We start from the raw sequence: 71,211 nt of genomic DNA, 5'->3' as shown, positions 1-71,211 counted from the left end.
CCCAATTCCCCCATGCACTCAGCTGCCCAGTCAGGTCTCGGAAATTTGAGCCTGTGCTCAGGATGGCACAGTTCTGAAAGGATTGAGAAGAGAACGGGTTCGAGTTATCGAGGGGACGGAGGGGTTGGACCACGAGGAGCGATTGTGTAAATGGGGCATGTGCTGATTGGAAACGAGAAGGTGGAGAGGTGAGATGGTTGCAGTTTTTAAAGTGGCTGGTTAATAACAGAAAGTGTTGATTCGTTCAAATTTATTCAGAAAATAACATTTTGGCATCCAGTATATGAGTAATTTGAGACAGCGACATGTGGTGAGTGTAACAGCACCTTCGGAAGGACATATTGGCCTTGGAGGGAGTGCAGCGTAGGTTTACTAGAATGATACCCGGACTTCAAGGGTTAAGTTACGAGGAGAGATTACACAAATTGGGGTTGTATTCTCTAGAGTTTCGAAGGTTAAGGAGTGATCTGATCGAAGTTTGTAAGATATTAAGGGGAACAGATCGGGTGGATAGAGAGAAACTATTTCCACTGGTTGGGGATTCTAGGAGTAGGGGGCACAGTCTAAAAATTAGACCTTTCAGGAGTGAGATTAGAAAACATTTCTGCACACAAAGGGTGGTAGAAGTTTGGAACTCTCTTCCGCAAATGGCAACTGATACTAGCTCAATTGCTAAATTTAAATCTGAGATGGATAGCTTTTTGGCAACCAAAGGTATTAAGGGATATGGGCCAAAGGCAGGTAAATGGAGTTAGATCACAGATCAGCCATGATCTTATCAAATGGCGGAGCAGGCACGAGGGGCTGAATGGCCTACTCCTGTTCCTATGTTCCTATAACAGGCTCGGGAGGAACAGGTGACTTTGGACCTATGGTTCCCAAAGCTCTCCCCCACTCGGGTTTCCTCGCCTCATGTCTGGGACTTTTGTAGATTAATTGACAGAGGTTGGTTGCTATAATTAGTCAACAACTCAGTTATTTTTCGCATTGTGCGACTGCCAGGATGGTAGACGGTGAATTCGATGGATTTATCTCGTCTCGCGGTTCCAGTGTTGCATGGGTTTGGACAGCAGTGTTTATTTAAATAGAATGAGCTGTCGGTCACAGGGTTTAGTGAGGTCGTTCCACTTAGAGAATCACATGTAAACAATAACACGCCGCCATCAAACATGAATAAATGTTTCACATAACTAGCCCACCCTCTCCTCCCCGTGCTGTTGCTCACGTCAAGTCGCACGATGCCGTTTCAAATGACTGGGGTGTTCTGCCATCCAATGCACAATGTATTATTCCACTGCTAAGGCACAGCCGTGCCGAGAGTGTCCTGTCCCTTTAAGGGCCTAAAGTCTCATTCCTCCAGGTAATCGCAGTCTGAGGTTAACCAGCGTTTAGTCGCTGTTTGCAGACGGGGCAGTGCTCGTGTAATGAATATCTGTTTTATGACCACCCCATCAGTGCCTTCCAACCCCCTGATCCCAAGACTGCCACCGATGTTCCCAGATCCCGGGATCTCCCCTCCCCCTGTGATCCAGCATTCCAGGATCTCTCTCTCCTGCATTCCCAGTTCTATAGACCCCCTTCAAAGTGCTGTTCAGCCCCCATGATCCAATCTCCATAATACATGACCCCAGACCCCTTCCCAGTGTTCTCAGACCCAGGCCTGCCCCCGCCCCCCCAAGGCCGATAAGTCAGTGTCCCTGGTAATTCTAGTCAGCAGGGCACCCCCCTGTTCTTAACTAATCTCCAGGAATATTATATTATATTATTTGGAGAGACTGGAGAAGCTGGGATTGTTCTCCTTAGAACAGAGAAGGTTAAGAGGAGATTTGATGGAGGGCTGTGGGGGAAGAGCAGGGAAATGGGACTAATTGGATAGTTCTTTCAAAGAGCTGGCACAGGCACGATGGGCCGAATGGCCTCCTGCCCTGCAACTATTCTATGAAACTTCTGAGGTACGGATACAAGATAAATAATCCGTAGATAGAAAGGTTTGATAGGTAGATTTAAAAGGTCCCCTGCCTCATGTCCCTCCTGCCCTGACACTGCCTTCGCTTGTGTTCCACAGATGTTTGGTTGAATAAAGTGCCCGAGGTGGAGTCTTACCGTGAACTGGTCCCGCGAGACCTGACCCTTCTGGAAGTTTCTCATGAACTCGGAGTTCTCGGCCAGTTCGTGCGAGTCCTTTGTGGCCAACTTCAGAGCTTCTGATAGGTCAGCAGGCATGCTGGGACAAACAGAGGTCAAAGGGCAGGGTTAGCCAAGGGGGCGCAATGGGAAAAGTAGGGTGTAATTAGTTGGCGTGGAGCGCACATAGACAGCCCGCTCCAGCCGACCCCCACTGGGGTACAGCACCACAGCCCCCACCCCCGCTGAGATCTCACCCACGTGGCCATTATTTACTTGCCAACCTGGACACTGACATTCAGCAGGATATTAAACTGTGGGGTCCAATCATACCCTCACCCCCACGTCTTCACACAGCAACGGGTAGCGATCAAGAGAGGGAACACTGGCCGATTTTCGCCTACTTAACTCAGGATTGGTGAGGCCAATTGACCCCTGACCCTGAAATACTCATGAGAAGGCGTCAGCCATGGCTTAGTGGGTAGCACTCTCATCTTTAGGTCAGAAGGTCTTGAGGGACTTGACCCCGGAATCCAGGTTGACGCTCCCAGTGCGGTACTTTTGGAGGCGCCGTCTTTCGGATGAGACGTTAAACCGCGGCCCCGTCTGCCCCCTCAGGTGGACCTCAAAGATCCCACAACACTAGTTGAAGAAGAGCAGGGGAGTTCTCCCCTGGGGCCAATATTTATCCCTCAATCAACATCATTAAAACAAATTATCTGGTCATTTATCTCATTGCTGTTTGTGGGATCTTGCTGTGCACAAATTGCCGCATTTCCCGCATTACAACAGTGACTACACTTCAAAAGTACTTCAGTGGCACTTTGGGATATCCTGAGGTTGAGAAAGGCGCTATACAAATGCAAGTCTGTCTTGACTTTGACTGGTTTGTCAGTTATGAAGCATTTCCCACCATGCATGTGTTGCCATCTCACCATAGACTATGTCCTGCTCTTTATTTTAGCAACGCTATTCTGATAAATCCTGCTTCCAAACTTCCGGTCCTGTTCTTCCTAAGTTCCCAATCCCTCGCCCTGGGCACTCTTCCTCCTCTCTACGTTATCACTCTGTTGAAAGGAAGATTCTCCAGCTCTGATTCACCTTTTCCAGGAGACTGTTGAACTCATTCTCTCCCTCAGTCTTCACTCTACAAATGACAGGCTTTTAAAACCCAAGGTGTAGTCGCTTTTTAACAATGAAGCTTGACATCGCCAGGTCTAACTCCGCGTTCAGAGACCGGTCTAACTCCTGGCTCAGAGACTGGTCTAACTCCTGGCTCAGTGACTGGTCTAACTCCTGGTTCAGGGACTGGTCTAACTCCTGGCTCAGTGACTGGTCTAACTCCTGGTTCAGGGACTGGTCTAACTCCTGGCTCAGTGACTGGTCTAACTCCTGGTCTAGAGACTGGTCTAACTCCTGGTTCAGAGACTGGTCTAACTCCGCGTTCAGAGACCGGTCTAACTCCTGGCTCAGAGACTGGTCTAACTCCTGGCTCAGTGACTGGTCTAACTCCTGGTTCAGGGACTGGTCTAACTCCTGGCTCAGTGACTGGTCTAACTCCTGGTTCAGGGACTGGTCTAACTCCTGGCTCAGTGACTGGTCTAACTCCTGGTCTAGAGACTGGTCTAACTCCTGGTTCAGAGACTGGTCTAATTCCTGATTCAGTGACTGGTCTAACTCCTGGTTCAGGGACTGGTCTAACTCCTGGTTCAGAGTCTGGTCTAACTCCTGGTTCAGGGACTGGTCTAACTCCTGGTTCAGAGTCTGGTCTAACTCCTGGTTCAGTGACTGGTCTAACTCCTGGTTCAGAGATTGGTCTAACTCCTGATTCAGTGACTGGTCTAACTCCTGGTTCAGTGACTGGTCTAACTCCTGGTTCAGAGATTGGTCTAACTCCTGATTCAGTGACTGGTCTAATTCCTGGTTCAGTGACTGGTCTAACTCCTGGTTCAGAGATTGGTCTAACTCCTGATTCAGTGACTGGTCTAACTCCTGGTTCAGTGACTGGTCTAACTCCTGGTTCAGAGATTGGTCTAATTCCTGATTCAGTGACTGGTCTAACTCCTGGTCTAGAGACTGGTCTAACTCCTGGTTCAGAGTCTGGTCTAACTCCTGGTCTAGAGTCTGGTCTAACTCCTGGTCTAGAGACTGGTCTAACTCCTGGTCTAGAGACTGGTCTAACTCCTGGTCTAGAGACTGGTCTAACTCCTGGTCTAGAGACTGGTCTAACTCCTGGTTCAGAGACTGGTCTAACTCCTGGTTCAGAGACTGGTCTAACTCCACGGTCATCGACTGGTCCATCTCCTGTCTCCTTACCTGTTGGAGTCTACGTGACTGCCTGTTTCTGTTCTGGATTCCATGCTGTTTTCTGTTTTCTCTCTCCCGATTCTCGTGCCGAGAGCAGTGTTTCTGTCCTCGCCCCGTTTCCTGGCTGCTCCCTCAATCCTCTGATGGAAGTGAAGAACTGCGGACCCTTTTATCTCCTGTTCCTAGCACAGTCACGTGGCGGTGCAGCTCAGCTCTGAGTGGTTGCCCTCTCGCTGGAGCAAATCTGTCCCTCCCACCCCTTGTAAATCTCTCACATGATATCTCGGGCAACAAAGGGCCGGCCCTGCACAGGATACTGACTTCATTTCCTCAGGGGCTGAAAGCTGTTCTCCAGCTCAATCAAAAGAGGGCCCGAGTCCTCCTCAGTGGTATCTTGTTCTGTGAGCCCACCAGCCGGTTGTGTAATTGGACTGAACGTCACTGCTTTCTGCACCAACCCTGTTTGAGTTTTAACCCCTTGGCCGCTGGTTCCAGAGCTTTACACCAGAGTGCAGGAGCAACCTCTTGACTCAGTTATCTGGAATTCATTTCCACATAAAGAAAGAGCTTGCATTTATATAGCGCCTTTCAGGACCTCAGGACGTCCCAAAGCGCTTTACAGCCAATGAAGTGTAGTCACTGTTCTAATGTAGGAAACGAGGCAGCCAATTTGCGCACAGCAAGATTCCGCAAACAGTAACGTGACAATGACCAGATAATCTGTTTTAGTGATAAATATTGGCCAGGACACTGGGGAGAACTCCCCTGCTCTTCTTCAAATAGTGGCCGTGGGCTCTTTTACATCCACCTGAGAGGGCCAGACGGGGCCTCATTTAATGTCTGGCACCTCCGACAGTGCAGCACTCAGCGCTAACACTGGGAATCTCAGTCCTTGGATTATGGGCTCAAAGTCTCTCGAGTGAGACTTGACCCCATGACCTTCTGACCCAGAGTGCTGCTCACTGAGCCATGGCTAAGACTATAATTCTGTCAACATTCAAGATTAAATTGGATAGGTGGATGAAGGCAAAAAGGGTTGACGGGGAATGGGGAGAGGGGGTAAATCTGATTTGGGCCACTTGCTCTTGTGGAGGGTAAACAGCGACACGGACTCAGTCCGTGTTGGAACTTCGATATACCTTGGCGAAGGTTCACACACCAGGTTTTATTTATTTCCTTGCCAATTCCCCCCCTCACCTGAAGCTACCGATTTGTACAGAGGCAGAGTTCCACGGGCACTGGGACCTCGGGGTAAATTCACCCAACTAGGTCGGAGATATGGGGCTACGTGACCCTGTCTCCGACCCCCAGTGCCTTTGACTTGGGGTTAAGGATAAGTGAATTTAGATACCTTTATACAAGCACATAGTCCAGGCTGAGACTCTGGGGGTCCAGGTCAGGGCCCAGAGATTCCTGTTGGAAAGTGCATGAGAGGTGGGGCTGGTGGTGGAGAGGGAGAGGAAGGGGGAGGGGGAGAAGGAGGGGGAGAGTGGGGAGAGGGAGGGCGAGGGGGAGGGCGAGGGAGAGAGTGGGGAGAGGGAGGGCGAGGTGGAGAGTGGGGAGAGGGAGGGGAGGGGAAAGGGGAGGAGGAGGGGACGGAGAGGGGGAGTTGGGAGGGGAGGGGGCGAGGAAGGGAGGCGGGGGAGGGAGGGAGAGGAAGGGGAGAGGGAGGGTGAGAGGTAAGGGGGTGGGGAGGAAGGGGGAGGGGAGAGGGAGGGGGAGGGGGATGGGGGGGGGGAGGGAGGGGAGGGTTGCCATGCCAACTGCTGGGGCTCATACAAGGATGGTCACATGGGCAAGGGGCCTGTGTAGGGGGGGCAATGTCTGAACCCCAGTAAGAACAGACACCTTCAGGAGAGGTGGAGGGGTAACAAAAGATAGGGGGGGGGTATTTCTGGGTCAGTGCAGCTCCCGTCAAACGGTGGTCCGGAAAGTTCTAGCGAGTCCGAAGGGCCCAACTCGTGGTCATGGTTTCACTCACAGAAAATAAACAGTAAACGGAACCTCTGTGAACAGTGCTGACTCAGAGCAGAAGGAGCACTTCCCCATCGCCTCCCCTCCCCTCCCACCCCTCCCCCTCACTGTCCCTCGCTGCCCCCCTCACATTCTCCCCTCACTGCCCCTCACTACCACCTCGCTGCCCTGCCTCACTGTCCCCCCTTCACTGCTCCTCACTTCCACCCCTCTCTCCCCCCTCATTGCCCCCTCAATGCCCCTCACTCCCCCCCCTCACTCCCCCCCCCCCCCACCCTTGGATGGGATACCGGAGGGTGGCGGGTGGCGGTATTTTATCCGCTGGCGTTGTCGAGGTTCACAGCTTCGCGCGCGATTTCCTGACATGCGCCCTGATGGCGGAGGCCCTGCTCCAAGAGTTAGCGGGAAGCCTGCGCCCCCATATCCCAGGGAACCCCGGCACCTCCAGGAGTGGGAAACATTGGCAGAAGGTACAAAGCAAGAAAACCAGCTCGACACCTTCCGTCTCCAGCCCAATCGTTCATTCCTACCCTTCCCTCGAAGGCCGTCGTCCAGGGTTACCATCTGTTCAGTTCCTTGCTGGCCTTCTGTTACCTACTGACCCAACCTTCAGTAAAGCCCATTGTACAAGTCTTTGAGGCCCAGAGTGATTGGCAGTTCCTTCAGTGAGCCTCACTGTGCGATGTTCCTGTGCTTCAAAGGACACAGTGGGTTGGCATCACTGAACTTTCACCTCTCGGGCCTAGGTTTGATCCAGCCCACATTGATGGGACCAGGAATTCCCTCCCCCTTTCCCTTGCCCTCGCCCCCCCCCCTCCCATCCCCCTCCACTCCCTCCCCCCCCCGCCCGTGTCCTACTGTTGACTGTAACTAGGTTTGAGGCCGTCAAGGGAGGGGAGAAGATCTCCTGCAAACATTTAAATGTGCCCTTTTTCTGTGCCAAGGTAGCAACTGGAAACCAAGATGGCGGGCGGGCGCTGCTCATCGGCGGGGTGTTCCTGTGGGGCGAGATTGTTTTCACACCGCCAGGGAGTTTAATATAGGAACAGGAGGAGGCCATTCAGCCCCTCGAGCCTGCCCCGCCATTCAATTAGATCAAGGCTGATCTGTACCTCAACCCCATTTACCCGCCTTTGCTCCATATCCCTCGATACCCAACAAAAATCTATCGATCTCAGTCTTGAAAGCTCCAATTGACCCCCAGCTTTTTGAGGGGGAGAGTTCCAGATTTCCACTCCCCTTTGTGTGAAGAAGTGCTTCCTGAAATCACCCCTGAACGGCCTAGCTCTAATTTTAAGATTATTCCCCCTTGTTTGGACTCTCCCACCAGAGGAAATAGTTTCTCTCTATCTACCCTATCAATTCCTTTAATAGAAACATAGAAAATAGGAGCTGGAGTAGGCCATTCGGCCCTTCGAGTCTGCTCCGCCATTCAATACGATCATGGCTAATCCTCTATCTCAAGACCATATTCCCGCTCTCTCCCCATACCCCTTGATGCTTTTTGTGTCTAGAATCTATCTAGCTCCTTCTTAAATATTCAGTGATTTGGCCTCCACAGCCTTCTGTGGTAGAGAATTCCACAGGTTCACCACCCTCTGAGTGAAGAAATTTCTCCTCATCTCAGTCCTAAATGTCCTACCCCGTATCCTGAGACTGTGACCCCTCGTTCTGGACCCTCCAGCCAGGGGAAACATCCTCCCTGCATCCAGTCTGTCTAGCCCAATCATCTTAAACACCTCAATTAGATCACCCCTTAGTCTTCAAAATCAAGGGGATACAAGCGTAGTCTGTGCAACCTGGCCTCATAATTTAAACCTTTTAGCCCCATATTATTCTGGTGAATTTGTGCTGCACCCCCTCCAAGGCCAATATATCCTTCCTGAGGTGCGGTGCCCAGACCTGAATGCAGTAGTCTACATTGAGGCTGACCACAGAAGCATTTAAAAGGCCAATGCAGCTGTGGAGAGCCCAGATCAGCAATGTCAGGCCATCGAGCCCAGGTCACCAGGCCCGTATCAGCCCCCGGGGCAGGTGTTGCAGGTAACGTTACATTCGCCAGCGATTCCTTGTCTGGGCTCCTGCCAGGCCAGCGAGGAGCTGAGGGGACCCTCCCCTCTCCCAACCATCCAGAACCCAGGGGAGATCTGCAAGACAACAACAGCAACTTGCATTTATATAGCGCCTTTGATGTTGAAAAACGTCCCAAGGCCCTTCACAGGAGCGATTATCAAACAAAATTTGACACCGAGCCACATAAGGAGATATTAGGAAAGGTGACCAAAAGCTTGGTCAAAGAGGTTTAAAGGAGGAGAGAGCAGTAGAGAGGTTTAGGGAGGGAATTCCAGAGTTTAGGGCCTAGGCAGCTGAAGGCACGGCCGCCAATGGTGGAGCGATTAAAATGGAGGATGCGCAAGAGGCCGGAGTTGGAGGAGCAGAGAGACCTCGGAGGGTTGTAGGGCCGGGGGAGGTTACATCGCGCGCTCTGCAAAATCAAAGACGGCCATTAAACAAGAACAGAAAAACGCTCGAAATGTACGGGGGTCGAAAGGTTATTGTCGGACGTTAGCAAAAGGAGAAGTGATGCAGGGATTGGTCAAAGAGTGAGACGCTCCACCAACAACAACCGAAACAAACAGGTTCGAGAAGTGAGCACAGGAAGCACGAGAAAATATCGACAGGCTCACGGGAGAGACCCTTAGAGCAGCATCCGGGGATCGCCCAGAGGCCTCTCACAGCCGGTTTGGAAGAGTGGCCTCTGGTGTTATGTGGGGAAATGATGTATCATCTCAGGTGTTGGGTGGGTTTGGTGTTAGCTGTGGCTCAGAGTAGCAGCACTCCCACCTCTGAGTCTCAAGCTTCTTGGATTCAAATCCCCACTCCAGATACTAGGCTGACACAGTACTGAGGGAGCACTGCACTATTGGAGGGGCAGGAGTGAGGGAGTGAGAGGGCAGACCAAGTGGAATTCTGGTGGGGGAGGGGAGACAAGGCGAGTGGGAGTTGTCCCTCGCTGCTAACTCGTCTATAACCCTCTCTCGGGCGCTGATCCAAATTAAGATTATTTTATCACAGAGAAGCATTGGAATTGTGAAACATTTTATTGCTTTTGGAACTAGGAGTTGTAAACTCAATATTGTGACATAATGTGGAGAGACTGGGATTGTTCTCCTTAGAGCAGAGAAGGTTAAGGGGAGATTTAATAGAGGTGTTCAAAATCATGAAGGGTTTTGATAGAGTAAATAAGGAGAAACTGTTTCCAGTGGCAGGAGGGTCGGTAACCAGAGGACACAGATTTACGATAATTGTTCGGTTAGGGTATCAGGGTAGGTCAATGGGGTCGAGGTACCGATCAGCCATGATCTAATTGAATGGCGGAGCAGGCTAGAGGGGCTGAATGGCCTCCTCCTGTTCCTATGTTCCTAATTGGCAAAAGATCAAGAGTATCCCAATTGTCAAAGGATTCATTACCTGCCTATGGGCATGTGTTTAAGCTCAATCTTCGGTTCATAGGAAGTGTACGGTTGCCTATGGAAACAGGGCACAAGTAGACAGAGCCCAAATTGTAACCGTCCTTTCTTTCCAAGTGAGCATCAATTGCCCCTGAGTCAGAAGGTCGTGGGTTCGAAACCTGCTCCAGGGACCTGAGCACCAAATCTGGGCTGACACCCTAGTGCAGTACTGAGGGACTGCTGCACTGTCGGAGGGTCAGTACTGAGGGACTGCTGCACTGTCGGAGGGTCAGTACTGAGGGACTGCTGCACTGTCGGAGGGTCAGTACTGAGGGACTGCTGCACTGTCGGAGGGTCAGTACTGAGGGACTGCTGCACTGTCGGAGGGTCAGTACTGAGGGACTGCTGCACTGTCGGAGGGTCAGTACTGAGGCGGACAGGAAATATTAACTGGTCTCGGCCTTCATCACTGTTCGGACCAATTGCCTGATCTTCAGAAGGATCCAGACGAATGACCTAATGGGGAAAAATCCTGGGCCTAATTGTGAAGAGAGCTGCAAAGAATGAATGGTTGGTACCACACCACGGAGAACATCCAACAGGCATGTTGGGAAAAACTACAAGAAGATGTCCAACCTCACCTAATCAGGGCACATCTACACCACGAGGAGACCCTTTGAGGAGTGCAAGCTGTAGGAAGGGTTTCATCTGTCCCTTGGCCCTGGTGAAACATCAGAGGGTCCACATGGGGGAGACATTTTCCTGACGCTTCATCTGAGATCAGTGGACACATTCAGCCTGAAGGTACATCGGCTGTTCTACACGGGGAGGCTGCATGATCTCCAGTGTGCTCAAACACAAGAGGAGTCTTCCCAGTTTAGGGAAAGTGTGAGGATATTCGAACTATTTGGCGTCACGTTGCCATAGTGATCTGGTAGACTGAAGGAAGGAATGAAGAACTTTCATTTATATTCCACCTTTCAGGACCTCAGGATGTCCCAGAGTTCTTTACAACCAATTAAGGACTTTTTGAAGTGCAGTCACTGTTGGAATGTAGGAAACGCAGCAGCCAATTTCCACACAGCAAGATCCCACAAACAGCAATGAAATAAATGACCAGATAATCTGTTTTTTTAGTGCTGTTAGTCAAGGGATTGGCCCAGACATCGGGGAGAACTCCCCTGCCCTTCCTCAAAATAGTGAGAGGGCAGACCAAGTGGAATTCTGGTGGGGGAGGGAAGACAAGGCGGGTGGGAGTTGTCCCTCGCTGCTAACTCGTCTATAACCCTCTCTCGGGCGCTGATCCAAATTAAGATTATTTTATCACAGAGAAGCATTGGAATTGTGAAACATTTTATTGCTTTTGGAACTAGGAGTTGTAAACTCAATATTGTGACATAATGTGGAGAGACTGGGATTGTTCTCCTTAGAGCAGAGAAGGTTAAGGGGAGATTTAATAGAGGTGTTCAAAATCATGAGGAGTTTTGATAGAGTAAATAAGGAGAAACTGTTTCCAGTGGCAGGAGGGTCGGTAACCAGAGGACACAGATTTACGATAATTGTTCGGTTAGGGTATCAGGGTAGGTCAATGGGGTCGAGGTACCGATCAGCCATGATCTAATTGAATGGCGGAACAGACTAGAGGGGCTGAATGGCCTCCTCCTGTTCCTATGTTCCTAATTGGCAACAGATCAAGAGTATCCCAATTGTCGAAGGATTCATTACCTGCCTATGGGCATGTGTTTAAGCTCAATCTTCAGTTCATAGGAAGTGTACGGTTGCCTATGGAAACAGGGCACAAGTAGACAGAGCCCAAATTGTAACCGTCCTTTCTTTCCAAGTGAGCATCAATTGCCCCTGAGTCAGAAAGTCGTGGGTTCGAAACCTGCTCCAGGGACTTGAGCACCAAATCTGGGCTGACACCCTAGTGCAGTACTGAGGGAGTGCTGCACTGTCGGAGGAGCAGTACTGAGGGAGTGCTGCACTGTCGGAGGAGCAGTACCGAGGGAGTGCTGCACTGTCGGAGGGTCAGTACTGAGGGAGTGCTGCACTGTCGGAGGAGCAGTACCGAGGGAGTGCTGCACTGTCGGAGGGTCAGTACCGAGGGAGTGCTGCACTGTCGGAGGGGCAGTACTGAGGGAGTGCTGCACTGTCGGAGGGGCAGTACTGAGGGAGTGCTACACTGTCGGAGGTGCTGTCTCTCGGGTGAGACGTTAAACTGAGGCCCAGTCTGCCCTCTCAGGTGCACAGAAACTACAAGAGTATGTCCAACCTCACCTTACCAGGGCACATCTACATGTTCCTAATTAGCAAAAGAACTAGGGAGATGAGGAGAATTTTTTTTAGGCAGCGATCTGGAATGCTCTGCCTGAAAGGGCGGTGGAAGCTGATTCAGTAATAACTCCACTGGTATCTTTCACACGGAAACACTTTTCTGAATGAACCTTGTTACAAAAGTGACGGTTGCCTATGGAAACTGGGCACAAGTGGACTGAGCCCATGTGGTAACCGTCCTTTCTTTCCAAGTGAGCTTCGAAATAGCACCGTGGGGTCTTTTAGGCCCACCTGAGAGGGCAGACCAAGTGGAATTCTGGTGGGGGAGGGGAAACGAGGCGGGTGGGAGTTGTCCCTCGCTGCTAACTCGTCTATAACCCTCTCTCGGGCACTGATCCAAGTTAAGATTATTTTATCACAGAGAAGCATTGGAATTATGAAACATTTTATAGCTTTTCGAACTAGGAGTTGTAAACTCAATATTGTGACATAATGTGGAGAGACTGGGATTGTTCTCCTTAGAGCAGAGAAGGTTAAGGAGGGATTTAATAGAGGTGTTCAAAATCATGAGGAGTTTTGATAGAGTAAATAAGGAGAAACTGTTTCCAGTGGCAGGAGGGTCGGTAACCAGAGGACACAGATTTACGATAGTTGTTCGGTTAGGGTATCAGGGTAGGTCAATGGGGTCGAGGTGCCGATCAGCCATGATCTAATTGAATGGCGGAGCAGGCTCGAGGGGCTGAATGGCCTCCTCCTGTTCCTATGTTCCTAATTGGCAAAAGAACCAAAGGGGAGATGAGGAGAAATGTTTTTCCGCGGCGAGTGGTTAAGACCTGGAATGCTCTGCCTGACAGGGCGGTGGAAGCAGATTCCATAATAATCCTATGGGAATCGTTCACACGTAAACACTTTTCTGAATGACCCACGTTACAAAAGTGACTGCACGTGAACGGCTTCAACGAGAAGCTCTATTGTTTTGGAACAGACGCTGAAAGGTTCAGTGAAGTTCTGTCATGTATTTAATCTGCTGATTTGTTATTGATTCTGTCCAATCTTCTTCATTAATAGGAATTAGTTTTTGGCCATTTGACCTATCAACATATTATTTTCCACCAGTTTCGAGGAGATCAAGAGTATCCCAATTGTCGAAGGATTCATTACCTGCCAATGGGCATGTGTTTAAGCTCAATCTTTGGTTCAAAGGAAGTGTACGGTTGCCTATGGAAACAGGGCACAAGTAGACAGAGCCCAAATTGTTAACCGTCCTTTCTTTCCAAGTGAGCATCAATTGCCCCTGAGTCAGAAGGTCGTGGGTTCGAAACCTGCTCCAGGGACTTCAGCACCAAATCTGGGCTGACACGCTAGTGCAGTACTGAGGGAGTGCTGCACTGTCGGAGGGACAGTACTGAGGGAGTGCTGCACTGTCGGAGGGGCAGTACTGAGGGAGTGCTGCACTGACGGAGGGACAGTACTGAGGGAGTGCTGCACTGTCGGAGGGACAGTACTGAGGGAGTGCTGCACTGTCGGAGGGGCAGTACCGAGGGAGTGCTGCACTGTCGGAGGGACAGTACTGAGGGAGTGCTGCACTGTCGGAGGGGCAGTACCGAGGGAGTGCTGCACTGTCGGAGGGGCAGTACTGAGGGAGTGCCGTCTTTCCAATGAGACAATAAACCGAGGCCCCGTCTGCCCTCTCAGGTGGACACTAAAGATCCCATGGCACTATTTTGAGGAAGAGCAGGGGTGTCCTCCCCGGTGTCCTGGCCAATATTTATCCCTCAACCAATATCACTAAAAAACAGATGATCAGGTCATTATCTCATTGCTGTTTGTGGGACCTTGCTGTGCGCAAATTGTCTGCCCCATTTCAATACTTCATTGGCTGTAAAACGCTTCGGGACGTCCTGAGGAGGTGAAAGGTGCTATATAAATGCAAATCTTTCTTTTTTATTATTTAAAGACCTCGATTAATTCTGCACCTATGGAGTTTTGGGCCACTGTCTCCGACATCCTCACAACCTCTCGATGGATTTGCTTCTAATTTTAAGATTTTGTCCTCTTGTTTGGGTTCCTTATCCACACTGTCAATTCCCTTCATTAATGTAAAACCACAACCAGATGACCCCCCTCATCCCCCCTCTACTCCACGTTTATCAGCCCCTTCACCCCAAGTATCATCCTACTGAGCCCTCACTGGAATTTACCCAAGGCCGGGAATCCTTCCTAAGATGAGCTCACCCAAAACTCTGCCGCCCGTAACCTAACTCACACCAAGTCCCGTTCACCCATCACCCCTGTGCTCGCTGACCTACATTGGCTCCCGGTCCTGTAACGCCTCGATTTTAAAATTCTCATCCTTGTTTTCAAATCCCTCCATGGCCTCGCCGCTTGGATCCACCATTTCATCCACATCCATCCCATGTGGCCATCACATTTTGAGTGAGAGGGAGAGACAGGGGTGCATTTATGTAGCACCTTTCACGACCTCAGGACGTCCCAAAGCGCTTTACAGAAAATGAAGTACTTTTTGAAGTGTAGTCATTGTTGTAACGTAGGAAATACGGCAGCCAATTTGCGCACAGCAAGATCCCACAACAGTAATGTGATATTGACCAGATAATCTGTTCTTAGTGATGTTGGTTAAGGGATAAATATTGTCCAGGACACCGAGGAGAACTCCCCTGCTCTTCTTTGAAAGACGGCACCTCTGACAGTGCAGCACTCCCTCAGTACTGCACTGAAGCATCAGCCTAGGTTTTGTGCTCAAGTCTCTGGATTGGGGTTTGAACCCATGACCTTCTAACTCAGAGGCGAGAGAGCTACCCCCTGAGCCACAGTGAAGAAAAGCTTCCTGAAACTCGTCCTAAATTTGCCTTTTACTAGTTTGAAACTTTGTCCCCTTGTTCGACTCCTTAATTTAAAACCATTCCAGATTTCAATACCATTTCCTGTCTCAATCCACTTCCATAGGGTCACCTCTCAGACGCCGCCTTTCAAGGCTGAAAAGCCCAAACTCCTCCCGACTTTCCTGCTAACTCTGACTGTGACCCTTGACATTGGGGATCGGCCTCCAGGTTCGTCTCAGCGCTCGGATGTCTCCTACTGTCTCGGTGACCAGGTATGTACATGGTGCTCACGGTGTGAGCTGACCAGACAGATTGATCATCACTTTATCAGAGTAGAGTTGCCAACTCCGGCCAGTAACTGCGGCTCGAGTATCGATAGTTTGTGTGTGTCAATGTGAGTGTGTGTGGGTGTGTGCCCGTGTGTGTATGTATGTGTTTGTATGTTTGTGTGCCTGTGTGCATGTACATGTGTGAACCAAAACTACGGAATCATTTAACAGACAACTGAATGTTGCAATGAGAGAGAGGGGGTAATTATGGTCACTACATAGAATGTATAGCACAGAAACAGGCCACTCGGCCCAACTGGTCTATGCCGGTCTTTATGCTCCACTCGAGCCTCCTCCCTCCCCACTTCATCTAACCCTATCAGCATATCCTTCTATTCCTTTCTCCCCCATGTGTTTATCGAGCTTTCCCTTAAATGCATCTACATTATTCGCCTCAACTACCCCTTGTGGGAGCGAGTTCCACATTCTCACCACTCTCTGGATAAAGAAGTTTCTCCTGAATTCCCTATTGGATTTATTAGTGACTATCTTATATTTATGGCCCCCTAGTTCTGGTCTCCCCAAGTGGAAACATCTTCTCTCCATCTACCCTATCAAACCCTTTCATAATCTTAAAGACCTCTATCAGGTCACACCTCTTTTCTAGAGAAAAGAGCCCCAGCCTGTTCGATCTTTCCTGATAGGTATAACCTCTCAGTTCTGGTATCATCCTTGTAAATCTTTCTTGCACCTTCTCCAGTGCCTCTATATCCTTTTTATAATATGGAGACCAGAGCTGTTCACAGTACTGCAAGTGTGGTCTAACTGAGGTTCTATATAAGTTTAACATAACTTCTCTGCTTTTCAATTCTGTCCTTCTAGAAATGAACCCCAGTGTTTGGTTTGCCTTTTTCATAGAATCATAGAATCATAGAAAGGTTACAGCATGGAAGGAGGCCATTCGGCCCATCGAGTCCGCGCCTGCTCTATGCACGAGCAATCCAGCTAGTCCCACTCCCCTGCCCTTTCCCTGTATCCCTGCAAATTTTTTCGTCTCAAGTACTTATTCAGTTCCCTTTTGAAGGCCATGATTGAATCTGCCTCCACCACCCCCTCGGGCAGTGCATTCCAGATCCTAACCACTCGCTGTGTAAAAAAGTTTTTCCTCATGTCACCTTTGGTTCTTTTGCCAATCACCTTAAATCTATGCCGTTTGGTTCTTGACCCTTCCGCCAATGGGAACAGTTTCTCTCTATCTACTCTGTCTGGACCCTTCATGATTTTGAATACCTCTATCAAATCTCCTCGCAACCGTCTCTGTTACAAGGAGAACAACCCATTCTCCAGTCTATCCCTGTAATTTAAGTCCCTCATCCCTGGAATCATTCTAGTAAATCTCCTCTGCACCCTCGCTAAGGCCTTTCCGAAAGTGCGGTGCCCAGAACTGGACACAACACTCCAGTTGTGGCCGAACCAGTGTTTTATAAAAGGTTCACCATGACTTCCTTGCTTATGGCCTTAGTAACCTGCGTCATTACTTTTAATGATTTGTGTATCTGTACCCCCAGATCCCTCTGCTCCGATACCCCATTTAGACTCTTATTATCCAAACATTATGAGGCCTCCTTAATCTTTCTATCAAAATGTACCACCTCAAACTTGAAATATTGAAATTCATTTGCCAATTACACGGCCGCTCTGCAAATTTAATAATGTCCTCCTGTATTTTGTCGCAGTCCTCCTCACTATCCTCATCCTGGATGGATGAACTCTGGTGGTCTCTTGAACTGATCTGACTGTCACACAACAATCTCTTTCAGGTTAACGTGGCACCAGCAAGAAAAGGTAAAGATTTTTGCATGCTGCATAGGGCCAGGGAGCACCGGAACCACAGTATACACAGTCTGGGCAAAGGGCAGGCTTGATCTATTGATTGATTAATGGTGTTTGAGTGTGTGTATGTGTGCAGTGTGACACGTCAACCAGCCTGAGATCAACAAGACAAATCTCACTGGGCGTGAGGCCAAGAACGATTGCATCAACTGCGACAACAGAAATCTCCACCTTTGAGTCAAGAGGACCTGCTCCCCATTCACTCCCTTCACCACCGGCGCACTGTGGCTGCAGTGTGTACCACCCACAGGATGCACTGCAGCAACTCGCCAAGGCTTCTTCGACAGCACCTCCCAAACCCGCGACCTCTACCACCAAGAAGGACAAGAGCAGCAGGCACATGGGAACAACACCACCTGCATGTTCCCCTTCAAGTCACACACCATCCCGACTTGGAAATACATCACCGTTCCTTCATCGTCGCTGGGTCAAAATCCTGGAACTCCCTTCCTAACAGCACTGTGGGAGAACCGTCACCACACGGACTGCAGCGGTTCAAGAAGGCGGCTCACCACCACCTTCTCAAGGGCAATTAGGGATGGGGAATAAATGCCGGCCTCGCCAGCGACGCCCACATCCCATGAACGAATTTAAAAAAAATAATGTCTGGTAGACACTGTTCGTTGAAAGTGCTCTCTATTAATTGAAGACCCTATCTCTGTAACCTCCTCCAGCCCTACAACCCTCTGAGATCTCTGCGCTCCTCCAATTCTGGCCTCTCGCACATCCCCGATTTTCATCGCTCCACCATTAGCGGCCGTGCCTTCAGCTGCCTAGGCCCCAAGCTCTGGAATTCCCTCCCTAAACCTCTCCGCCTCGCTACCCCTCTCTCCTCCTTTAAGATGCACCTCTTTGACCAAGCTTTTGGTCACCTGTCCTAAAATCTCCTTATGTGGCTCGGTGTCAAAGTTTGTTTGATAATCGCTCCTGCGATGCTTGGGACATTTTACTACATTAAAGGCGCTATATGAATGCAGGTTGTTGTTGTTGTAGTGAAGTGGTGACAGTGTTCGAGAGAGTTCGTGCTGTAACACGGTCCAAGAGGAACATTTGTCCAAATTGGCCATCAGCCAACAACAACTTGTGCTCAGAGCAGCCGGTTAATCAGAGTTGAAATCTAACAGTGACTCAGTGCGAATCCAAAGTCAAGGGTTAGTCAGCGGTTTCCTGTTGATCATGACTCGGTAAAGTTTGCTCAGCCACCATTGACTCAGCAAAGAGTTAGAATGTGGTGATGTTCAACAAACAGTGAATCAGCAAAAAAAGCCAAGCTCTGTCTGCTGAACAAAGGACTTTACTCAGTGAGAGTAAACACTGCACACTGTGTGTGTGTGTGTGTCTGTGGGTGTGTGTCTGTGGGTGTGCTTCTATGTGTGTGTGTGTATGTGTGTGCGTGTGTGGGTGTGTGTGTGTGTCTGTGTGCATGTGTGTGTGCGTGTGCATGTATGAGTGTGTGTGTGTGTCTGTGGGTGTGCTTCTATGTGTGTGTGTATGTGTGTGCGTGTGTGGGTGTGTGTGTGTCTGTGTGCATGTGTGTGTGCGTGTGCATGTATGAGTGTGTGTGTGTGTGTCTGTGGGTGTGGGTGTGTGTGTGTGTGTGTCTGTGTCTGTGGGTGTGTGGCTGTGTGTGAGTGGGTCAGTGTGTATCTGTGTGTGTGTCTGTGAGTGTGACTGTGAGTGTATGTCTGTGTATGAGTATGTGTGTGTGTCTGTGTGTGAGTGTGTTTGTGTGTGAGTGTGTGTGAGTGTGTTTCTGTGAGTGTGTGTCTACGTGTGCCTGTGAGTGTGTGTCCATGAGTGTGCGTCTGTGTGTGAGTGTGTGTGTGTCTGTGAGTGTGTGTGTGTGTGTGTCTGTGAGTGTGTGTGTGTCTAGGGGATGTGTTAGGGTTGGCCAGCATGGGAATGCAGGAACCCTGTGTCTGGGAACACTGGGGAATGGATTCCCGGGGCCTGGGGAGCAGCAGGGAGAGAGGTCCCAGGTCCAAGGGCATTGGGAAAGGGAGCTTGGGGTTTGGAAGCATTATGGAGGGGCGACAGGGTCTGGAGATGGACGGGTCTGAACTGGGCTCTGGTTCCTGGGTCTGATAGTGTGGGTGGAGGAGGGAGCCCATGCACAGGGTGTGATCCTGGAATTTGGTAGGAGTTGATAATAGTTTAAACCTCCATCCTCTCCATTACATCGCCCGCCTCTGCCCATCTATACCTAGAAAAACATAGAATTACAGTGCAGAAACAGGCCATTCAGCCCATCTAGTCTGTGTTAGTGTTCACCCTCCACACGAGCAGATAGTTCTATTCACAATTACCCTCCCTATTCCCATATCTTTCCAACTCCTTTTCCTTCATCCTTTCGGAAGTAGTTTTGACTTTGGGCGATATCAGAGCAGTTTTACATCTCTCCCCATTTTCATTCCCATTGAAATCGGCGGAGGAAATAAAACAGATCCGCCTATCGTCCGTTTTACACGATCACCCAAAGTCAAAATCACCCCCATCCAATCTAATCTTCAATATTGACATCGTTTCTGCCTCAACCACTAACCATGGAAGTGAATTCCACAGCCTCCCCGCTCTCTGGGTGAAGATATTTCTCCTGCCCTCTGTTCTAAATCTCTTCCATTTAGTCTTGTATCTGCGGCCCTTCACTCTAGACCCTCAACTACTGGAAACAGGCTGCTTCTATCTCCCCCGTCCCATCAATTTAAACACTTCAATATATCGTCCGTGTTGTTCAAACGGGGAATGAAACAATTTTTCAAGCCTTTCTTTGTACCCTTTCCTCACCCCAAGCAGCATTCTGGTGGATCTGTATTACCTTCTTCAAAGCATCAATTTCCTTCCTATAACATGGAGCCCAAAACTGCACACAGTCCTCGAACTGGGCGACATGGACATGTTGGGCCGAAGGGCCTGTTTCCATGTTGTAACTTCTATGATTCTATAATACTGCACACAGTCCTCGAACTGAGCTCTTATTAAGGTTTTGTAGAGACTCGTTGGCTTTTATATTCAATACATCTTGAAATAAAATCTACTGCTGAAACCCTCATCCATGCCTTTACTACCTCCAGACTCGCCTGTTCCAATGCTCTCCCCCACCCTCCATAAACTTCAACTCATTTAAATCTCTGCTGCCCGTCCTGATCAAGTCCCGTTCACCCCTCACCCCTGTGCTCGTTGACCTACATTGGCTCCCAGTCCCCCAATCCCTCCAATTTATAATTCTCATCCTCGTGTTCAAATCCCTCCCTGGCCTCGCCCCTCCCCATCTCTGTAACCTCCTCCAGCCCCACAACCCTCCCCGAGAACTATCTGTTCCTCTGAATCTGGTCTCATGCTCTCCCCATCCCCACCCCCACTCCTTTTGCCCCATCACTGGCGGCCGTGCCTGCAGCCAACCAGGCCCCACCCTCTGGAATTCCCTCCCTAAACCCCTCCGTCTCTCCAACACCCTCTCCTCCTTTAACGCTCTCCTCAAACCCACCTCTCTTAATAGCTCCTTCTTTGGCTCAGTGTCCACTTTGTCGGATTACTCCTCTGAGAAGCACCATGGGATGTTTTTCTACATTAAACGCGCTCTATAAATCCAAGTGTGCTCCATATGACTTGAAGCCTTGATTTCTGAGTTGATGCCATCAGTATAAGAGCAACAGTCCCCATGTGCAGGCCCATTTCTTGGCAGGATGTGTGTCCCACAGTGTCAGCTTGTGACTCAGTGGGGAGCACTCTCACCTTGTGAGTCAGACTTGAGCCCATAATCTAGGCCGACACTCCTAATGCAGTACTGAGGGAGAGCTGCACTGTTGGAGGTGCCGTCTTTTGGATGAGATGTTCAACCGAGGCCCCGTCTGCCCTCTCAGGTAAGAGATCCCATGGCAATATTTGAAGAAAAGCATGAGATGAGGAGGCATTTCTTCGCTCAGAGGGTCGTGAATATTTGGAATTCTCTACCCCAGAGGTCTGTGGATGCTCAGTCGTTGAGTATATTCAAGGCTGAGATCGATAGATTTTTGGACTCTAGGGGAAATCAAGGGATATGGGGATCAGGCCGGAAAGTGGAGTTGAGATTGAAGATCAGTCATGATCTGATTGAATGGTGGAGCAGGCTCGAGGGGCCTTATGGCCTACTCCTGCTCCTATTTCTTATAATCTTATGTTCTCCTCGGTGTCCTGGCCAATATTAATCCCTCAACCAATATCATTAAAACACATTATCTGGTCATTATCACATTGCTGTTTGTGGGATCTTGCTGTGCGCAAATTGGCTGTTGCATTTGCTACATTACAACAGTGAGTACACTTCAAAAGTACTCGAAGGATATTTTATTTCTCCTTTCTCTTTTAATTTCCCATTACCTTGCAACTGTAGGACCCAAACAATATAGGGTTAACGTCTCTGGGAATAGTTTACGAAAAGTTCCTGGTAATCTAAATATTTACTGACTCCAAAAGGACACAGATAAGCACAGCTTAATTAGATCAGATAGCGAGTCCACTTTGGGCCCTGGGTGCTTTTCCAGTGTAACTATTGGACAGGGAGGCTGGAGGGGGGGGCAGATCTCAGTATAACCAGGCAATAATGGGAAACAATCAGGCAGGTTCCCAGTGACTCCTGCTGGACATTGGCTGAGATCAGCATTAGACTCAGTTATGATGCCCCCATAGTCGAATAGACTGCCCCCAGTGACCAACCAGTCTCAGGTGAGTGGGGTAGCTGAGAGCTCTGTGGAACTGTGGCCCAGCCTGAGCCAGCACCTTCAGGAGAGCAGGGGAGCGAACTGCAGGGAAACAAGGGGGATAAAAGCTGCAGTAGATCTAGGTGCCTCCTTCAGTCATCAGGGTAACACTGGCACAAAGTGTGATTGACAGGTGTGGGCAGTGATTGACAGGCTGTAGGGCAGTGATTGACAGGCTGTGGAGGCAGTGATTGACAGGCTGTGGGGGCTGTGATTGACAGGCTGTAGGGCAGTGATTGACAGGCTGTGGAGGCAGTGATTGACGGGCTGTGGAGGCAGTGATTGACAGGCTGTGGGGCAGTGATTGACGGGCAGTGGGGCTGTGATTGACAGGCTGTGAGGGCAGTGATTGACAGGCTGTAGGGCAGTGATTGACAGGCTGTGAGGGCAGTGATTGACAGGCTGTGGAGGCAGTGATTGACAGGCTGTGGGGGCAGTGAATGACAGGCTGTGAGGGCAGTGATTGACAGGCTGTGGAGGCAGTGATTGACAGGCTGTGGGGGCTGTGATTGACAGGCTGTAGGGCAGTGATTGACAGGCAGTGGGGCTGTGATTGACAGGCTGTAGGGCAGTGATTGACAGGCTGTAGGGCAGTGATTGACAGGCTGTAGGGCAGTGATTGACAGGCTGTAGGGCAGTGATTGACAGGCTGTGGGGGCAGTGATTGACAGGCTGTAGGGCAGTGATTGACAGGCTGTGGAGGCAGTGATTGACAGGCTGTAGGGCAGTGATTGACAGGCTGTAGGGCAGTGATTGACAGGCTGTAGGGCAGTGATTGACAGGCTGTGGAGGCAGTGATTGACAGGCTGTGGGGCAGTGATTGACAGGCTGTGGGGGCTGTGATTGACAGGCAGTGGGGGCAGTGATTGACAGGCTGTAGGGCAGTGATTGACAGGCTGTAGGGCAGTGATTGACAGGCTGTAGGGCAGTGATTGACAGGCTGTAGGGCAGTGATTGACAGGCTGTAGGGCAGTGATTGACAGGCTGTGGGGGCAGTGATTGACAGGCAGTGGGGGCAGTGATTGACAGGCTGTAGGGCAGTGATTGACAGGCTGTAGGGCAGTGATTGACAGGCTGTAGGGCAGTGATTGACAGGCTGTAGGGCAGTGATTGACAGGCTGTAGGGCAGTGATTGACAGGCTGTGGGGGCAGTGATTGACAGGCTGTAGGGCAGTGATTGACAGGCTGTGGGGGCTGTGATTGACAGGCTGTGGGGGCAGTGATTGACAGGCTGTGGGGGCTGTGATTGACAGGCAGTGGGGGCAGTGATTGACAGGCTGTGGGGGCAGTGATTGACAGGCTGTGGGGGCAGTGATTGACAGGCTGTGGGGGCTGTGATTGACAGACAGTGGGGGCCAGTGATTGACAGGCAGTGGGGGCAGTGATTGACAGGCTGTGGAGGCAGTGATTGACAGGCTGTGGGGGCTGTGATTGACAGGCAGTGGGGGCAGTGATTGACAGGCTGTGGGGCAGTGATTGACAGGCTGTGGAGGCAGTGATTGACAGGCTGTGGGGGCTGTGATTGACAGGCAGTGGGGGCAGTGATTGACAGGCTGTGGGGCAGTGATTGACAGGCTGTGGGGGCTGTGATTGACAGACAGTGGGGGCCAGTGATTGACGGGCAGTGGGGGCAGTGATTGACAGACAGTGGGGGCAGTGATTGACAGACAGTGGGGGCTGTGATTGACAGGCTGTGGAGGCAGTGATTGACAGGCTGTGGGGGCTGTGATTGACAGGCTGTGGGGGCAGTGATTGACAGGCTGTGGGGGCAGTGATTGACAGGCTGTGAGGGCAGTGATTGACAGGCTGTGGGGGCAGTGATTGACAGGCTGTGGGGGCAGTGATTGACAGGCTGTGAGGGCAGTGATTGACAGGCTGTAGGGCAGTGATTGACAGGCTGTGGGGGCTGTGATTGACAGGCTGTGAGGGCAGTGATTGACAGGCTGTGGGGGCAGTGATTGACAGGCTGTGGGGGCAGTGATTGACAGGCTGTGGGGCAGTGATTGACAGGCTGTGAGGGCAGTGATTGACAGGCTGTAGGGCAGTGATTGACAGGCTGTGGGGGCAGTGATTGACAGGCTGTGAGGGCAGTGATTGACAGGCTGTGGGGGCAGTGATTGACAGGCTGTGGGGGCAGTGATTGACAGGCTGTGGGGCAGTGATTGACAGGCTGTGGGGGCAGTGATTGACAGGCTGTGGGGCAGTGATTGACAGGCAGTGGGGGCAGTGATTGACAGGCTGTGGGGGCTGTGATTGACAGACAGTGGGGGCCAGTGATTGACAGGCTGTGGGGCAGTGATTGACAGGCTGTGGGGCAGTGATTGACAGGCTGTGGGGGCTGTGATTGACAGACAGTGGGGGCCAGTGATTGACAGGCTGTGGGGGCTGTGATTGACAGACAGTGGGGGCCAGTGATTGACAGGCTGTGGGGCAGTGATTGACAGGCTGTGGGGGCTGTGATTGACAGACAGTGGGGGCTGTGATTGACAGGCTGTGGGGCAGTGATTGACAGGCTGTGGGGGCTGTGATTGACAGGCTGTGGGGGCAGTGATTGACAGGCTGTTGTTTTGTTCTTTAGAGAAACATTCAGAATAGTTTCAGCGAATCTGTGCTCTGCTGCCAAGTATTTTATACATTCGATAAGCACGCTACGTGCAATTATATACGATAAATATGATAAATATGATGTATATGATACATGCTAGGCGTATTATATACATGATACATATGTTACGTATGATGTATACAATACATACGCTATATATGATACACACGATACATATATGCTATACATGCAACACACAAAATGTACGATATATATATATATGATACACACATATAGTGTGTATCATATGTGTGACACATATGGTGTGCATGGTATATAAGATACATATACTATATGTGACACATGTGATACGTGTGTTATATATGCTGCATATGGTATGTATAATATACATGATACATACTATATTTATGACACACTATATACGATACATACAATATATATGACACTACATATGATACATACAGTATATATGATACAAAAGATATGTACGATATACATGTTATATATGATATACATGCCATATATGATAAATATGATACATGCAATATATGTGATACATGTGATATATACAATATATGCTACACATGATATATGTGATATATGCAATACATACAATATGATACACACATAATACAGGATACACGCGGTATATATGATACATATGATATATACAATATCACCCGTTTGCGTCCCAGCCCATGACGAATTCCACCCGCATCATTTGCCTGATGTGCTGCGTGTGAGACCTCTCTGTCTCGGTGGATGGCTTGACGTGTCTTAGTTATCATTTGAAAAAACATTGGGGCTGAGTGTAAAACGTGCTGCCTATTCGCTATCGCTCGCCTCCCGCCTTCGACAAAGACCAGTTTCACCCTTATTGCGTTTAAACTTGCTTCTAATTTAACTTTACTGAAGAAACTTGAGTTGTGTTTATAGAATGAGGCGTTCAGTCAAGACTGTAACTTCTCCATCAGTGGAAACGCTCCAGAGATACTGTTTATCGGACGGGTAAAGCGTTTACTGTTCACGGTTCACCCCGGGGCTAATCCGCCCAGAAATTTACATTTGCCCGACTTTCATTGACTCCAATGAAAAGTAAAATCGGGCGGGGTTTAAAACCTGCGGCCAACCCGATCCCCATCAGTCGCCCACCGAGCAGAATGCTCTGCCTGACAGGGCGATGGGAGCAGATTCAATCGTAACTTTCGAAAGGGGAATTGAATAAATACTTGAAAAGGAAAAAATTGCAGGGCTATGGGGAAGGAGCAGGGGAGTGGGGCTAATCGGTAACTCTTTCAAAGAGCCGGCACTGGTACGATGGGCCGAATGGCCAGCTTAGGTGTTAGCCCTGGCTCAGCGGGCAGCACGCTCACCTCTGAGTCAGAGGTTGTGGTTTCAAATCCCACTCCAGAGACTTGAGCCCATAATCCAGGCTGACAGCCGAGGGAGTGCTGCACTGTCTGAGGTGCCGTCTTTCGGATGTTATTGGCAGTTCCTCTCTTCCGTTTTTTTTTTTGCCGAGTCAAGCTTTAGAGAACTTCCAGTTCATTCTGCCTGGTGCTGCCTGTCCTTTTTTGTGCTGACTGGGCCTCGGGAGGGCCCTGTCTCTCCCTGTACACGTGACCGCAGCTGGTTCAGGGGTTGCTGAGTCATAGTGATCTGCACGGAGAGGCCGGGAAACGCTGAGTAATGTTTCAGCTCTGCAGCTGTCCTGTCCTCCTCCCCTCCCCCCCCCACTCCTCCCACTTCCCCAAATCAGTGCAGGAACTACAGCATGTGACATGCTGCCTGGAGCAGGGCCCAGTCTGCTCTCATCACGAGTACAATCAGCAGGAGTGCTGCCCTATGGCTGCTGTGTACAAAGTACTCACACAGAGAGGAGCCTGTCTCACTGTTCACCAGAGCAGTTCCAATGATTTTCTTTGCCTTTGTTTCCCCCCACACACAAGCTCCACATGTTCTGGGCACTTCAATGTGGTCATTTTTCATTTTAATAATTCGACGCATTTCGGCAGGTTTACGTGAGTCTGGAATCAATCTCACTACAACCAGCTTTCTGGGGCTTTGTGTACTTTCTAGGTTTACATCGAATGGGGCTGTTTAATTTACTGAAATGCTTCGAACTCCATGGGACTGGACACCGGGGGGGACTTATAACAGGCGGCAGATGCGATACTGCCCGTTTTGCATCCCCGACCGTGTCGCATTTAAACCCCTAAAGCTAATTTCAGATACACATCTGTCCGCTTTCAGAAGTCATTAAAGAAAGAAAGTCATGCATTTATATAGCGCCTTTCACGACCTCTCGAAGCGCTTTAGAGCCAATTAAGTACTTTAAAAAAAAACGTGTAGTCACTGTTGTAATGTAGGAAACGCAGCAGCCAATTTGCGCACAGCAAGATCCCACAAACGGCAATGTGATAATGACCAGATAATCTGTTTTAGCGATGTTGGTTGAGGGATAAATATTGGGCCAGGACAGCGGGGTGAACTCCCCTTCTCGTCTTTGAAACTGTGACATGTCTCACCCGAAAGTTGGCACCTCCGACAGTGCAGCGCTCCCTCAGTACTGCACTGGGAGTGTCGGCCTGGATTTTGTGCTAACGGAATGAATGTGGTCACCGGAACATGAATCCCAGAAGGAAATACCGCAGAGGGGTCAGTCAGGGGCACTGCGATTGGCCCCAGCTCCTTGGGTTAGGGAGGGGGAAATTGAAATCCAGTGACCCCATCCCCCGCTGGCAGAGCACGTGACGAGGACTCGAGATGAGGACAGGATCAAGCTCAGCTCTGATGCCTCCCATGCCAGAATAACCCACCAAGCCTCACTGTCAAGGTTCACACGTGAATAATGGGCATTGCTTTCCGAGGCCCCGTCTGCCTTTTTAGGTAAAAGATCTCCCTGGCCAACACCTAAAACAGATTATCTGGTCACTTTCTCGTTGTGAGACCTTGCTGTGCGCAAATTGGTTTCCATATTTCCTGCATTACAACAGTTCAGAAGTACTTCATTGGCTGTGAAGCACTTTGTGATGCCCTCAGATTGTGAGAGGCGCTATATAAATGCAAGTTCCATCTATCTCTCCATCTACGTGAGGTAGCAGATGATGACCAGTACCCATTGGTGCAATAAACCCAACAGTCAAGAGGGCTGTGAGTGAGAGAAGAATTGAAAAGAGGCCCATTTAATACAGGTGCTCAGCCTACCAAGGCTCTCAATCACGTAACGGCGAGGACCCCTCGTTAACATAAAATTGTAATTATAATGAACTGAGCACAATGTCTGTTCTCAGGGCCCAAGTGCTCAAAGTGATTAAGGGTCAGAATTTTAGTAACCACATGTGGTTGTGTTAAACAGTCTAGTACTCCTGCTAACCTAGACTACGTACACCAGAGACTCTATGTTCAAATCCCACTGTGGTACTTTGAGAATTTAAATTTAGTTTTTAAAAAGCTGGTTTCAGTAAAAGTGACCATGAAACTGTCAGATTGTCGTAAAAACCCAACTGGTTCACTAATGTCCTTTAGGGACGTGAACCTGCCGTCCTTACCCAGTCTGGGCCTATATGTGACTCCAGTCCTACAATGGACTTAACTGCCCCCTGAAGCCACCTTGCAAGCCACTTAATTGCAGCGATTAAAGAAGAAGGCCCACCGCCACCTTCTCAGGGCAGCTTGGGGATGGGCAATAAATGCCGGCCTTGCCAGCGACGCCCACATCCCTAGAATGAATATTTCAAAAGTCCACCCAAGAGCCAGAGCTGAGAATATTAAAAACAGTCCTGCACCGCAGCAGCTGGTGGGCAGAGTATGGGCATGTAGTAGGCCTCAGGCTAATGCCCCTTATATCATGAGGACCTGGTACCTAATGTGCATGGATGTTCTGGGAACCTGCCATGGCGTTATGTGTTGTTTCCAGTTGCCTCCACTTATGTTGGGACTAACAAATCTCAGAGTGTCCAATGAGTGAAGGGACTGCTGCCTGTAGACGCTGTTGGTGAGTCCACCTCAGGGGAAGCCCACCTTGGCACTTCTTGGACAGGTTCATCCATCAACCAACATCACTAAAATAGATAATCTACTCATTATCTCATTGGCGCCTATGGGACCGTGTTAATTATATCCATGTGATTTATCAACTAATGTTCATTGTATTCAGATGGTGCGTATCAATTGGGAACTCTCTTGTACCTATTTATTAGAGAGCTGATCTAGGGTGTGAAGTGGGTGTAATGTGGAGCTCTGTGAATAAAGGCTTGGAAGCAACTGAAGACCAGGCCCCAGTAGTCTATCCTTCACCAGACTATCTATTTATAACAGCCTAGCTGGGCGCAAATTGGCTGCCGTGTTTCCTTAAATGACTACAGTCGCTCAAAACCACACTTCAAAAAGTGCTTCATTGGCCGTAAAGCACTTTGGGACACGAAAGGCGCTATATAAATGCACGTTCTTTATTGCGATCTCCATTCAATTTGGAATCTCCAGTGCTGGCTGATGTCTATTATCATATCATTCATTCATTGAGGTCAATATGACTGGTTAAGACTCGATCCTGGTTTGGTTCTCGCCCGAGGGGCTGATACACTCGAATAGAGAAGGAAACACAGGTCACGACACTTGATTACCTCCAATATGGTCAGATTGCAGAGGTTGAAACTGATCATATGCCGTGGGTTGCTATTTTTAGGAGGCTATTCTGATGTGGTGGGTGTGTTAGTGTAGGGATTCTGGCCCTGAACTAATAACCCAGAGGTGGCGAGTTCAACTCCCACCAGTGTTAAATGGAATACAATAACCTCACACCAGGAACAATAACCACAAAACATGCCAGAATGTCATAAACAACCCGACTGATTCACTAATGCCCTTCAGGGCAGGGAACCTGTCACCCCAACCTGGTCTGGGCCTACGCAGGGCTCCAGCTCATACAATATTGTTGGCTCAATGTCTTCTGAAATGGGACACTCAACTTGTACAGTTAAGCAATGAATGCAGCCTTACCAACATCGCCCACTGATTCCTTGTGGTGAGTTCCTAGTAAACCAGGTTGTGGTGACAGCTTCCCTTCCCTGGAGGACATTAGGGAACCAGTTGGGTTTTAATCACAACCCGCTAGTTTCTGGTGCCCTCAAATCACCCGATTTATTGAATTCAACCTGCCACTTTGGGATTTGAACTTATGACCTCTGGTTGGCTGTCCAGTTGGCATGAAGGCAAAGCAGGAGAAACAACATTTTCCACAGCCATTAGAGAAAGGAAGACAATAATGTTTGATTTGATCTGAAAGGGCGTGTTGGTTTTGACCAGATACAAAATCAAAAGGTTTGAAGACAAGAACGGTTCGTTCTTAAAGGGATAAATATTGGCCAGAGGATCTTTCACATCCACCCGAGAGGACATACTTGGTTTAATATCTCACTCCAGGAGATAACACCTCCAACAGTACAGCTCTCCATTGAAGTATCAACCTTCTAGATATCAGAGGCAAGAGCACTCTGTACCACAGCTGACATTGCAGGGAAGGGAGCTGAAGCAGGCCTGGGCTATATGCTTGGGTCGGAGTGATCCTGGAATGGCACGGACTCGCTGTGCTAACTATTTGCCCGTTTCTGTGCCTAAATACACTTATTTTAACCCAAAGGAAACCGCCAGCCAATCATTCTGATCAATGATCAGACGTGGGCTGTGCTGCACCGCCACCACCAGGCACCTGCTGGAACAGCGGCTTAGTTCCATTTTACTTTGTCCAATGCCTTTCCTCTGCATCCAACTTTCACAATTATTTTGGAAATATAGAGAATCATAGAATCACAGAATCGTTACATCACAGAAGGAGGCCATTCAGCCCATCGAACCCGTGCAGGGTCTTTATAAGAGTGATCCAGTTAGTCCCCATTCTTTCCCCGTAGCCCTGCAAATTTTTTCCCTTCAAATATTTATCCAATTCTTTTTTGAAAGCCACAATTGAATCTGCTTCCACCAGCCTTTCAGGCAGCGCATTCCAGATCATAATTACTCATTGCGTAAAAATGTTTTTCCTCATGTCGCCTTTGGTTCTTTTGCCAATCACCTTAAATCTGTGTCCTCTGGTTCTTGACCCTTCCACCAATGGGAACAGTTTCTCTTTATTTACTTTATCTAAACCCGTCATGATTTTGAACAGTTCTAACAAATCTCCTCTCAACCTCCTCTGCTCTAAGGAGAACAACCCCAGCTTCTCCAGTCTATCCATGTAACTGAAGTCCCTCATCCCTGGAACCATTCTAGTAAATCTTTTCTGCACCCTCTCTAAGGCTTTTACATCCTTCCTAAAGTGCGGTGCCCAGAATTGGACACAATACCCCAGCTGTGGCCAAACCAGTGTTTTATAAAGGTTCAACATAACTTCCTTGCTTTTGTACTCTATGCCTCTATTTATAAAGCCCAAGATCCCGTATGCTTTTTTAACCGCTTTCTCAACCTGCCCTGCCACCTGCAAAGATTAGTGTATATATATCCCCAGATCTCTCTGTTCCTGCACTCCCTGTACCATTTAGTTTATATTGCCTCTCCTCGTTCTTCCTGCCAAAATGTATCACTTTGCACTTCTCTGCATGAAATCCCATCTGCCATGTGTCTGCCCATTCCACCAGCCTGTCTATATCCTCTTGAAGTCTATCACTATCCTCCTCACTGTTCACTACCCTTTCAAATTTTGTGTCATCTGCAAATTTGGAAATGGTGCCCAGTACACCCAAGTCCAGGTCATTAATATATATTAAGAAAAGCAGTGGTCCTAGTACCGACCCCAGGGGAACACCACTGTATACCTCCCTCCAGTCCGAAAAACAACCGTTCACCACTACTCTCTGTTTCCTGTCACTTAGCCAATTTCATATCCATGCTGCCACGGTAGAAAGAACCAAATCGGTCCAGCCCAGGCCGATGGGATGAAAGTGACGACCGAGGTACGAGACAACGGCCAAAACTGCTCATTATTGATTTAATACAAGGGATTTGTATTTCCTTGAGTTTAGAAGGTTGAGGGGTTTCAAATGATGAATGGATTGCACTAACCAATTATAAAATAAACCCGTTTTTTTGATTTACCTGCAGCCCCGTCTCACTAGAATGTTAATCAGTCCGGCTTTCGGAAGTTTGAAAAAAGTGCAGGTGGAGGCAAGTGTGAGGTTACAACATCCAGTTCATCTAGAAAGGGGGCGTCAATTTTATATACTGAGTCACGCTATTATAGGACTAGACATGGGGCAGAAAAGGTAAACTCCTGATCATAAGGGACGCGGGATCCGCTTGTGGGAGAGACTACTGAGAGTCTATCTAGTGCTGGCCTGAAATTTGTAACAGTAGGTTTGTAGGAACCTTTGAAGAAGAGGGAGTTTCATCACATTTTGAATCATAAGAAAGTCAATACATTTTTGGTTGGCTTAGTCAGACTGAAAGTGGCATGGTCACTCACCTGGACCTTACCTGAAACATTTGTTTAAGAAAGAAAAAACTTGCATTTATATAGCGCCTTTCACGACCTCAGGACGTCCCAAAGTGCTTTACAGCCAATGAAGTACTTTTGAAGTGTACTCACTGTTGTAATGTAGGAAACATGGTCGCCAATTTGCGCACAGCAAGATCCCACAAACAGCGAAGTGATAATGACCAGATCATCTGTTTTTAGGTGTTGTTGAGGGATAAATATTGGCCAAGACTCCGGGGAGCACTTCCCTGCTCTTCTTCGAATAGTGTCATGGGGTCTTTTACACCCACCTAAGGGGGCAGACGGGACCTCAGTTTAACGTCTCATCTGAAAGACAGCACCTCTGACAGTGCAGCACTCCCTCAGTACTGCACTGGGAGTGTCAGCCTGGATTTTGTGCTCAAGGCTCTGGAATGGGAAAGAGTGAAGTATTTGAGGCTCAGGAATTGCACTCCTGTAACTTGAGCAAGTAATCAAGGCCGTCACTTCAGTGCAGTACTAAGGGAAATCTACATTTTTGGAGCACTTATAAGGTGCAAAGTGCCTGGTGGAAAGATCAGATGCTATTCCTTGAGTTTGAGTTGAGCTTCATTGAAACAGTGTAGAAGGTCAAAAAGAGGTCAGGGTGGGAGTCCGAGGAAGAAATGAAGTGACGAGAGACAGGGAGCTTATGGTTGCATTTGCAGACAGGATGTGTTGGGAGCAGCTATATCACCCGAGCCCCCAGACAGCATAGGTTTTAGTCCTTTCCTAGAATCATAGAATCTTACAGCACAGAAGGAAACCATTCGGCCCATCGTGCCTGTGCCGGCTCTTTGAAAATTAGTCCCACTCCCCTGCTCATTCCCCATAGTCCTGCAATTTTCTCCCCATCAAGTATTTATCCAATTCCCTTTTGAAAGTTATTATTGAATCTGCTTCCACCGCCCTTTCAGGCAGCGCATTCCAGATCATAACAATTCACTGCATAAAAAAATGTTTCCTCATCTCACCTCTGGTCCTTTTGCAAATTACTTTAACTCTGTGTCCTCTGGTTACCAACCCTCCGGCCACTGGAAACAGTTTCTCACTATCTACTCTATCAAAATCCTTTATGATTTTGAACACCTCTATTAAATCTCCCCTTAACCTTCTCTGCTCTAAGGAGAACAACCCCAGCGTCAGTAGGCTCTGCAAGTAACTGAAGTCCCTCATTCCTGGTACCATCCTAGTAAATCGTCTTTGCACCCTCTCCAAGGCCTTGACATCCTTCCTATATCGTGGTGCCCAGAATTGAACACAATATTCCAGCTGAGGCCCAACCAGTGGATTTATAAAGATTTAGCATAACTTCCTATCTCTTGTTGGTTTTTTTCCCCCCTACTTTTGTGAGAAGTTACAGATGGCAAACGCTAACTTTTGTCCATGTTTGTAAATTGTTTGTTGCATTCTCATGCGGGACTAATTGGGCGGCTCTTTCAAAGAGCCGGCACAGGCACGATGGGCCGAGTGGCCTCCTCCTGCGCTGTATCATTTTCTCTGATTCTCTCCCCGCTCCCACCGGTAATACCACCCGCCCGCCGCTAGGGGGCGCGCTAGACGCGTTTGACGCAGGGTTGCGTCGCGGCGTGGGGCAGTGACGCAACGTTACTATGGGCTGAGTGTCGGCGGGCCGCAGCGGAGGGACTGAGAGTGGAGCGGCGGCGGCCTTGGGCGGGTAGGTCAGCGGCTGGGCTGAGCAACAGGAGGCCGGGGACTCCCCCCCCCCCCCCCCCCAATCTCATCTCGGAGGCCCCTTTGAATTCCGACTGCCTGCCCCTCACCCCCCACACGAGCAGTTGGGCAGCGCGGTTACTTTACACTGGGGATTTTGGGGCCTAAAAGGAACAGCACGGTGATAAGGGGCTTATTAACCCCAGTGATGCTGGTGCTGATCGATTGTACTGACAGGACTCCATGTATGTGAGGCAGCTTCAGAGACGAACCCCAGTAACCACTCTTCCCCCCCCCCCCTCATTTTCTTACTCCCCTTTCCCCCTTTCCCTTTGACCCCTCTCTCCCCGTTGACCCCTCTCTCCCCCTTTGACCCCTCTCCCCCCCTTTGACCCCTCTCCCCCCCCCCTTTGACCCCTCTCCCCCCCCCCTTTGACCCCTCTCCCCCCCCCCCCTTTGACCCCTCTCCCCCCCCCCCCTTTGACCCCTCTCCCCCCCCCCCTTTGACCCCTCTTCCCCCCCCCTTTGACCCCTCTTCCCCCCCCCCTTTGACCCCTCTCCCCCCCCTTTGACCCCTCTCCCCCTCCCCCCCTTGACCCCCCTCTCCCCCTCCCCCCCCTTGACCCCCCCTCTCCCCCTTTGACCCCCCTCTCCCCCTTTGACTCCCCTCTCCGCCTTTGACCCCTCTCCCCCTTTGGCCCCTCTCCGCCTCGGCCCCTCTCCCCCTTTGACCCCTCTCCCCCTTTGACCCCTCTCCCCCTTTGACCCCTCTCCGCCTCGGCCCCTCTCCACTTCACCCCATTCCTCCCTCCCTCCATTCATGTTCTCTCCTCCTTCCCGGTGGCACTGACACTTGTTGGGGGTACAGCTGCTCGGGCAGTGCCTGCCCCCCATTATCTTGTCCAAGTGGCGTCAATCTCCTTTCTGCATGAGCTTGGACTGTGAGTGGGCATTACCGGGATTACACTTCTATTGCTCAGGGTGTGGGAGCCCGGTATCCATGTGCTGGCTCCTCACGTCACATTGATGAAACCATCTTTGTCCCAGTGGCAGAATGGTGGACCCACATTTTGGGATAAGGGAACCAGTAATGTAAATGGGGGAATCCTGCCCAAGGTTCTCGTATTTTCAAATCCTGACTACAGAAATGATGGATATAAATATGCCTACAGCCAAAGCTGGTCCTATGCTTGAGTGACCAGACAGTGCATTCGTCTTTTTAGTTGGGATATATATCCACACACACATACATGAGTGTGTTGATGGTAATAGCCCATGCTTCAGAGGATGTTAATTGAAAACAAGGAATTTGTTTTAGCCAGTGAACAATCCCAATAGCTTGACTCTCTTTTGCTGGCGAGATATTGTTGAAAATAAAGCTAAATCTTTAAATAATATTTGAATTTACAACTGTGTGTATGCGGAGGTCACAAAACTGGTTTTACAAACTCTTTTGAGTTTCCCTGATGGCAGTGTCGGGCTCTTTCCTCCCTGCCTTTATCTGCTGTCATAGGAAGGCATTACTTCCTATTTCAGTGAAAACTACCGTTAGTTGGTATTTACCGATCTCCCCCCCCAACAGCCCACCAGATAAAGTCTCTGCTGTACCTTCTCTCCTGCTCTGCCCAGTTACCTCTGGTGTGCCCCAAGTTTCCATCCTGTTACAAGTTGCTGCTTGGTGTCATTAGTAAGCGCGGGGTCAGCTTCTCTGTGTACACTGATGTCACCTACTTTTAACTCTCTGGCATCGCCCTGGTCTCGTGACTGTTGCCGTGCTGTCTGACTGCTTGTCAGACGTCAAGTTATGGATGAGCTGTAATTTCCTCCAGTTAAACATTGGTACGACCAAGGCCGTTACGTTCTGTTCTCACTCCATTTCCAACCACTTTTCTGGCTCCTTGGTTGAGCTGAGCCTGGCGATTTGCAGTCATGTCTTGCTTGGCCCCATGCTGAGCTGCACATCCCATATATCAGTCCTTTACCAAGACCACCTATTTCCATCTCCGATACATTACCAGCCTCGCTCCCTCATTGCCACTGAAAACCTTACCCACACCTTTCCATTGGTCTCCCGATCTCTGCTCTACACAAACTCCAACCTTATCCAGGACTCTGCCCATGTCTTATCACACTTGCCCATCACCCCAGTTCCTGCTACCTTCCACTGGAGCCCATCTCCCACCGCTCGTAGAACTCAAAATCCTCACCATGTACAAATCCTTCCACCTTATCTCTGCAACCTGTTCTAGCCCTACGTCCCAACTCACATCCTCCACTCTTCTGAGTGTGGGCTTGCATGCTTCTTTGTGCTACCACCATTGCAGAGCCTTCAGCTATAAGCAACCTGCCTCCTGGAATGCTCTCCTTAAACCCCTCCACCTTGCTACAGCTCTCCCCACCGTCAGAAGCCTCCTCACAACCTGCTTCTTCATCTGTGTTTTAGCTAACTACTTAAAGAACCTTCCCTACTTTGTGCTCGAATGTCTGTGAGTCCCCTTTGTGAAGTGTCTTTTGATAGTCCACCATTGTTATATAAGGTACCACCCAGAAGGTCCCAGGTCTGATTCTGAGTGTAATAGTTGGCCACAGCGTTGTAGATTGGGGTTGGGGAGAAACAGCCATGGTTCGTATTCCTGATTGCCATCTGGTGCTGGAAAGTCCTTAGAGAGGGAGCAGAAAAGATTGACTGGAATGGCTCTAGGGAAGAGGGACTTCAGTTACCTGGATAGACTGGAGACGCTGGGGTTGGGTGAGGAGAGGATTGGGTTCGTCAGTTATACCCTGTGACCTTCACTGTCTGGGCTCCGGCATAAAGAGTGGCTGCACGAGTGAGGTACCCTGGGGGCTGTCAGTGCCCTTGGAACCAACCCCAGCACAAGTCAGGAGGGAGAATAAATAGACATGCTGATTTGTACATCATACTGAAAGGTGATAATCCTCTGAGGGATCTTGTGAATAGCCCACACTCCCCAGTGTTGTTATGTTATGATAGGAACATAGGAATTGAGAGACGGGAAAAGACCGAGGTCCATCTAGTTCGCCTTCTACCATCCTGGTAGTCGCACAATACAACCCTAATAGAGCTGTTGACTAATCATAGCAATCAATCTCTATCAATGAGCCTCCAACAAACCCAGAAATGACACAAGGAAAAGCCCCAGTTGTGGAGAGCTTTGGGAACCACAGAATGGTTGCATTACAGAAGGAGGCCATTCGGTCTGTCGAGCCCGTGCCGGCTCTTTGTAAGAGCAATCCAGTTAGTCCCACTCCCCCGCTCTTTCCCCGTAGCCCTGCAAATTTTTTCCCTTCAAGTATTTATCCAATTCCTGTCTGAAAACCACCCTCTCAGGCAGCGCATTCCAGATCATAACGACTCGCTGCGTAAAGAAGTTTTTCCTCATGTCGCCTTTGGTTCTTTTGCCAGTCACCTTAAATCTGTGTCCTTTGCTTCTCGACCCTTCCGCCAATGGGAACAGTTTCTCTTTATTTACTTTTATCTAAACCCTTCATGATTTTGAACACTTCTATCAAATCTCCTCTCAGCCTTCCCTGTTCTAAGGAGAACAACCCCAGCTTCCCCAGTCTATCCACATAACTGAAGTCCCTCATCCCTGGAATCATTCTAGTAAATCTTTTCTGCACCCTCTCTAAGGCCTTCACATCCTTCCTAAAGTGCGGACAGGTTCTGTGTCAGCTGTTCCTCCCGAGCCTGTTACACTTACCCAATGTCACGTCTTAAATTATTCAGATAGAATCAGAATGTTACAACACAGAAGGAGGCCATTCGGCCCATTGTGCCTGTGCCGGCTCTTTAAAAGAGGTATCCAATAGTCCCACTCCCCTGCTCTTTCCCCATAGCCCTGCAAATGCTTCCCCTTCAAGTAGTGATCCACAATGTGATGATGACTCATCTCAGTTCCTAATGCAGTGTTGTTACTAGGATTTTAGGGAAATGTAACAACATTTTTATAGTTTACACTAGAGCTGTTTAAAAAGCAGTAATTTATAACTTTTATAGGTGTCTGCCTTGGTTCACTCTCACCTCTGAGTCAGGAGGTTGTGGGTTCAAGGCTCACTTCACTGCGATAGTGCACGATGTGTCCTTGATCAGTCAGACGTTAAACCGAGGCCCCGGCTCGGATGGGTATAAAAGATCTTCGAATAGTGGCTGTTGGATCTTTTACGTCCACCTGAGAGGGCAGACTGGGCCTTGGTTTAACATCTCATTCAAAAGACGGCCCCTCCGACAGTGCAGCACTCCCTCAGTACTGCCCTGGAGTGCCAGCCTAGATTTTGTGCTCAAGTCTCTGGAGTGGGACTTGAACCCACGACCTTCTGACTCAGGCAAGAGTGACACCCACTGAGCCGCGGCTGACCCCATCTTGCCTCTCTCATTTTCAGTTAGGCGCCGGTGCCCCGGGAGCAACATGCCAACCTCATGGACGGGTTGTACCCTCGCCACGCTCGTGGCAAGTGTCGCCTTCGCCTCTTCATATGGAGCCACGCCGACAAACTACCTGCACCTCGACTACTGTGTAATTGGGGCAGGTCCCGGCGGCCTGCAGATCGCTTACTTTCTACAGCAGTCCCAAAGACACTACCTGGTCTTCGAGCGCAACAACCTTTCCGGGAGCTTTTTCACGCGTTATCCCCGCCACCGGAAACTCATCAGCATCAACAAGCGCTACACCGGGAAGCAGAACAAAGAGTTTAACCTCCGTCACGACTGGAACTCGCTGCTCAGCCACGACGACAATTTGCTCTACAAACACTACTCCAAAGATTTCTTTCCTCATGCTGACTCCATGGTGCACTACTTGAACGACTTTGCAAGGACGTTTGGGCTGAAGGTTCAGTACAACACAGAGATAAGGTGGATCGAAGCTGAGAGGGACTCCGGGGCCTGGAACGGGCACTACTTCTTCCTGATGGATCAGAATGACCATCATTACAGGTGCAGGTACGTCACGTCGTCTTAATCCTAACCGCGTCAGCTCGTGCTGCGCTGCGGTTCTGCTACCTTGTTCAAGTGGCCATTCTTGGCCCATGAGCCCGCACACTCATGGGCTGTATATAGTGACACCACTATTCCTGGCCAGAATAGATATGATTGGGTAATTCCCCCGTCAATCACGCCCGGAGACCGCACTGCTGTAAGTGACTGGGATTGATTTTACGTACATAATTGTATTCTGTAACTATCCTGCTTTTATCAGGAGAAGTTGCTGTAGTTTTGGAATGAGTTCTGTTTGCTGTAGTTCGTAGAGGCTCTTTTTAAGCATACTCTGTAGACTTTTTGCTGTAGTGTGCTGTTTAAACAGACTCTATTTGCTGAGTAAATAAGCTGTGTTTGCTGTAAGTTCTGCCTCGCCCCGCCTCCAACTCATTGGCAACACAGTGGTATCAATCGACACTCTGGGTAGTCAGTCTGTCCCAGCTCAGTGTCCTCACACACACAGTATGCTGTGTCGCTAATCAGGAGCAGGAGCCCTGTGCAATGATTCTTTTCCCTTCTCCTCAGCCTTTGAAAAAAAGAACTTGCACTTATACAGCGACCTCAGGCCGTCCCAAAGAGCTTTACAGCCAATGAAGTACTTTTGAAGTGTACTCACTGTTGTAATGTAGGAAACGCGGTAGGCAATTTGCACACAGCAAGATTCCACAAACAGCAATGAGATACTGACCAGCTAATCTGTTTTTAGTGATGTTGATTGAGGGATAAATATTGGCCAGGACACGGGGAGAACTCCTCTAGTCTTTGAATAGCGAGATGGGGTCTTTTACATCCACCTGAGAGGGCAGACGGGGCCTCGGTTTAACATCTCATCCAAAAGACGGCACCTCCGACAGTGCAGCACTCCCTCAGTACTGCATTGGGAGTGTCAGCCTAGATTATGTGCACAAGTCTCTGGATTGGGGCTTGAACCCACAACCTTCTGAGTCAGAAGCGAGAGTGCTGCCCACTGAGCCACGGCTAACACCTTTTAAATTGAGAGACCAAGATAAAGGACTGCACAGTTTTGAGGTCCTGCTAAAGAATGCATTGAGAGTGGAGACGGATGAATCTTAAATTCAGCATAGTGATGATTGGGGAGGAGGAGCTTATATTTGGAGTTTAGAACAAGAGGGCAATATTCAGGGAATCGCTGACTGGATTAATATCATAGGGAGAGTCGAGCAAGGTTGCATCAGAGAGGTTAGAGCGGGATCAATGATCAGACGAGATTAATCTTGTGCCCTGTAGTTTTATAAGTTATTCCACAAGATAATAGAGTTCAAAGGCATTTATTGGCTTTCATAGGAATTAAGCATACAATGATAACCATTATTACCAATAATTACACATATACAATGATAACCATTATTACCAATAATTACACATTTACTTGAGCGACTTATGGTAAAATGAATTACCGGAGAATTCACTGCGCCACAGGTTTCGAGCTCGAGGGGATCGGCTGGCCAAGCCTTGTCGAGTTCTGAAGTGTCTATTCTTTATATACCTTTCACTGCAGCTACATAAGAAACCACATATTTCATAGGAACAGGAGGAGGTCATTCAGTCCCTTGAGCCTATTCTGCCATTCAATTAGATCATGGGTGATCTGTATCTTAACTCCATCTACCCACCTTGGTTCCGTAACCCTTAATACCCTTACCTAACAAAATTCTATCAATCTCAGTTTTGAAATTTTCAATTAACCCCCAGTCTCAACAGCTTTTTGGGAGGAGGGGGGGAGAGTTCCAGATTTCCACTCCCCTTTGTATGAAGAAGTGCTTCCTGACATCACCCCTGAACGGCCTGGCTCTAATTTTAAGGTTATGCCCCCTTCTTCTGGACTCTCCCACCAGAGGAAATAGTTTCTCTCTAGCTAACCTATCAAATCCTTAAATCATCTTAAACACCTCAATCAGATCTTCTATATTCAAGGGAATACAAACCTAGTCTAGTATTACCTCATCCAATTAGCTGGACTTCAGTTTTAACAAGAATAACTCCCCATAACTTGACTCACTTCCTATGGCAGGTGCCTTTTCAGGCTAGACCTCACAGATCAGTTTTGTGGCCTCTCCTTATCAGCTAAAACACTGACTGGAATCCCTTTTACTAACCGAACATTACTGACAGAAACTCACTTAAAAGCTAAGGTTAATATCAAGAATGTAACTGTTTCCTTACACTGTCCAGGATTGTGAGAGGTGCTGGCGCCAGTCCAGATAAAAGTAAAATTCTTTTATTTACACCGTACGCTGTTGCCTTGAAACAGGTCAAAGTGCTCCACGAATTGAATTGTACTGAGTGTAAAGGGCAGGTGTGCGCGACTTTAAAATGGCTACGTTTAGTGCTGTCGTCTCCTGATGTGCAAGGGACTGTCGACCGGACTGAATCGGGAGATTTTCCCCGGTGCTGTGTGAGACCCGGTGACGCTGAACACAATGTCAAAGAGGACCGTCGAGTTATTGAGATCGGCAGCGTGAGTGCACGCCACACCTTTGTGTTTTTTTAATGCTGTGCTGTTAGTTTTCGTTTCCCATTCTCTCGTTTCAGTGTCCTGTTAGTTGCGACCGGGATGTGGGTGCCCAACACACCCGATTTCCCAGGCTCACAACACGCTGAGGGTTACGAGAACGTCTCCGTGGACCCCGCCCACTTTGTTGGGCAGACGGTCCTCATCCTGGGACGGGGCAACGCAGCGTTCGAGACCGCGGACAACATCGTCGGCGTCACTAACTGCATCCACGCGGTGAGCCGGTCCCGAGTGCGGCTCGCCTGGGCGACTCATTACGTCGGAGACATCCGGTAGGTCCAATGCACCCTTTCGCTCGGCTGTTTGCGTTAGCGTCAAAAGTGGGAGCTGATCTGATTTAAATCAGTAAGAAGCGCTTTCAGATTTTAACCTCAAGCGTTTTCATCAGTGGGGCTCAACATTCACAGTGGTCAGCGCGACTGGGACCTGCAAAGATCACTGACTGTAGGAACATGACGAAAGTCCCTATCTCTGCAACCTACAACCCTACAACCCTCTGAGATCTCTGCGCATCCCCGATTTTCATCGCTCCACCATTGGCGGCCGTGCCTTCAGCTGCCTAGGCCCCAAGCTCTGGAATTCCCTCCCTAAACCTCTCCGCCTCTCTGCCTCTCTCTCCTCCTTTAAGATGCTCCTGAAAACTTCCCTCTTTTGACCAAGCTTTTGGTCACCTGCCCTAATATCTCCTTATATGGCTCGGTGTCAAATCTTGTCTGATTACGCTGCAGTGATGCACCTTGAGATGTTTTACTACGTTAAAGGTGCTATATAAATGCAAGTTATTGTTAGTGAGAGTGGAGAGAGGACATGGCCTGTGGAGGGGACAAGTCAGCCAGGGTTTCCACTCCCAATCACCATCCAGTGATTTCTGCTGGAGGGTGACGGCTTATTGAGATTGACATTGGGGAGGACGGGACAAGGATTAGGGTCAGCCGCAATCTCCCCGGTGATTGAACAGCCTGTGAACATTCACCGTCTAAGTTCACTCAACGCCCAATCTTGTCAAAGCAAAATCCTGAGGTTTTGGAACAAAATGCTTCTATTTCACGCACAGCCCATGCAGGAGACAAGTTCATTCTTTCACTGTCGACTCTTGTCTTTTTTTTCTGTGTGTGTCTCCCCCTCTTTCTCTCAGTCCTCTCCCTTTATGTATCTATAATCCTTTGTCCTTCTATCGCTCAGTATCTGGTCCCCTCTATCCCTGACTTCCCTTAGTTCTTGTTCAGTCTTTGTCCATGGTGTGTGTGTGTCCATCTGTCTCTCTCTTGCTTTCTCTCACTCTTTCTTTCTCACTCTTTCTCTCACTTCCTCCCTCCTCTCTCTTCTCTCCCCTCCTCCCCCCTCTCTCTTCTCTCCCCCCCCTCCCTCTTCTCTCCCCCCCCTCCCCCTTCTCTCCCCCCCCTCCCCCTTCTCTCCCCCCCCTCCCCTCTCTTCCCCCCCCTCCCCTCTCTTCCCCCCCCCTCCCCCTCTTCCCCCCCCCTCCCCTCTCTTCCCCCCCCCCCCCCTCTCTTCCCCCCCCCTCCCCTCTCTTCCCCCCCCCTCCCCTCTCTTCCCCCCCCCTCCCCTCTCTTCCCCCCCCCTCCCCTCTCTTCCCCCCCCCTCCCCTCTCTTCCCCCCCCCTCCCCTCTCTTCCCCCCCCCTCCCCTCTCTTCCCCCCCCCTCCCCTCTCTTCCCCCCCCCTCCCCTCTCTTCCCCCCCCCTCCCCTCTCTTCCCCCCCCCTCCCCTCTCTTCCCCCCCCCTCCCCTCTCTTCCCCCCCCCTCCCCTCTCTTCCCCCCCCTCCCCTCTCTTCCCCCCCCCTCCCCTCTCTCCCCCCCCCCTCTCTCCCCCCCCTCTCACCCCCCCCCTCCCCTCTCTTCCCCCCCCCTCCCCCCCCCCTCCCCTCTCTTCCCCCCCCCCTCCCCTCTCTTCCCCCCCCCCTCCTCCCCTCTCTTCCCCCCCCCTCCTCCCCTCTCTTCCCCCCCCCCTCCCCTCTCTTCCCCCCCCCCTCCTCCCCTCTCTTCCCCCCCCCCTCCTCCCCTCTCTTCCCCCCCCCTCCTCCCCTCTCTTCCCCCCCCCCTCCTCCCCTCTCTTCCCCCCCCCCTCCTCCCCTCTCTTCCCCCCCCCTCCTCCCCTCTCTTCCCCCCCCCTCCTCCCCTCTCTTCCCCCCCCTCCTCCCCTCTCTTCCCCCCCCCTCCTCCCCTCTCTTCCCCCCCCCCTCCTCCCCTCTCTTCCCCCCCCCTCCTCCCCTCTCTTCCCCCCCCCTCCTCCCCTCTCTTCCCCCCCCCCTCCTCCCCTCTCTTCCCCCCCCCCCTCCTCCCCTCTCTTCCCCCCCCCCCTCCTCCCCTCTCTTCCCCCCCCCCTCCTCCCCTCTCTTCCCCCCCCCCCTCCTCCCCTCTCTTTCCCCCCCCCTCCCCTCCTCTCTTCCCCCCCCCCTCCCTTCCCCCCCCCCTCCCCTCCCCCCCCCCCTCCCCTCCTCTCTTCCCCCCCCCTCCCCTCTCTTCCCCCCCCCCCTCCCCTCTCTTCCCCCCCCCTCCCCTCTCTTCCCCCCCCCCTCCCCTCTCTTCCCCCCCCCTCCCCTCTCTTCCCCCCCCCCTCCCCTCTCTTCCCCCCCCCCTCCCCTCTCTTCCCCCCCCCCTCCCCTCTCTTCCCCCCCCCCTCCCCTCTCTTCCCCCCCCCCTCCCCTCTCTCCCCCCCCCCCCTCCCCTCTCTTCCCCCCCCCCCTCCCCTCTCTTCCCCCCCCCCCTCCCCTCTCTTCCCCCCCCCCCTCCCCTCTCTCCCCCCCCCCCCCTCTCTTCCCCCCCCCTCCCCTCTCTTCCCCCCCCCTCCCCTCTCTTCCCCCCCCCTCCCCTCTCTTCCCCCCCCCTCCCCTCTCTTCCCCCCCCCCTCCCCTCTCTTCCCCCCCTCCCCTCTCTTCCCCCCCCCCTCCCCTCTCTTCCCCCCCCCCCTCCCCTCTCTTCCCCCCCCCCTCCCCTCTCTTCCCCCCCCCCTCCCCTCTCTTCCCCCCCCCCTCCCCTCTCTTCCCCCCCCCTCCCCTCTCTTCCCCCCCCCCTCCCCTCTCTTCCCCCCCCCCCTCCCCTCTCTTCCCCCCCCCTCACTCTTTCTTCCCCTCTCTTCCCCCCCTCACTCTTTCTTCCCCTCTCTCACGCTTTCATTTTCCCTCCCCCTCTCTCCACCTCTCTCTCTCTTCCCCCCCCTCACTCTTTCTTCTCCTCTCTCATGCTTTCACTTTCCCTCCCCCCTCCACCTCTCTCTCTTCCCCCCCTCTCTTTCTCCTATATGGAACTATCCACAACTCATCCAGAATACATTGGCCTGAATTCTCACCCTTACTAAGGCACACCCCCCCATCACCCTTAACCTCACCAAGCTCCATGCCCCAGAGTAAGGTTCTCATTATTGCCTTCAAATCCCTCCATGGCCTCACTCTTCCCTACCGTCGTGACCTCCTCGAGCCCTATGCCTCTGTGTGTGGTCCTCTGACTCTGAGCTTGTTCTCAATTTCTTCACCTCCCTCCCTCCCTATCTTCAAAAACCTCCTGTTTGAGCACTCCCTTCCCTGGCTCTGCATCCATTACCCTGTGAAGCAGTTTAAGCTTCTCATTGTTCCTAAGGCTGCAGGAGGATAAGTTCCTCTTGCTGGGCTCTAATGTCAGTGTGTGATATGGGTTGTAGCGTGTGACAATGCATCCACCTCTGATGGTCAGACAGATGCACTCCATCACAATGAAATGGGATAAGAGCATGGAATTTTTTTGTATTATTCATTGGGCGTCACTGGCAAGGCCGGCATTTATTGCCCATCCCTAGTTGCCCTTGAAAAGGTGGTGGTGAGCCACCTTCTCAAGGGCAACTAGGGATGGGCAATAAATGAGATGTAGGGGAGGGCATTAAACAGGAAATTAGAGACGCATGCAAGAAGGGTACAACTATAATCATGGGTGACTTTAATCTACCAAACCAAATTAGCAATAATACTGTGTGTACGTGATGGTTTTCTAGACCAATACGTTGAGGAACCAACTAGAGAACAGGCGATCCTAGACTGGGTATTGTGCAATGAGAAAGGATTAATTAACAATCTTGTTGTGCAGGGCCCCTTAGGGAAGAGCGACCATAACATGATAGAATTCTTCATTAAGATGGAGAGTGAAGTAGTTGAATCCAAAACTAGGGTCCTGAATCTAAATAAAGGAAATTACGAAAGTATGAGGTGCGAGTTGGCTGTGATAGATTGGGGAACTTTACTAAAAGGGATGACGGTGGATATGCAATGGCAAATATTTAAAGAACGTGTGCAGGAATTACAACAATTATTCATTCTTGTCTGGCGCAAATATAAAACAGGAAAGGTGGCTCAACCGTGGCTTACAAAAGAAATTAGGGATAGTATTAGATCCAAAGAGGAGACATATAAAATTGCCAGAAAAAGCGGCAAGCCTGAGGATTGGGAGCAGTTCAGAATTCAGCAAAGGAGGACAAAGAGATTGATTAAGAGGGGGGATATAGAGTATGAGAGTAAACTAGCAGGGAACATAAAAACTGACTGTAAAAGCTTCTATAAATATATCACGAGAAAAAGCTGAGTGAAGACAAATGTAAGTCCCTTACAGTCAGAAATGGGGGAAATTAGAATGGGGAACAAATAAATGGCAGAACAATTAAACACATACTTTAGTTCTGTTTTCACAAAGGAGAACACAAATAACCTCCCAGAAATGTTAGGGAACCAAGGGTCTAGAGAGAGGGAGGAACTGAAGGAAACCAGTATTAGTAAAAGAATAGTGCTAGGGAAATTAATGGGGCTAAAGGCTGACAAATCCCCAGGGCCTGATAATCTACATCCCAGAGTACTGAAGAGAACCTTCACCGCATGGACTGCAGCGGTTCAAGAAGGCATAGAGACATAGAAAATAGGAGCAAGAGTAGGCCATTCAGCCCTTTGGGCCTGCTCCGCCATTCAAAATGACCATGGCTGATCGTCTAACTCAGTACCCTGTTCCCACTTTTTCCCCATATCCCTTGATCCCTTTAGCATTAAGGAATATATCTATCTCCTTCTTGAATACATCTAATGATTTGGCCTCCACTGCCTTCTGTGGTAGAGAATTCCACAGGTTCACCACCCTCTGAGTGAAGAAATTTCTCCCCATCTCGGTTCTAAATGGCATAACCTGTATCCTGAGACTGTGACCCCTGGTTCTGGACTCCCCAGCCATCGGGAACATCCTCCCTGCATCTAGTCTGTCTAGTCCTGTTAGAATTTTATATGTTTCGATGAGATCACCTCTCATTCTTCTAAACTCCAGTGAATATAGGCCTAGTCGACCCAATCTCTCCTCATACGTCAGTCCTGCCATCCCAGGAATCAGTCTGGTAAACCTTCGTTGCACTCCCTCCATGGCAAGGACATCCTTCCTCAGATAAGAAGACCAAAACTGCACACAATACTCCAGATGTGGTCTCACCAAGGCCCTGAATAACTGCAGTAAGACATCCCTGCTCCTGTACTCAAATCCTCTTGCAATGAAGGCCAACATACCATTCGCCTTCCTAACTGCTTACTGCACCTGAATGCTCGCTTTCAGCAACTGGTGTACAAGGACACCCAGGTCTCGTTGCACCTCCCCTTTTCCCAATCTATCACCATTCAGATAAGCTGTCTTTCTGTTTTTACAACCAAAGTGGATAACCTCACATTTATCCACATTATACTGCATCTGCCATGTTCTTGCCCACTCACCCAACTTGTCTAAATCACATTAGAGTCTCTTTGCATCCTCCTCACAGCTCACATTCCACCCCAGCTTTGTGTCGTCTGCAAACTTGGAAATGTTACATTTAGTTCCCTCATCCAAATCATTGATATATATTGTGAATAGCTGGGGCCCAAGCACTGATCCCTGTGGTACCCCACTAGTCACTGCCTGCCATCTGGAAAAAGACCCGTTTATTCCTACATTCTGTTTCCTGTCTGTCAACCAATTCACAACCCATGCCAGTATATTCCCCCCAATCCCATGTGTTTGCACATTAACCTCTTGTGAGGGACCTTATCAAAAGCCTTCTGAAAATCCAAATACACCACATCCACTGGTTCTCTCCTATCTGTTCTACTAGTTACATCCTCAAAAAACTCCAGTAGATTTGTTAAGCATGATTTCTCTTTCATAAACCCATGCTGGCTTTGTCCAATCCCGTTAATGCCTTCCAAGTGTTCTGTTATCACATCTTTTATAATAGATTCTAGTATTTTCCCCACTACTGATGTTAGGCTAACTGGTCTGTAATTCCCTGTTTTTTCTCTCCCTCCTTTTTTAAATAGTGGGGTTACATTTGCCACCCTCCAATCTGTAGGAACTGTTCCAGAGACAATAGAATTTTGGAAGATGATCACCAATGCATCCACTATTTCCAGGGCCACTTCCTTCAGTACTCTGGGATGTAGATTATCAGGCCCTGGGGATTTGTCAGCCTTTAGCCCCATTAATTTCCCTAGCACTATTCTTTTACTAATACTGGTTTCCTTCAGTTCCTCCCTCTCTCTAGACCCTTGGTTCCCTAACATTTCTGGGAGGTTATTTGTGTTCTCCTTTGTGAAGACAGAACCAAAGTATGTGTTTAATTGTTCTGCCATTTATTTGTTCCCCATTCTAATTTCCCCCATTTCTGACTGTAAGGGACCTACATTTGTCTTCACTCAGCTTTTTCTTGTGATATATTTATAGAAGCTTTTACAGTCAGTTTTTATGTTCCCTGCTAGTTTACTCTCATACTCTATTTTCCCCCTCTTAATCAATCTCTTTGTCCTCCTTTGCTGAATTCTGAACTGCTCCCAATCCTCAGGCTTGCCGCTTTTTCTGGCAATTTTATATGTCTCCTCTTTGGATCTAATACTATCCCTAATTTCTTTTGTAAGCCACGGTTGAGCCACCTTTCCTGTTTTATTTTTGCGCCAGACAGGAATGAATAATTGTTGTAATTCCTGCACACGTTCTTTAAATATTTGCCATTGCCTATCCACCGTCATCCCTTTTTAGTAAAGTTCCCCAATCTATCATAGCCAACTCGCACCTCATACTTTCGTAATTTCCTTTATTTGGATTCAGGGACAATAGGCCAACTGACCTCCTTCTGTGCTGTATGATTCTCAAATTAAGGAGAATTCCAGAAAATTCCTTATCCTTGCAACTATATAAACCATAACACGTAGTATATATAGGAACAGGAGTAGGCCATTCAGCCCCTCAAGCCCTTTCCGCCATTCAATTAGATCATGGCTGATCTGTACTTCAACTCCATTTACCCGCCCTTGCTCCATACCCTTTGATACACTTACCGAATAAAATCTGTCAATCTCAGTCTTGAAAATTTTCAGTTGACCCCCAGCATCCACAGCCTTTTGGGGGAGAGAGTTCCAGATTTCCACTCCCCTTTGTGCGAAAAGGAACCTCCTGATTTCACTCTTGAACAGCTTAGCTCTAATTTTAAGATTGTCCCCTTGTTCTGTATTCCCCCACCACAGGAAATAGTTTCTCTCTATCCACCCTATTGAATCCTTTTACCATTTTAAATACCTCGATTAGATCACCCCTCAACCTTCCAAACTCCAGGGAATACAAGCCAAGTTTATACAACAACCTATACATTACAAAATTTGTATTTATGTTTGAGTTTAAAGATAATTTTTCCCCATTGGCTCAATATTTCTTAAGCACATGGGTATTTACAGGCTCAGTAACCTCAGACACTTTCCACAAGTTCTACCCCCCTGATCACAGAGGAATACTACAGGCAAAATAGACTAAATACCTGAAAAGGAAAAATTTGTTATAGGGAAAGAGCTCAGGTGTGGGACTAATTGGATAGCTCTACCAAAGAGCTGGCACAGGTACGATGGGCCGAATGGCCCCCTGTGCTGTATCATTCTCTGATTCAATGATTCTGTTCTATAAAAGCTGGTTCTATTCCACAGTTCTTAGTGAGGCTACCTGACTGTACTGACCTAGCCCTGCTCTCCCGTGCTGCTGCCCCTTTCCCTCCCCTGCTCTGCCTGCTTGACTTTCTCGGGCCTGCAGGTTTGGAAGAGTGCCGCTCTGCTGGGCAGTATAAACGCTGGTAGGTTAAGGGGACCTGCTGCTCTCGGTACCTAACACCTCCCCACCTTTCTGTTCACTCTTGTGCTCCACAGGGCGGTGAATAATGCCCTGCTGGACACCTATCAGCTGAAGTCACTGGACGGCTTGCTGGAGGGAGACCTGGACAACATTGTCATCATCCAAGATAAAAAGGGAAAGCTGTACCTAAGACTGAGATACTACTTTGACAAGAGTAACACTTCCGAAGGCATGCCGTACAACAGCAACGACCAGCGCCTCCTGCCTGAGGAAGGGGCTGATAACTTTGCGGTGCGTCATCCTTACGACCGTGTCATCCGCTGCTTGGGGTGGAAGTTCGACTTTTCCATTTTCAACAAGTAAGCGCGCAGTTACAGCGCCCTTTGAACTCTCGGGGAGTGCCATGTGCCAGCTTTAGAGGTTCCCCCTCCCTCTTTCCTGTCGCCTGTGCAGTGTTGAGGCCCATTGTACATGGTGAAGGGGATGGTTTTCCTTTGTGAAATCCACCCTCTCCACCACGCTCCGCCCTCGAGCCTCCTCTCCAGTGGCATCGCCTCACTTTATTTCAGAGCTGTCCTCCGTTCCATTTCATCCTTTCGCCTCACCCCACGCTATTTAAACAACAAAAACTTTTCTTTTTTTTTCCTTTCAGGTGGCAAGGACTGCAACCTTCAACAGCTCTCGGATGCCAGCCTTTCTCCTGACCCCATCCTCCTCTTCGTTTCGTTCTAGACTCCCGTCTCTCCTTCCAATCTCGCCTCTCTCCATATCTTCGCTGTCTCTGTAACCTCCCCCACCCTCTGACCCCAATTGATCTGTCCTCAGCATCATTTCCCCTATGCTCCCACCTCAACGATCCCGCGCCCGACGTGATGCTCAGCTCTTCTCCTGTCACCTTCCCCTCCGTGCTCCCCGCCCACCCCGCACACACACATCTGACCCTCCTGTCTTCAGCCTCCTTGATCGACCTGGACCCCTTCCTCTGGGCTCCTAGTCTCTCTTGATTTTTTTATTAAGAACTGCTGGTATGATATCAGTTGTATCAGTTTCTCCACTCCCCTCACTCACACCCTCCGAATTTGCAATGCTCCATTCTCTGGGGTCCAATCCCAACACCGTTATCTAACCCGCTGACCGATGCGGCTGTTGTCTGGTGGAAGGACCTCTACCTTCCCACGGCTGAATGCTAACTCTCTTGACAGCCCCTCCTACCTCCCCCTGGGCCACAACCCCACTACTGAACACCAGGCCATCATTTCCTGACTGACCTCTTCTCCTCTGCAGATCTTCCTTCATAGCCTCCTCCATCCTCATAGTTCCCCAACCCTGCTCAACCTATTTCTACCTGCCTATCCCTCACCCCTTTAGCTATTCACACACACTCTGTGTCTCGTACGTACCTTTTATGTCTTCTGTTTCTCTCATTATGCCTCCTGTATCACTTCTGCATTTAACTACCTCCTGTTCTCCACTTAAGAACTTCACAGGTCATTTTATATATTTTCCAGCATCTTTTTCCCTCCCCCTTTCTCCTTGTTCGGTTCGTTTTTAAATGCCGTTCATCTGTAATTTCCTTCAGTTCTGATGAAGTGTTTCTAGTATTTTCTGTTTTAGTTTGCAGTATATTTCTGGTTTGTTTCTCGGTGACCGAGTGCCAGTGTGAACCTGAGCCGCACGGATCAGGAAGGCCCAGGTCCGATCACCAGCCTGTACTGAGTAAACCGAGGGGAGCCAGGAGGTGTTGTAATTGGACTTAGCACTGCTGGGCTAGAGAGGAGGAGAAATCGGCCAGGGTTCCTGCTCCTGGTCACTCTCCCAGCGAGCCTTGCTAGAAAGTGCAGATGTGAACCTCGGCTAAGGGACAGGGTCTAACTCGGCTGCGATGCCCTCCACAGTTGAACAACCTGCCCCTACACACTCTCAAACAATGGGCGTGGTACCAGAGGGCTGCTGACGCCCAAGGAGCCAAGGCCCAGCAAGGGGGTCAGCACTTTCAGGGTCGGAGGGGACAGAAAATTGTCGAGGAGGTAAATAAAGGCGTGCGTTTCTTCTTCCCTGCTCTTGTTTTTTCAACAGTCTTACAAAGCCTCAGAAGGGCCGAGGACACACAAATAAGTATCCACTGGTCAAAGCCACCTATGAATCGGAAACCCTGCCTGGAATGTTTATTATTGGGACAGCCGGACATTCCATCGATTACAGGAAGTCGGCCGGAGGATTCATCCATGGGTTTCGCTACACGAGTAAGCATCGGTACTAATCACATCACCTAAAGAAAAAATACAGATAAAATTACATAGAAGGTACAGCACAGAATCAGGCCACTCCTCCCTCCCCTCTCCATCTAACCCTAAAGGCATATCCTTCTATTCCTTTCTCCCTCATGTGTTTATCTAGCATCACCTTAAATGCATCTATGCTATTCGCCTCAGCTACTCCCTGTGGCAGTGAGTTCCACATTCTCACCACTCTCTGGGTAAAGAAGTTTCTCCTAAATTCCCTATTGGATTTATTAGTGACTATTTTATATTTCTGACCCTTTTTAAATTAAATTAAATTAGATTAAACGGACGAGATTTAGAATAGAGAGCAGCAGAAATTGTTTTACACGGAAGGTTGTGAGGCTGTGGAACACACTCCCGGAATTAGTGATTGAAGCAGAGACTATGTCGGCATTTAAGAACAGGTTAGTTTAGGGGGTTGAAGGGAAGGGGTGTATGGGTATAGAGCGGGCACCTGGGATTAGGACTACTGCTCGTGTGGAGGATAAACACGGACTGGATGGACCAAACTGGCTTGTTTTTATGTTGTAATTTCTAATGAAAGAAAGACTTGCATCTCTATAGCGCCTTTCACAACCTCAGGGCGTCCCAAAGTGCTTTACAGCCAGTGAAGTACTTTTGAAGTGCGGTCACTGTTGTAATGTAGGAAACACGGCAGCCAATCTGTGTACAGCAAGATCCCACAAACAACAATGTGATAATGACCAGATAATCTGTTTGTGATGTTGGTTGAGGGATAAATATTGGCCGGGACACTGAGGAGAACTCCCCTGCTCTTCATTGAATAATGGCCATAGGATCTTTACGTCCACTTGAGAGGGGCAATCAAGGCCTCGGTTTCAAGTCTCATCTGAAAGACGGCACTTCCAACAGTGTAGCACTCCCTCAGTACTGGCACTGGAGTGTCAGCCTGGATTACATCCTAGCCAACATTTATTTCTCAACCAAGTCACTGAGCTGTATAGACCACTTCCAGAGGGGGTGGAGGGGTGGGGTGTTGTTGGGGTGGGGTGGGGTGGATTTATGTCATCTTTCGAACAGTTCGTACATGCGTGGTATCTTGCTGCCACTGTGTGGATTCCTCTTGCAGTATAACCACTGATTGCACAGCACGGACAGTCGCTGCTACTTACTCTGGTTCAGTAATATCAATGCCCCATTAGAGCAGATTAGACAACTGCAGCTTAAACTCCTGAGGACTTTGAGAGTGAGTGACCCCGTGCAGGAAAACTGAGCCATACAGGCCAGAAGGTCCCAGGTTCAGCCCTCGGTCTCTGCTGACTACAAGCCCTACTCCAGGATGTGGGAATACAGTCTGGGCTGACACTCCCAGGGCAGTACTGAGGGAGTGCTGCACTGTCTGAAGTGCCATCCTTCGGATGAGATGTTAAACCGGGTTGTGGGGGGAGGAGGAGGGTTGGAGGGGGGGGGGAGGAGGGAGGGGGAGGAGGGTTGTGGGGGGGGAGGGTTGGGTGGGGAAGGTTTAGAAAGGGCTGTAATTGGCACTGTTGCCCCATTGGTGGATAAACTCTAAATTAGAACAAAATCTATTCATATCAGCACCTCGAGATATCTGGAAATTAATGGGGACATGGATTTAAACTTTATATGTGGCCCCTGAGGCTTCACAGTGTACAAAGCTACGACAGCTCTGCCCTAACAGAAATTGGCACCTTCAAGACACTATTTATCTAGCTCCTGACGCACTGTCACATCCTCAGTTAGGACGGAGTATAAAGACACTGGACAGTGTGCACACTCTTGCGAAGTTGTTAATGCAACAAAGCAATAGTACTAGGATTCAGGGTAGATTGCCTGCAGGGCTCTAATTTCAGCTTGGCTCAGATCAGACGTGTGTCCTTTTGATCCTGGTCCTTTAAATATGATTAAAAGTGCTGCGGGAGCCTGTCAGGAAGGCTGGTGTCCTCCTGGTGACCTTTCCAACTGAAGTTTCAGAGGCGGGTTTATTATGTAGGTCAGTGGGATGCGGAGAAGCAGAGACAAATCACCTCGCTAATTTACAGCCCCGTTTGATCCAAGCCAGCTGCCTTTGAATACTTGGCTGACGCCCAGTGTAATGAAGACCAGGAACCTGACCCAGGCCTCCGATATTCCCCAGATTCACAGGAGAGCTGTTTCTTTTGACTGCAGCATTGACTGTGCTCGTAACCAGTACTAATGCTGCCTTATATTGCACGGTCACTTCCTGTAGCAGTTGCAGCTCTCGCTGCTGCAGAAGCCGCCTCGTTTCTATTGCTCAAGAATCTAGATTAAATCATGTTCCCATGGAGTCGCCCACCTTCTGCCCTCTGTAAACTTGAGCTCAACCCAAAGCTCTGCTGCCCGTATCCTAACTCACACCAAGCCCCATTCACCCCTCACCTCTGTGCTCGCTGACCTACATTGGCTCCTGGTCCGGCAACACCTCGATTTTAAAATTCTCATCCTTGTTTTCAAATTCCTCCATGGCCTCGCCCCTCCCTATCTCTGTAACCTCCTCCAGCCCTACAAACCTCCGAGATCTCTGCGCTCCTCCAATTCTGGCCTCTTGCGCATCCCTGATTTTCATCACTCCACCATTGGTGGCCGTGCCTTTAGCTGTCTGGGCCCTAAGCTCTGGAAGCCACTCCCTAAACCTCTCCACCTTTCTCTCCTCCTTTAACATGCTCCTTAAAACCTACGCTTTGACTCCTGTCCTAATATCTCTTTATGTGGCTTGGTGTCAAGTTTTTTTTTATTCGTTCATGGGATGTGGGCGTCGCTGGCGAGGCCGGCATTTATTGCCCATCCCTAATTGCCCTTGAGAAGGTGGTGGTGAGCCGCCTTCTTGAACCGCTGCAGTCTGTGTGGTGAAGGTTCTCCCACAGTGCTGTTAGGCGATGAAGGAACGGCGATATATTTCCAAGTCGGGATGGTATGTGACTTGGAGGGGAACGTGCAGGTGGTGTTGTTCCCATGCGCCTGCTGCCCTTGTCCTTCTAGGTAGGAGAGGTCGCGGGTTTGGGAGGTGCTGTCGAAGGAGGTGTTTATTAGGCTCCTGGGAAGCGCCTTGGGATGCTTTACTACATTAAGGAGGCTATATAAATGCACATTGTTGATGCTGCATTACACAGTGCACCTCCCCTTGTTGCCTTCTCCACTTTTCTTCCCTCCACATCCCCTCCTGAGGGCACTGTCCTGCGAGGCTACACCTCCACCATGTGCGAGTGTTGCCGGGCTATTGGGTCACGGGGGAAAGCACAGTCAAACTTAATTCTATTTTCTTCCGATATCCTCACACATGCACTTTCCAGGAGGGGCCACTGGATCGTGATCAAGAATGGGAACCCTGGCTGACTTCGATCTCTCCTCCCATTTCCACCACCGCCCCCCCCCACCCACAAACCAAACCCAGTTCAAGGATACTGAGGTCAGTTGTGTCACCTCCTCCCACTGTGTCAGGTGAGATTGTCCAACAACATCAATCGTGGATTGAACGTGGGACTTTCCTCTGTCTCGGTAGCAGCTTGGTTCAGTAGTAAAGAAAGAAAGACTTGCATTTATATAGCGCCTTTCACGACCTCAGGATGTCCTAAAGCACTTTACCAATGCCATTGAGGTAGTTTTGAAGTGTAGTCACTGTTGTAATGTAGGAAATGTGGCACTCTCGCCTCTGGCTCAAACCTCTGGGTTCAAGCCCCACTTCAGGATTTGAGCACACATAGTCTGTGCTGACACTTTACTGCAGTACTGACGGGGTGCTGCACTGTCGGAGGTGCCGTCTTTTGGATGTGACGTTAAACTGAGGCTCTGTCGTCTTGTCCAGGTGACACTATCCAAGCGGAGACTAGTTCTCCCGCTATCCTGGACCAACATCACTCCCTCAACCAGTACCACCAAGAACAGGTCATTTACCTCATTGCTGTTTCTGACACTTTGGGACAACCTGAGGATGTGAAAGGCGCTATATCAATGCAAATTCTTTTCTTTCTATCACAGCATCTGGTGAATTTACACGCTCAGCGACGACTGGGATGAATGAGGGGCCTCCTGGTCTGTGTGGCTGCCTTTACCCGTAGGAAGTTAGGAAATACTCCTTCGTGCAAAGGGTGGTAGAAGTGTAGAACTCTCTCCCACAAACAGCAGTAGATGCTAGCTCAATCAATAATTTTAAATCGGTGATCGACAGATTTTTGCTAGCCGAGGCTATTGAGGGATATGGAGCATACGTTAGGATACAGATCAGCCATGATCTCATTGAATGGCGGAACAGGCTCGAGGGGCTGAATGGCCTTCTCCTGTTCCTATGTACCAATGGAGTCATTTATGTGTAGATTTACCCCGGTAGCCAATTGAGATTTTCTTGTGTGCAGCTGAAAGAGCATTTTAAACGTCCAGCCTGATCAAGGTCTCAGACATCACGTTTGATTGGCGTGTATAGTTTGCAATGCTGCAATATAACCTGCGGTTTTTGGTTTCTTCCACCAGTCCGTGCCGTTCACCACCTGCTGGACCATCGGTACCATGGCGTTGACTGGCCGGCCACAGTCTTGCCCATCTCCCAGTTGACCAATGCGATAATCAAACGCATCAACGAGGCCTCTGGTCTTTATCAGATGTTCAGCGTCCTTGCTGACGTTGTGCTGCTACGGAAGTGAGTGAACCTCCTCCTCCACTTCAATATACCCAGTCAGTGCTCGCCGCACTATTCATGACCTCTAACACAGCATGCTGGTTCCTTATCGTCAGTAAAAGCTCCTGTCACTATAGTTTGAATCACGTCACCCTGTATGACCTTAGCTTGTGATGTGATACACTTGTTTTTCTTTGTGTGAATTGAATCCAACTCCAGATCCCAATGTCCCCCCCACCCCCACCCCCCGGATAGTAATCAGAGAGGGAAACTTGACTGAAGTTTCCCGCCTGAGGATGCTGAGTCCCTCAGCGACTAGGCTGAGATCAGCTAATGCCGCATAGATGAGCAACAAACCCGGGACCTCCTGGGTCTGTGGGGCTCAGTTCTACAATCCCTGGACCTCCTGGGTCTGTGGGGCTCAGTTCTACAATCCCGGGACCTCCTGGGTCTGTGGGGCTCAGTTCTACAATCCCTGGACCTCCTGGGTCTGTGGGGCTCAGTTCTACAATCCCGGGACCTCCTGGGTCTGTAGGGTTCAGCTTTCAAAATAAGTACATTTACCCACTGAGCCACTGAGTTCCTAATGTTTCAATTCACTTTGCGTTAGACGTTGTTATTTACCCTGGGACCATTGCATTAATTGTGAAATGTTGCAGTGTAAAGCTGGGCTCAGTGTTGCCACAACTGACGGGCACGACTGCCGCAGCCACGGAAACACCCACGATAACTTACCGGGTTCACTATGACTGGTTCCTGGGACGACCCAATGAAATTCAGGCCTTCTGAGTGAATCTGGCCTCTTCCCTTTGGTCTTGCTGCTTGATGGCCGTGTGTCAGTGGCTGGTGGCGGTAACACAACAGGATAAAAGCAGCTGAAGGGTAGCCACCGAAGGTTAACGGGCCACTGCAAATGAGAAACCTTCAAAGCCCTGCTCTTGTGAGTACCATTCAGGGCGACCACAGAGAAGGTTGCTCCCCAGTTTGTCCTCATGGCAGCTGGAGTTTTTTTTCCTTGCTTAATTCCCTCCCCCCCGCTCTCCTGAAGATGCTGAGTCTCACTGGGGACAATTCCATCGCCGCTTTTCGCTCTCTGACCCCTCGCCCAAGTATCCCCATTTGAGCATAGACCGGGAACGTCACGTGCTATTCAACTGCGGGGGGCATTAACAGCAGGACCCGATCTTGTTCTTGCCCGGTGTCCACAGCGGGGAGTCACTGGGCGATGATCGGGAGTGGGAGGGCTAACTGATCTCCCCCCTTCCGAGCCCACAGTGCTGAGGCCGATTCTATTCACCCGATCCCTCTGGCTGACATCAGCAGACTCCGCACGGTTTGGGAATTGAAACTGCGATGTCAGGCCTGTGTGGCTCAGTGTTACCCTGGGCAGTGCCGTTACCGTAAAGGCCGTCAGGGAGCCGTTGCCCGTGTTGTTTAAATGGGGATGTGCAGTTTAGGACATTGACTATAATCAGTGATTCCCCAGTGCTCCACGATGCTAATCTCAGCCTTGCTGTCCAGCAGAGGCCCTGAGCAGAGCCCTCACGGAAAAGTAGTGAGAAACGAAGCATGTATCCCATACAGGGGAGGGGTCCCTGTGTCCCACAGCTGCTAACATCAGTCCTGCTGTGTATTTGCAGAAATGGCACAGAGTTTGAGTACTTGGAAGAGTATCCCATTGGAACACTTCCACATCTTCAGGAAAACACTGGGAAAAATGTGGAAAATGGGCTGTTTGTGATTAATCTGGAATATGGGAGCAACTTCTCCAGACCTGAGGCTGATGTTTTCCATCCCAGCCGTTCAGTGGGAGAGCCCAAGCACGCGTGGCTCTCGAACTTCCTCCACCCCGTCGTCTACTACTACAGGCAACTCCCAACAGGTCAGTGTTTAGATCCCCCCTCCCGTCCCCTCCCCTCCTTCCCCTCCCTCCATCCCCTCCTTCCCCCACCCTCCCTCACCTCCCTTCCCCTCCCCTCCCCTCTCCTCCCCTCCCCTCTCCCTCCCCTCCCCTCTCCCTCCCCTCCCCTCTCCCTCCCCTCCCCTCTCCCTCCCCTCCCCTCTCCCTCCCCTCCCCTCTCCCTCCCCTCCCCTCCTTCCCCTCCTCCCTCCCACGCCAACATGCAGATTGTAATTTTCGTTTTGTTTTCAGAGACTGAGATGATTGAGAGACCAAAGCTCTGGGCCCTGCCCCGACCGCACCACATCCATCACATTGTGGAAGATTTCCTGACTGACTGGACAGCCGCCAAAGCTCACATCCTGCCACTGCGCCGCTTCCTGGAGAACTGTCTGGGCACTGACCTCAGGAGCTTCTTTGCAGGTGTGACATCCTCTTGTAATGAAATCCTGTTGAGCAGTCGCTTCCTTATTTACAAGGGCCTTTATCCCCAGCTGTTCCTCCTGGGTCAGGGACCGTTCCTTTCTCCGAGACTCTGTGCTCAGGCTGTCTCTGTAGCGATGGAGCAGTGTAGCAGAGTCTCTCGTGCTGTTTCCCAGGGTGACATGAGGCATGTCCACATCTGGGAGTCTCCATGGCCTGAGTTCCTGACCTCACCTTTCCTCCTGTGGATGTTGGCCGGAGGCTCATCAGTGAAGAGTGTTGATGTCCTCGCAACAGCCTTGAAGGTTTGGGGAGAACATTGAGGAGAGACAGGACCCTGACATTGATTCTCCATTTATTTATTTTTGGCTGATTTTCCACCCTTCCAATTCTCTTGCAGGCAGCAACATAGGGGGGAGGTATAGTTCCACTGGTACTCGGCAAAAGTGACCATTCTTCAAGTTGGCAAGCTATTTAACTGTGAAGGCATCGCGCCCGAGCCGAATTCTCTCCTTACCCAACATCCACGTGGGCACATTTCCCAGGAGGGTTGCTGCATCGTGATCAGCAGCAAGATTCTCCTCCGTCCCACCGAAGAGCGTTTACACCAATTGTAATGCAGTGCTGTTTGAGATCCACTAACTCAGCGCAGACCGGGGATTGAACCTGAGGTCTTCTGAACTGCATAGCTCAGCTGTACATTGGCTTTGCTAGCTGTTAGCCGTGGCTCAGTGGGTAGCACTCTCGCCTCTGAGTCAGGAGGTCGTGGATTCAAGTCCCACTCCAGAGACTTGAGCACAAGATCTAGGCTAACACTCCCGGTGCCAGTATCGAGGGAGTGCTGCACTGTTGGAGGTGCCGTCTTTCGGATAAGATCCCATGGCATTATTGGAAAAAGAGCAGCAGAGTTCTCCCTGGTGTCCTGGCCAATATTTAGCCCTCAACCAACATCACTAAAAACAGATGATCTGGTCATTATCACATTACTATTTGTGGGATCTTGCTGTGCGCAAATTGGCTGCCGCGATTCCTACATTACAACAGTGACAACACTTCAAAAGTACTTAATTGGCTGTAAAGCGCTTTGGGATGTCCTGAAGTTATGAAAGGCGCTATATAAATGCAAGTCTTTCTGAATTTGTTGGGAAAGCTTGTATTTTGAGGAATATGTTATTGCAGGAGTTGAATTTATGGAAGGATTTCATTTTCTAATGGCTGCCCATTTTCCCCGCAGAATCCTGTTTCAAGTTTGCTTTGACCAATCAGCATGTGCCGCCGTTCTGTCGCCACGGTTACTTGAACATGCAAGGGTTGCTGGGCAACGGGAACCTGCGGCGTGAGGAGGCAGAGATGGACCATCCTCCCGTCTCATCCGAGGCACGTTCCCGGCAACAGCTGGCCAACCACCCGGGGGAGGGGCCATTGGTCACGCCAACAACCTGAACAACATCTGGATTTAAGGTGGAACTGTTCACGTGACTGACTGACTGACTGCGGCCTGACTCCCTGTGCACTGCAACCCAGGTGAGGCCCGAGTGCACAAAAGGTTTCTCCTTGTGACAGAACTCTGAGATTCCAGGATTGATACAATGCTGCTACCATTCAAGGAAATTACTACAGTTTTATACAACTTCTGTGCAATGTATATTTATACAAAAAAAGCAAGCCAAAAATATCTATGCAGATAGCAGGGAGATTATTTTCACATTGTTAGATTTAATATTTGGGACATTTTTAAGAAGCATCCTATCGCAGGTTTGATCGCCTAATGTGGCATTTAATGGTCACGTGCGGTGTTTAAAGTTTCACTGCCGCAAATTCCTGGTCTTGCCGTACTCCTGCTTCACATATCTGCAGACTGAACCTTTGTGCGTATGCAACCCAGTCAAACCTCACGTTTACATAAAAACAGAATATGCCAGACACGTACAGCAGGTCAGTCAGCAGCTTTGAGAAGACCGAGTACAAACCCAACATCACTGAAACAGATTGGACGTTTATCTCGTTGTTGTTTGTGGGACCTTGCTGTGCGCAAATTGGCTGCCATGTTTCCTACATTCCAACAGTGACCACACTTCAAAAAGTGCTTTATTGGCCGTGAAGCACTTTGGGACATCCTTGGGAGGTGAAGGGCAACTACTTTCCAACTTTTTTTTTTCTTTTTCTTTCTTGTGCCTGCCTTTATTTCTGGCCAGACGTCCTGCTCGTGGCCAGAGTGTGGCCAATCTGCTCCTGGCGGAGGTCATCATGCTGCTCCCCAGCATTGAATCTTTCATTTTTCATGTTCTGTAAATTTTGAAATCTGGAACTCTCTTCCCCCAAAAGGCTGGGAGGACAATCGGAGCTTTCAAGACTGAGATCGATAGATTTTTGTTGGTTAGGGCATCAAGGGATATGGAGCAAAGGCGGGTAAATGGAGTTGAGGTACAGATCAGCCATGATCTAATTGAATGGCAGAACAGGCTCGTGGGGCTGAATGGCCTCCTCCTGTTTCTCTGTTAATGTGCATTTCACAAGACACTGCAATGCCATCAGGTTCCTGCAGGTGATGCTACTGAGCTATTTGACAAACATGGGGGGGATACCTGTGGCCAGTGGCAAATAATCTTCCTGAGCAGGATATGAATCATCGCAAGTTTGGCAAAGTCAGGACGTATAAAAGACTTCAGGAAGACGTGTAGGTTGCGAATAGGTACCAGGATGACAGAAGCAACTTAATGTGAGTAAGTGAAAGGTGGATTCTTGGAATCCAAACCTGCCCCGGTGAGAGAGCGCCCTGCTTTTGCTTTTTAAATTTTTTTCCCCCTCTGCCCATCTTTTGCCCCCTCCTCTCGTGACGCTGGCTCTGGCTCGGATGGCGTAATGCAGGCCGCAGACTGCCTGTTGGTCCTACACAAGTGTGAGCCTAGACCATAAGTGACAGCATGGTTTTTGCCCAAGGTGGGAGGGGGAGGCATCGCAGCAAACCCTTCTCTCCTCACCCAACATCCACACACCCCAACCAGCAGGGTCACTGCATGGTGATCAGGAGCAGGAACCCTGCCTGGTCCGCCCTCCCCTCCCGTCTCCTTCCTCCCTTCCCTTCCCACCTCTCCCCCTCCCTTCCCTTCCTCCCCTCCCCTTCCACCTCTCCCACCCCCTCCCCTCTCCTCTCCCTAGCCCAGGGATGTGGAGTCCAGTTGTAACACTGACACCGTTAGCCCAGCTGAGATCAGCTAGCTGCAGAGACTGAAAACTAGGCTGTGCCTGGCCTGTTTGTCCCCAGTGCTGCACTGGGGAGTTGCCTTTACCCCCTGAGCTGTAATTGCTTATACTTTTTGGGAGGTGTATATGGTTTTTTTTTAGATTTAATGGGGTGAGAGATGTCAGCGCTGGGGAATGAACTCTGCATCACTCTGTGTCGGGTACAACATGGCTTAGTAGACGAGGAAAAGAGCCTCTATTCTACCTCAACATTGAACTTCAATCTCAGAACAGTCCCTGGCCTACAATAATGACGTGAAGTGTTCAATCCCCAGCACCAGTCTGACATCTCGTTCTCCCCCACAGTAACCCGTCCTAATGATACAGCACAGGAGGAGGCTATTCGGCCCATCGTGCCTGTGCCAGTTCTTTGAAAGAGCTATCCAATTAGTCCCACTCCCCTGCTCTTTCTCCACAGCCGAGCAAATTTTCTCCCTTCAAGTATTTATCCAATTCCCTTTTGAAAGTTACTATTGAATCTGCTTCCACCGCCCTTTCAGGCAGAGCATTCCAGATCAGAACAATTCGCCATGTAAAAAAATTCTTCACCTCTCCTCTGGTTCTTTTGTCAATTACCTTAAATCTGTGTCCTCTGGTTACCGACCCTTCTGCCACTGGAAACAGTTTCTCCTTATTTACTCTATCAAAAACGTTCATGATTTTGAACACCTCTATCAAATCTCCCCTCTGCTGTAAGGAGAACAACCCCAGCTTCTCCAGTCTCTCCGCATAACCGAGATTGCTAAACTGAGGACTGGGAACTGGGTTGCGATTGTCCCAACTCTTTTTTTAAAAACAATCTTCAGCTGTAAATAGTATATGTCAAATAAACTTCTAGCTGCACCCAGTGGTAAAGACCAGCACCCAGTGAGTAACTGAGCTGTACAGAACATGTTTATTCTCAGTGCAGAAACCCCTGCTGGAAAGCAGGTGTGTCTCTATGAACATTGTGAGGCTAGGATCAAATGTGATGCCCATGCAGGTGAATAGCCTGCTGGCACTCGCTGTCTGAACACACCAAAGAGAGGAATGGTACCTTGGGCCAGGTAGTGGAGTCCTGCTGGGGGCTGTGAAACTGTACTCCTGGAGCACGGCACCCGGGAGGAGTGAGACAGGTTGGTGAGGGGTAAAAAGCAGGATGCTGTCTGCCAAAACCATGGACTGTTACACGGGATGTCATTGGTTACACTGTCACCCGCTTCTCGCTCACATGGTTCTCTTGGCTTGCCTATGCCCGGCTGTGTTATTGGGGTTAATAAAAACTTGCAGTTATGTACAGCCAAAGACTGAACAGCCCCCCAGAGGGCTGTGGATGCTGAGTCATTGAATATATTCAAGGCTGAGATCGATAGATTTTTGGACTCTAGGGGAATCAAGGGATATGGGGATCGGGCAGGAAAGTTGAGTTTGAAGATCAGCCATGATCTGATTGAATGATGGAGCTGGCTCGAGGGGCCGTATGGCCTACTCCTCCTATTTCTTATGTTCTTATATGGAATTTGTAGTGATATATATTCTTGTACTGATTTGCTTGATTATGTCATGCTGTGTGTTTTAAGAGTAAATGGCGATCCCACCTGATGGGATGCCTTCTGTTCACGGCCCGTCACCATTTTGTCCTGGATTTCCGAACCGTTGCCTTTGCTCCAAGTGCATCTTCGGTCAAATTGCTGCTGAAATTAACTCCCTCTTCGGTTATTCTAACCAGGCCCCTTCTCGTATTTCTGGAGGGGCGAGACCATGGAGGGATTTGAAAACGAGGATGAGAATTTTCAAATCGAGGCGTTCCCGGACCGGGAGTCAATGTAGGTCAGCGAGCGCAGGGGTGATGGGTGAACGGGACTTAGTGCGAGTTGTTGTTGTTCTGTATTTTCCCTGTGTAAAAGTAAGAGTGTCGGGTGTAGTCATTTTGATGGTGGTTTTAACCCTTTGAGGATGACCAGTAGTCAGCCCCGCTGTTAGATGGTTCTGTCCCCTCCTCCTCGTGGCCAAGCAACAGGGTTCAACCTGTCAAAACGCACATCAGAATTTTTAAGATTTAAAGATACTGTTTGATGTGAACGTGTTAACATCACTGAACCATTGCTTCTAAACTGTTTACACAGGACGCTGCCAAATCTTACATTTGCACGCACTCCCTGTCTGCAAACCATACTTCCTATGATCATGTTGCACACATCTGTGTTCACTTTTTCCATTACAGATTCCCGTGTTATAATGGGACCGGCCTATGTAAACTTGTCGTGCTGTAATTACACCCTCCCACCAGTGGTGCTGTAGCACCTCAGTTTTGCATCTCCTAACTCCTGTGCTCCAGTCAACACTGTTCTCCAAATTGCCATACGTTTTCTATTTAACAATCATCTAATGTAAAAGTAAAGTATTAAATAAACATAAGGACAGAATGTACAACTTTAAAATGGGGAGCATGTTATGTCTGTGTGCTCTGAGTCCAATCATTCCTCCCCCCCCCCCCCCCCCCAAGCAGTCACTGTTCAGGGAGCACCTGCACCAATCAGTTATCGTGGCATAACTCCAACCCCCACCTCAGAGCACCAAACTCCTCCCCCCCCCCCCATCCAGATTTATAATGGGATCTGCCTATGTAAACTTGTCACACTAACAACACTCACCCCCTCCCGTGGAGATGCTGCAGCAGCACCACCACTGGTGGGAGGGTGTAATTACAGCATGACATATTTGCGTAGGCAGTTTCCATTATAAATCTGGACATAGGAATTTACAATGAAAATATAAAAATAAGTGCAGAATGTATGATGTTAAAAGGAGGTCTGAATCCTGAGAACTTGTTTTAGTCCAGTGATCTCCCGCCCTCTAACCCCACTTCACCCGAAGACCACACTTAGTGTTGACCCTCTCTGTGCAAGGCCACAGGAGGTCAACTAGGAAGAGTTCAAAGATGCTAAGATTTTGCCCCCTTTTTGGTGCGGCTGGTACAATATTTTTCCGTTTCTCCTCCCCCCTCTTGAAGGAGCTGACTCATTCTGGGCGAGACTTCAAGAGGAAGGAGGGAAAAGGAGAGTTCCTTTCTCTTCATTGATTTGGCTGCGTGCCATTATTAGAATGATTCCAGGGATGAGGGACTTTAGTTACGTGGATAGACTGGAGAAGCTGGTGTTGTTCTCCTTGGAGCAGAGAAGGTTGCGAGGGATTTGATAGAGATATTCAAAATCACGAAGGGTCCAGACAGAGTCGATCGAGAGAAACTATTCCCATTGGCGGAAGGGTCAAGAACCAGAGGACACAAGATTTAAGGTGATTGGCAAAAGAACCAAAGGTGACATGAGGAAAAACTTTTTTACACAGCGAGTGGTTAGGATCTGGAATGCACTGCCCGAGGTGGGGTTGCGGCAGATTCAATCATGGCCTTCAAAAGGGAACTGGACAAGTACTTGAAAGGAAAAAAATTTGCAGGGCTACGGGGATAAGTCGGGGAAGTGGGACTAGCTGGATTGCTCTTGCATAGACCCGGCACGGACTCGATGGGCCGAATGGCCTCCTTCTGCGCTGTAACCTTTCTATGATTTATGTGTTTTATTTGTATATTGGAGTAAGCAAGGGGCTGGTGACGGGGGGGACAGACAGACAGACAGACAGACAAACAAACTCTGCAAGGGTTGTGATCAGGAGCAAGACTCGGGTTCATTTTCCCCTTTCCTACCCAGAGGTGCTGAGGCCAATTTTTAAAAATTCTTGGGATATGTGCGTCGCTGGCAAGGCTGGCATTTATTGCCCAGCCTTAGTTGCCCTGGTGGTGGGCCGCCTTCTTCAACCGATGCAGTTTGTCCGGTAATTCTTTGTCACAGTTTGATACGACTGAGTGTCTTGGTGGGCCACCTGAGGTGCAGTTAAGAGTGAACCATTTTGGTGTGGGGACTGGAGTCACATATAGGCCCAGACCGGGTAAGGACGGCAGGTTTCCTCCCCTGAAGGGCATTAGTGAACCAGTTGGGTTTTTACGACAGTGGTCACTTTTACCAGCTTTTTATTTCCAGCTTATTTAAACTGAATTCAACTTCTCAATCTGCCCTGGTGGGATTTGAACTCATATTACCCATAATTGTAATGACCCTGGTTGAGGTCAGAACACGGCAGGGACTGGACCAGCAACCTTCCTGATCTGAACAGTTTAGCACCATAGTATTTGGCAAAAGAACCAGGGGTGAGAGGAGGAGAATTTTTTTTATGCAGCCAGTTGTTATGATCTGGAATGCGCTGCCTGAAAGGGCGGTGGAAGCAGATTCAGTAATAACTTTCAAAAGGGAATTGGATAAATACTTGATGGGGAAAAATTTGCAGGGCCAAGGGGAAAGAGCAGGGGAATGGGAGTAATCGGATCGCTCTTTCAAAGAGCCGGCACAGGCACGATGGGCCAAATGGCCTCCTACTGTGCTGTATCATTCTGTGATTCATAGTGGGTGGTGAATTTACCATCTGAGCCAGGAGTTGGTGACTATAAAAGGGCAGCCCAGCAAAACAGACCCTTCGGCGGGAGAGAAAACTGGGGGAGGGGGAAATCATTTGAAAATTATTTTTTAAAAACAAATTAAATGATGCGCCTTGTGACTTAATGGGAAGGATTTGAACCAGAAAGCTGTAAAATCTATTAACTTGATTTTTCCATTATCCGTATTGCAATCAATTTAATGGTCTGTGGGTATTAATAGCTCTGATGTGCGGAGGTCACAGGGATGAACAAACTTTCACCCCTTCTCAATGTGAAGCCAGGTTCCGAGTGAAAATCCTATTTTTAGAAGCACTAGTGTAGAAATTAAATGTCAGATATTTTAATGGGTTAATTTAATTTAAGACTTCACGCTGATGGCTTTTTTCTCATTTTAAATCGCCTATTTTTGCAGCAACAGAGGTCCGACCCTGCTGCTTAGCAACCAGGGGTCAAAGGGCGGGCTGGCCTATAAATTCCAATTCGTCCTGTGCTGCAATTTTCAAGGCTTATTTAATCTACAATTAACTCAGGATAAAAGTAGCTCAGGACTTGTCCAGACTGTTTCAGAGGGTCACAGAGTAGCTGATCTGCTTTTATTACAGACATTCCAGTGAGATTGGAGCCTTGGGTTCAAGGTGTTTGAGATTGGGGTACTTTGATCCGTGAACTGCTGATAACACGAGACAACTGACCTATTGTCTGATCAAAGCTGCAGCTCGTTCCCTTTTTCTCGAGCATGCTCCGCCTCTTCCGAAGCCGGAGACTGTCGCTGGGATTCTGTGTGGCAGGCAACAAGGGTTTTGATAGAGTAAGTAGGGAGAAACTGTTTCCAGTGGCAGGAGGGTCAGTAACCAGAGGACACAGATTTAAGGTAATTGGCAAAAGAGCCAGAGGGGAGATGAGGAGATACTTTTTTATGATCTAGGACACATTGCCTGAAAGAGTGGTGGAAGCAATAACAACAACTTGCATTTATATGGCACCTTTAACATAGTAAAACACCCCAAGGCGTTTCGCAGGAGCATTATCAAACAGAATTTGACACCGTGCTACATAAGGATATATTAGGACAGGTGAGGTAGGTTTTAAGGAGCGTCTTAAAGGAGGAGCGAGGTGGAGAGGTTTAGGGAGGGAATTCCAGAGCTTGGGGCCCAGGCAGCTGAAGGTAAGGCCACCAATGGTGGAACGATTAAAATCGGGGATGCGCGAGAGGCCAGAATTGGAGGAGCGCAGAGATCTCGATGGGTTGCTGGGGTGGAAGAGGTTACAGAGATAGGGAGGGGCAAGGCCATGGAGGGATTTGAACTTGAGGATGAAAATCAGGGATGCGCAAGAGGCCAGATTCAATAGTATACTTAAAAAGGGAATTGTATATATACTTAAAAAGGAAAAATTTGCAGGGCTATGGGAAAGAGTGGGGGAGTGGGACTAATTGGATAGCTCTTTCAAAGAGCCGGCACAGGCACGATGGGCCGAATAGCCACCATCTGTGCTGTATGATTCTGTGATTCAGTCGGAGGTGGGACTACTGATCTAAACTTCGATCTAAGTAAAGATTTTTAAACACTGTTGAGGCAGAGTATTTGTGAGATTGAGAGGATGAAAGCAGGGTGCAGAGCTCCACTGAGAGATGGAGGTAACAGCCGTGGTTTGTGCTTTTCACCAAGATGGACAGAATTGTGGAATGTGATCCCCAAACACTGGTGAAATGTCCCGTAATCCCACACCATAAAACCAGAAGTTGACTTATTCAGTCGCAGTAAAGCAGTGGCCCCGGTTATATGTCATGAGGAGTTTTTAGCTGAAGGCTGTGGATTTTGAAAAGGCCCCACAAGCTGTAACAGGCACACAACATGCCTGCTCAGATCTCACTCCTTCCGTGCCGATTCCTGCACAGCACCTGCTTTATCTGGAATGCTGAGGAGAATCCTCATCGTACCCAGTCCATGTTTCCCAAGCCTTTAATGCTCAGGATGCCGGCTATTTGATCCACGGATTGACAATTCCCTAATACCTGCAACCCTGATACTTTCCCCCTTTACAACGTTCCACTTCTCTCAAACACAGTAACTCATTTAACACCAACATTATAAAAATCCCCCTCCCCCAGTGTCTCCCTCCTGTCCTGAAGGTGTTGACTCTCCCTTGGGCACGGGCCTCCTCGATACATCACCCAAAGGACCGTTCCTCCCGCGTGTGTCTGGACAGTGAGTGTCTGGAGGCTATTCAGCATTGGGGAGCGTCACAGCCACGCCTCCAATCCTGTTCTCACTCAACATCCAATGCTGGGTCCTGGAGAGTGGGACCGCTGTTTCTGCAATATTGTTACACTTTTCCACAAAGATCATAAACTAGTGGTGATCCTAAATGAGGCCTGGTCAACAGCTACCCCTTCCTAATTCAGGGGGAGGGGGCAATTGTAGCACCCCCCATCTGCTGTTTGCCAAACTCCGTTTCGAGCAGTGATGGCACCTGATCTGTAGGTTCCACATATGTGGGCTGAGGGCCACTAGTTATTTTGTTAAAACATTTAAACACTGGTCAGTCTCCTGTGATGTTTCACACGGTGAGCCAGGACCAAGTCTCGTGTCCAGGTGAAGCAGGGTAGAGGGTGGGAATAATTGGACCAGCATCAGCAGGTGTAACTCAGCCCCCATTTTGAAGTCAAACATTCTGTCCTTACATTTCTGTTCCCATTATTTATAATGGAAACTGCATCTGTAAATGTCTCATGCTGTAATTACACTCTCCTGCAGCACCTCCACTGGCAGAAGGGTGTAATTACAGTGTGACAAGTTTACATAGGCCATTCCCATTATAAATGTGGTCAGAGAAATTTATAAAGGAAAAAGTTGACAAGAAGTGAGCATAAGGCATAAGTTTTTTAGTACATTACATTGATGTAGATATTTGCAGGTGCAGCCAAGAGTCTGGCCATGTCTGTCTGTGTCCAGCACCGATCTCTACGGGATGGAGTAATATTTTTCTTGCCAGTTTACTTCTTTTCCCTTTCCCGAATGCATTGGTTCCTTGCACTTTGGCAGGAAAAATCAGAGAGCAAGTTATTATCTTAATGGCGAGAAACTGGAAAGTACTGCAGTACAAAGGGATCTGGGGGTCCAAGTGCAAGAAAATCAAAAAGTTAGTATGCAGGTGCAGCAGGTGATCAAGAAGGCCAACGGAATGTTGGCTTTTATTGCTAGGGGGATAGAATATAAAAACAAGGAGGTATTGCTGCAGTTATATAAGGTATTGGTGAGACCGCACCTGGAATACTGCATACAGTTTTGGTGTCCATACTTAAGAAAAGACATACTTGCTCTCAAGGCAGTACAAAGAAGGTTCACTCGGTTAATCCCGGGGATGAGGGGGCGGACATATGAGGAGAGGTTGAGTAGATTGGGACTCTACTCATTGGAGTTCAGAAGAATGAGAGGCGATTTTATTGAAACATATAAGATTGTGAAGGGGCTTGATCGGGTGGATGCGGTAAGGATGTTCCCAAGGATGGGTGAAACTAGAACTAGGGGCCATAATCTTAGGATAAGGGGCTGCTCTTTCAAAACTGAGATGAGGAGAAACTTCTTCACTCAGAGGGTAGTAGGTCTGTGGAATTTGCTGCCCCAGGAAGCTGTGGAAGCTACATCATTAAATAAATTTGAAACAGAAATAGACAGTTTCCTAGAAGTAAAAGGAATTAGGGGTTACGGGGAGCGGGCAGGAAATTGGACATGAATTTAAATTTGAGGTTAGGATCAGAGCAGCCATGATCTTATTGAATGGCGGAGCAGGCTCGAGGGGCCGATTGGCCTACTCCTGCTCCTATTTCTTATGTTCTTGCTGAGGTATGTGGGGTGGAGCAGTTTTAAAGCCTGCAATCCCTCCCCTCTCAGTGTCTGCTACAGTGAGGAACTAAAGTGTTAAAACAGACACTGAGAGGGGAGGGATTGCAGGTGCTGTGAATTGTCAGATCAGCTGCCAGGCTTGAAAACAACGCTTCTGTCATCAGACCATCATTTCACATCGGGTTCAAGTACGGACAGGTTTGAGCACTGGTGGTACCGCAGGATCACTAGGCAGCTCAGGGCCTCCAATACAGCCTCATCCCATTTGCTCTTATCGTAGCAAACGCCTCAGGGCCAGAGGCAGAGCTAAAGGTTGCTGCTCGGTCTGTGTGTGTACAGTCTGGGATTGAGAGTCTGTGTGTACAGTCTGGGATTGAGAGTCTGTGTGTACAGTCTGGGATTGAGAGTCTGTGTGTGTACAGTCTGGGATTGAGAGTCCGTGTGTGTACAGTCTGGGATTGAGAGTCCGTGTGTGTACAGTCTGGGATTGAGAGTCCGTGTGTGTCCAGTCTGGGATTGAGAGTCTGTGTGTCCAGTCTGGGATTGAGAGTCTGTGTGTACAGTCTGGGATTGAGAGTCTGTGTGTAGTCTGGGATTGAGAGTCTGTGTGTGTACAGTCTGGGATTGAGAGTCTGTGTGTGTCCAGTCTGGGATTGAGAGTCCGTGTGTGTACAGTCTGGGATTGAGAGTCTGTGTGTACAGTCTGGGATTGAGTCTGTGTGTGTCCAGTCTGGGATTGAGAGTCTGTGTGTGTCCAGTCTGGGATTGAGAGTCCGTGTGTGTACAGTCTGGGATTGAGTCTGTGTGTGTCCAGTCTGGGATTGAGAGTCCGTGTGTGTACAGTCTGGGATTGAGTCTGTGTGTGTCCAGTCTGGGATTGAGAGTCTGTGTGTGTCCAGTCTGGGATTGAGAGTCTGTGTGTGTACAGTCTGGGATTGAGTCTGTGTGTGTCCAGTCTGGGATTGAGAGTCTGTGTGTGTCCAGTCTGGGATTGAGAGTCTGTGTGTGTCCAGTCTGGGATTGAGAGTCTGTGTGTGTCCAGTCTGGGATTGAGAGTCTGTGTGTGTACAGTCTGGGATTGAGTCTGTGTGTGTCCAGTCTGGGATTGAGAGTCTGTGTTTACAGTCTGGGATTGAGAGTCTGTGTTTACAGTCTGGGATTGAGAGTCTGTGTTTACAGTCTGGGATTGAGAGTCTGTGTTTACAGTCTGAGATTG

At 49.4% G+C, this 71,211-nt stretch overlaps 2 protein-coding genes across 2 annotated transcripts in view; one reads left to right on the top strand and one right to left on the bottom strand.

Moving 5' to 3' along the window:
- Nucleotides 1-4,590, bottom strand: part of hmox1a (heme oxygenase 1a) — a 15,930-nt gene extending 11,340 nt beyond the window's left edge. Inside the window, exons 1-2 of the mRNA XM_067974704.1 lie at nucleotides 4,441-4,590; nucleotides 2,104-2,224 (exon numbers count right to left, since the gene is read on the bottom strand). Coding sequence (XP_067830805.1) covers nucleotides 2,104-2,224; nucleotides 4,441-4,484 — 165 coding nt within the window. The 5' untranslated portion in view covers nucleotides 4,485-4,590. The remainder of the gene's footprint in view (nucleotides 1-2,103; nucleotides 2,225-4,440) is intronic.
- A 28,934-nt stretch (nucleotides 4,591-33,524) lies between these two features.
- foxred2 (FAD-dependent oxidoreductase domain containing 2) lies at nucleotides 33,525-63,281 on the top strand. The gene is made up of 9 exons (XM_067974703.1): nucleotides 33,525-33,602; nucleotides 38,000-38,558; nucleotides 41,148-41,399; nucleotides 49,297-49,581; nucleotides 51,299-51,465; nucleotides 55,972-56,137; nucleotides 57,757-57,998; nucleotides 58,269-58,439; nucleotides 59,674-63,281. The coding sequence occupies exons 2-9, from the start codon at nucleotides 38,026-38,028 to the stop codon at nucleotides 59,880-59,882; spliced, it is 2,025 nt and encodes a 674-aa protein (XP_067830804.1). The 5' UTR covers nucleotides 33,525-33,602; nucleotides 38,000-38,025; the 3' UTR covers nucleotides 59,883-63,281.
- Nucleotides 63,282-71,211: the final 7,930 nt, after the last annotated feature.

This window comes from Heptranchias perlo, chromosome 40, assembly GCF_035084215.1.
Source record: "Heptranchias perlo isolate sHepPer1 chromosome 40, sHepPer1.hap1, whole genome shotgun sequence".
Classification (NCBI taxonomy): Eukaryota; Metazoa; Chordata; class Chondrichthyes; order Hexanchiformes; family Hexanchidae; genus Heptranchias; species Heptranchias perlo.
This window is presented reverse-complemented; position numbering and strand designations above follow the sequence as displayed.

Excerpts from the sequence above, each read along its gene's own strand:
- foxred2 (XM_067974703.1), top strand. The coding sequence starts at position 38,026 with ATGCCAACCTCATGGACGGGTTGTACCCTCGCCACGCTCGTGGCAAGT. Across the intron at positions 41,400-49,296 it reads CATTACGTCGGAGACATCCG|GGCGGTGAATAATGCCCTGC; the intron begins GTAGGTCCAATG and ends TGTGCTCCACAG. Across the intron at positions 56,138-57,756 it reads GACGTTGTGCTGCTACGGAA|AAATGGCACAGAGTTTGAGT; the intron begins GTGAGTGAACCT and ends GTGTATTTGCAG.